A 72,089-nucleotide genomic window follows, 5' to 3' on the forward strand; every position below is an offset into this window, starting at 1 on the left:
TAAATTGGGCAGAGCATTAACTGAATGGATTTTTGCTCAGCTGAAAAGAGAATCCTCTTTATTGCTTATGTCAGTGGTTCTCAACCTTTTTAATGCCACGACCCCCAACTGGTCGTAAGTCAAGGACTACTCAACCGGTCATAAGTCGAGGACTACTCAACTGGTGCAGCACTGTTTGCAGAATGGGACTTTTGGCGGGCTCAGCAGGGCAGAGACAGCCTGGACAATTCCTATTGGCTTTTGAAAGCCAATAGAATTAGACTCTATTCAAGAGAGTCTATTCTATTGGCTTTCAAAAGCCAATAGAATAAAAGGGAGTAGCACAGCTAAGGAAAAGGGGAAAAAATAGCGGACTGCATTGTTTGGCGACCCCCGTGAAATGGTTGTTCGACCCCAAATGGGGTCCCAACCCACAGGTTGAGAACCACTGGCTTATGTGGTGCTCTTAGCATGAACTCAGCTTTCCAACTCATGAGTGAAGATTATTTGCAAGCCTGAATTAAAGGCTTTTGAAAGGTTTGGGGAGTGGATTCTCTCCAAAGTCAACAATTGGTAAGCTCTTATCATGCCCTTAGAGTTTTCCACATGGAGTATATGGAGATTAATCTGTCCTTCTTACTGAAGAGCAAAGCTTATTTTTAAAAAAATAGTTGAATTATAGTCTATGGAGATTCTCAGTCATCCAGATCATGGTTGTCCCAAAGGTGCTTTTGCAGGAGGCAACTGGACTTTATTATTTTTCTTTGAAGACGTTTTGCTTCTCATCCAAGAAGCTTCTTCAGTTCTGACTAGATGGGGGGTAATGGAAGGGTTTATAGTCCTTGCAGACAGGTGATCATTTGTATCCTTTTAGAGAGTCTTTGAAGCTACTTGGAGGTTTACCTGTGCCCTCAGGGTCACCTGAGTAGTGCAAATGTCATGGCCTGGATGACTGAGAATCTCCATAGACATTTAGTTATGCAGTTTGGGATGAACACCCTTTGAATGGTGAGGGAGTATGAATGGATTTCCAGAAAACATTGCAGACTGAACCATTTGCGCTTCAGTTTGAGATGCAAACAACACAGACTCATCCCCAACAGCCTGTGCCTGTCTTCAACACTGAAAGGACACAGGACAGAAAACATCCTGCAGCCAAAAAGGCTCCACACACATTTGCATTACTCAGATGACGCTGAGGACACAGGTAAACCTCCACATGGCTTCCACGACTCTATAAAATGATGCAAATGACTAGCTGTCTCCAAGAAATATAAATCCTTCCATTCCCCATCTTCAAAGAAAAACAAGAAAGTCCAGTTGCCTTCTGAAAAAGCACCTTTGGGAGTTGAACTATACATGTGCAACTGGCTATAATAACATATTAAGTTGCTTACAACATTTAGATAGTGAAAGAAAAATAATCTTTATTATTAAGAAATAGACAACACTAATAAAATGATAATGTAAACTCTAATTTACATAGTTATGCAAACAATATAAAATACCAAAGATAAAAGAGGGACAAACAGATACAATATAATACTGCATAATGTCCTATTAAAAATGTCATATTGGTTATTTCTGATATACTGTAGATGCTCTAATAATAGTGACAATTATACATACTCTCAAATGGTTTTGGATTCTTTTTTAGAAACATTAACAAACATTTTGTTGAGAATAGCAATGGAGTCTCTGTGTGTAAGAGAAATGGATATGCCTGATCAGCATTCTAAAGGCGCCTGTAATATTCATCCTTGGTTTACAGTACATGTTGAAATTATTTAAGGAAGTTTAAGCAAAGATCACTGTGTACTTTGACTATGTTGCATAAAAGTGAAGTAATTAACAGTAAAGTTGATTTTTAAATTATGTGATATTTTGAATATTTAGCAATTGGCCCGTGTGTGAAATTCATAAGAATTGGGAAATTGAATTTGATTATTGTTTGATATACAATATGGAAAACTTATTAAAGTAGAGATTTAGCAGTCTTTGCTATTGTAGTTATTATTTGAAAGAATCTTTTCTTAGTGAAGAGTTTCAAATAAGTTGCTTTTAACAGTTTTTATAGTGACTGATGATGGCTAGGGATTCTGTTTCATCTGTATCTTTTTTTTTTTTTTTTACTTTGGCTGCACTTCTATATTGATACTGAGCCAATTTGGTCTAGTGATTAAGGTAAAAGGCTAGAAACTAAAGAATACGAATTCTGGTCCTGCCTTAGGCATGAAAGCTGGCTGGGTGACTTCGGGCCAGTCACACTCTTTCAGCCCTACACATCTCAAATGATTGTTGTTGTGGGGAGGAGGAAGGAGTATTAGGTATCTTTGCTGCCTTGAGTTATTTATAAAAATAATAAAGGCAGGATATAAATAAGTAAGTAAATAATTAAATACAGTTTCTATGCCTCAATCCCTTAAAGTTCTCCCAGGTCCGACAATAACAAAAATTCACAAATCCTCACTACATGTAAAAAGGAAATAAAAAAGGACTCCCCAATCCATGACCTTACCACACACTGTGTACATTTGTTTGGTCATATGAACACAACCCAAAATCCCAATAATAATGATGAGGAGATGCTGAAAAAGATATCAGGCCATCTGTCATCTTGAAAGATTTGAAAATCATAAATTGGGAGGTGGGATGAAACTATTCCTACACAGAGGGAAATTAATTTCTCCTGTTACATATAGCCATAAAGTTCTTTTTTTAGTTTAGTCTTTTGTTTTTTTTTAAAAAAATCTTGTTGCGTTTACAAAAACAAACAAACAAAAAAACTGCAGCTGAGTAAGAAATACATTGGTTCAGTTCGCAAATCAAGCTGAGATTGTGGAATCTCAGAAATCCAAAACTGTTTTCAGATTGGCACAGAACTCTCATTTGGGATTCTCCTTCATATGAAGCTAATACTATTATGTTCATTCAGCAAATGATGACTCACAACTAGATTTTCTTCATTATCCACTGGCTGTTCCACATAGCTGCATTAAAATGCTACCCATTAGACCTTGAGTCAGAATAAAAATATCTTGGCACAAACTGTGCTGCCCCAGTTGCTAGTCCCTCTGCTGTGATAGTGACAAAGCTAACAAAAAGCACTGTTCATAAATTCCTATTGCAGATCAAGTTAAGGGTTAGTGTTATGAGTAAGGAAAAGGATTGGTAGATTCCCTTGGCTTCGTGTCCCCTTCTACATTTCTGTGGGCAAACAATTACTACCCTCCTTAACATTGGGTAGAATGAGGGTGAATGCAATTATTTAGCTACATATCAAGTTGCTCTACTAATAGGTGACAAGCATGAAAGGATGCACAAAATGAACTGATGGAAAGCAGTCCTTAATGTTCTTGTTCAGTTCAACTCTTCTCCATGACTATGATCTGTCTGGTGGGCTATTTTTCTGGCAGTGGTAGAACTGTGTCCTAAAATATCGCATTTGTACAGAGATATGGCACTAGGTTACTTCTGTTGGAAGCATGGTGAGCTAATCATGGATCTATGGCCAATGGAGACAATGGGAACCCCTCCAAATAAGGAAAGGATGGGAAATTGCCCACATGTGTTCCAGACGGCTGCTCCTCATTAGGGGAGATTGCAGGATGATTTCCAGTGGATCTGAATGCTGGGAGATGAAGGCATTAATCATCAGTCACACAACCAAGGACATTAAGTTCAGTAACCTGTTTCTAATCATGGTTGGAAATTAAATAAATTGCTTATTTAAATATTTTAAGGCTATTAGAGGTTAAGGGCAGGTTAGCATATCTTTATTCCTCAACAAAAGAAAAATAACTATAAATTGAATTTGAAATAAACGGTAAAAAACTAAACAGGTTCTTTCAACCTAAGAAAATTATAGTAAACAAGCCCAGACAAATTTGGAATATTGAAACTTTAATTGTAAGAGTTTGGAATTAACAATATAAAATAAAGTTTTTCATGAGAACCAGAATTATTTCGGCTACTGAAGTCATAACAGAGACATGAGACCTTATGATATAAACTGGACATTAGAGAGGACTAAAATCCAAGCCAAAAAAAAAACAAAACCCTTTGCCTTTGGGATTGGGATTTACAAAATGACATAAAGTATTTGAATGGAGCCATGGTGGGGCAGTAATTAGAATGCAGTATTGCAGGCTAACTCTGCCCACAGGCAGGAGTTTGATCCTGACCGGCTCAAGGTTAACTCAACCTTCCATCCTTCTGAGGTTGGTAAAATGAGGACCCAGATTATTGGGGGCAACATGCTGACTTTGTAAATCACTAGGAGAGGGCTGTAAAGCACTATGAAGTGGTACATAAGTCTAAGTGGTATTGCTATTGCTGTATTAAAGGAGACCCTTGAAGAATAGGACCAGAAATGAGTAGCTACATCAACAATATCAGTAACAATATCTGCATCTATGATTAGTTTATGTCTGAAAGATGTTAATGAAGGAATTAAAAGATGTGAAAAAAAATTACTTGATGTAGAAATAGTGGAATAAAAAATATTGGCTAGAGGATAAAAATTGGATAGAAATTGTGGATTATAAAACAGACAAGCAAACAATACAAATGACAGGAAAAATATCGATTACAAGTTACAGAAGAACCAAAAGAACAACCCTGATAAGGAGTTTTTACTGGATACACAAAAGAAGCTGGTTAAAGCTTTGGAAATAAAAGGGGAAATACAAAGACAAACCAGGACAATGACCTGGATAATGACTTTCCACAGAATTTACAAAAGAGGTCTGCTGAAACCTTGAAGAAGCCTCTGTGATAGGAAAAAGACATTATCAAAACAAATTAAAGATTAAGAAGTAAAAGGGAGGCATAAAGCTGGTTTGTTTGACAAAGATTAAAATAGAGCATACTTTTTTAATGCTCTGGTAACCGTTTATGGAGATTTGCTGCCATCAGGGCTAAAAAGTTGATGATTTATGTTTTTGTATTTAGAAGGTATAGTGATAGGAATAAGAGACACTCATTTGTAACTTTACATATTTCTTTTTCTTGATTATGTTCTTATTTTTTTCCTTTCTTTGCACTTTTTATTTTTTCTCCCTATTTTCTAAATTTGTGTTTGCTTTTTAGTAAAAATTAAAATGATAACAGTACATACACACATATACATATACATACATACATGCACGCACACACACACACAGAGTGTGTATTAATGCCTATTATATAATTATATATAATATAATGCCTTTGTGTGAACAGAAGTATGTGTGCGTGAATGGACATGCATATAGGAGAGACAGAGGGGGTAATATATTCCAGGGTGAGACATACCTAAATGCATAGAAACTTAAATGTCTTCTTTTCCCATATGCCTTCAAAATTTACAAAATTCTACAAGAATTATCAAATCCTGTATTATTAAAAATAATAGCACAGTTGAATATTTAGTTGGCAGAATTTATCTCTGATCTGTAATGGAAACTGGCCATACATTCCAAACACATTTTAAAAAGGAGTTTCTCCTATTCTGACACACTTAAAAATGAAAAACATATTTTGAGAAGGTTACAAAACCAACCTATCAGAATTTTAAATATTTCAAAAATAATGAAGATTAATTGTATTTTCTAGTCATGATTTAAACTTTATGAAGATTATGTCTTAATGATTTTGGAAGAGACAAAATAACATATTGAATGAGTCTAAAAAGCGTATCTAGACAAAAAACAAGAAATTAATAATATCCAAAAGATTTCATAATATTGAATTGTTTCAGTGAAGTAAATATTAAGGCTGCACAACATCTTTTCCGTTTATAGGTGATAAAGAATTTCTTCTGATGAAGGGATATATAAAACAGAATTATGATTATCTTTTTCTAGCACATAATGACATATAACCAAGTCTAGGAATGTTATTACTATTATTATTATTTTTTAATTTTTTTATTAATTTTCCAACTTTACATTTAGGTATTTAAAAAGCAGTGTGGTGACTGGGTTAATCAATAGTTCGATAACTAAATTTTTAGTACAAATCTCAAATTGCAACACCAAATATTTTTTCTCTTTTTCCCTTAACATTTACTGTCTCGAATTCAAGCTAGTACAATTCTTATTATATCAACTCAATAAAAACATTATTATTACATTTATCAATAATTTTTTAGCTAATAAGTGTCTTAATTACATTCAATCTTCATAGACAATCCATATCATGTTATTAATTTTTGCCCAATTTTTAGTTTCTCAGCAATATTCCTATTTAACCTTTGATATTTATAATTTTCAAGCCTTAGATAACCAAAATTTCCCTTATCTCAATTCATAGCAAAGTCTAATATCCAAAATACACATTTTATCTATTTGAATATAATCTTGTTCTATTTCCTAAAAGTTATCCATTTCCGACCATATTAAGTCATCTACTTAATAGTACAATATCCTCTTTAATAAATTAAAATCATTATGTATATTACCTGGGTTAATCAATAAATCAAACATATTCATAATAATTAATTTTCTTTTTCCTTTTAGGTCTAATTTTTAAATATTAAACAGATAGAGTCCTTATATTCAACTAATTTCCAAGTATTTTAAATCTAATGACCAGAATTCCCCTTATCTCAACTTTTCCCTTTAACCCTCTAATTAATAATGTGAAATCCCCTCTAGTAAGTCAAAACCCCTTTCTTTCTTTGCCAACTAGGCTTCCATATCAGTGCTTTTAAATGGTCAAATAGATCTCCCTCTGTTATTATATATGTTATTTGAAATAAATGAGACCATTTAATTGCCATTTTTTTGGAAGAACTAGCCCATTTGTAAGCATTAGGTTGTCTCCCTGTTATTCCAATTCCCCATGCTTGGCCTGATATGTTTGTCTTCCATTACATCTGTTCTTCTTTTTCAAATTTCTTCTGGTTTATATATAAAGTCATTTCCATTTTCAGTGTTGTCATTTCCTTTTCTGGATTTTCCATCAGCTGTATTTGTTGGTCAATTGAGTCCTCTGTCTTAATATTTGATTGTCCCACTTCTTCTGTTATCTTCTGCATTGTAGGTTCTTTGGTTGTAGTCAAAGTTTGGGTTTGTGTATCTAAGCTGGCGTCTTGATCTTTTATGCTAAGTCTTATTTTATCACAAGCTAAAAGGATGGTTTCATGTATTGCTTTCAACATGGAAAGAATATTTTCCTGGTCTTCATTCATCTCTTTCACGTGTTTATAAATAGTCTTTCTAGTAGATGTTGTTTATCAAACAAGATTTTAAAATCCAAGGTATTTCAACATCTCATATAGTGACCAATATTCCTCAAATAAAGAGATAGGAAAGCAGTTTCCCACATATAACTCTGAGAGTCAGTAAAGGTTTACATTAACAGTTCAAGTAGGCCAGTTATGCCACCCAGCTGTTCTCTTACAGCTAAGTCTCTCACAGGTGGTGGCAAGGTCAAAAAAGTCTTATCTAAGGTCTGGCTTATTATTATGGTTCATTGTACAGTCAGCAGATTTCACATTTTTATCCACCTATCAAGTCTTTCCCAACAATCTGGGATGGTGTTAAATGTATCATTGCAGGATTTAAACTGTTTCAAATAAAGCTGCCTTTTACAATTAACTGGTTGTGATTTTGTCAATACCCATGATATTCAAGTGGTGCTCCAGTTGTTTTGGGATTGCACCCAAGGCTCCTATTAGTATTGGTATTACCTTTGCTTTTTTTTTTGCCACAGTCATTCTATTTCTATTTGTAGGTCTTTGTATTTTGTGATTTTCTCCAATTCTTTTTCTTTTATTCTGCTGTTCCAGATACTGCGATGTCTACCATCCAGGCTTTTTTTTTGCCTTTCTTATTAACAATTGTTAATTCTGGGGTGTTTTGTGGCAGGTGCATATTTGTCTGAATTCTAAAGAATTATATTACTATTATTAGTTGTAGTAATATTAGTAAAAATAATAATGGTTGTTTCTTTATGTGCCATCAAGTTGTTTTTGACTCTTAGCAACCACATATATTTTTTTTCATGTCCCTAATTTTGTCCTTCAACAGTTCAACTCATTGCTACTGTAACTGAAGAAGAAGCCTGAAGTGCCAGTGCCAATTGTTTAACTTCCTTTGGAGAACCTGCCTTAAACCAAAATCACCTAAATCCTCTAGTTTAATGTTACAATGTATTTCCTAAGTGATACCAGAACTTTCAAAGATGCAGTTCATGAAGCATAGTCCCTGAATTTTCCCGATAAAATGAGGTGGGGAATGGATCGTTCCAATTTATCTTTGTCATAATATTGGAGGCAGAAACATAGTATGAGAACATTAATTCTCCAGATGTACATCAAGAACAGAAATAGAAAAATCTCCTTTGCATCTCTCCCTTATTCTTCTCACCTTCTTAATTCAGTAGAGATTGCATTGGAGAACCTCCCAGTTCCCAGTTGTTTATGTCCCAGATGTTTAGCAATGTAGACCAAAGCATCTTGATGAATAGGTCATCTAAGCTGTCAGTACCAGAAACTAGTCTAAAGCATAGTAAACAAAGTTAAGAGTCACCCCTAATTAGTGGGATTTAACTACCAGTCATCAACTCTTCCTCTTCACCACAGTATATGCTATTATTTATAGAAATGATTGCTATACTATATTTAAAATTGAGATTCATACTTTATTTAATTGAGATTTAAATCTGAATTTGTCTATGATGCTCTCAACCTCTCTCCTTACTCACCTAGCCATCATTCACATAGATTATATATTTGAATATGACGTGTGCGTAATTAATATTCATTAAAGCCACCCACAGTATGCTGAAAACTTGCAGTTAAAAGAGGAGTCAAACAATTAAACCAATTACCCGTTGTTGTTGCAATAACTTCTTGAAAACACACTGGTAAAGATGCTGATGGCTGAAGCAGGAGTTTTGGAAGAAAGGTTTTGCAAATTCCTGCCGGATTTATTTTAAGTGACATCCAGCTTATCCAGCTTGAGGAATTTTCTTGCCCTTGAAAATGGCCTTTCGTTCACAAATTAAATTGAGAATAAGGAGGGACAAATCAGTTAATTTTGGTCTCATTCAATTTTGTACATATATTTATGTCTGTTCCATTCTTTTTCTGCATTAATTTGTTATTTAAGTTTCCAAAAATTATAACATTTCATATGTATTTATTATTTTTCAATGTATTTTTCTACTGTACAGAATATTTACATTATTTTTTCACTTTAAAACATACCATATTATTCATTCATAGGATGGCAGAGCGACAAACCATACCATAAAATGTGGAGAACTACAATATGAAGGATAATTACTATATTTCTTGTTAATGTTTCACACTATTGTAAAATATAAAAACGGTAAATAAACAGATTCCTTGTTTTTTAACCAGTGGAACAACCTGCCTCCCGAAGTGGTGAATGCTCCAACACTGGAAGTTTTTAAGAAGAGACTGGACAGCCATTTGTCTGAAATGGTATAGGGTTTCCTGCCTGAGCAGGGGGTTGGACTAGATGACCTCCAAGGTCCCTTCCAACTTTTTTATTATTATTATTATTATTATGGATCATCGCACAGTCAGCCAGATGTTCAGACTGGATTTGGCATTTTGTCTACCTATCGAGTCCTTACCCAGGACCTGGGATAGGCAGATGTGGATGTTTGATGGTATTACAGATATCGTTGCAGGATGGAAATATTATTATTATTATTAAATCCATATTTAAATCAGACTAGGTTAAAGTAAATCAGTTCAAATAAAGTGAGAGTATAAATAAAGTATTCTGATAGTAGGAATATAAACACCAGATCTCTCAAGCTCTATATCTGAGTGTATGCTGCTGCTGCTGCTGTTGCGAAGGAGGAGGAGGAGGAGGAGGAGGAGGAGGAGGAGGAAGATGATAATGATAATGATAATGATGATGTGATCTGACTTGAAAGGAACTTATACATGGGACAGCATCATCACCCAGAACACTTCCTTGAGGGAGATGGGGGTCTGGAATCATGAAACCTCTCAGATCCAGTGGCCTCTTCAGTGACAATGTCTACCTGTCTGACAGGTAACACAGCTTCTGGTGTTGACAGTCCTACTGGCACCATCACATAGGGCACTAGGTTTACACATGAAATCTGCAACTAAGCCAACAGCTTAAGGTACAGAGAATACAAACTTCAATACATGAGTGGAATTTTATTCCTCTAGTTTACAAACTTGAGGTGGCAATGCAAGAATGTATGTCCATGGGCATTTTTTTTTTAAATGACAAACCAATATAGCTCTTAAATAAGTGACGTAACTTTTTTTTCTCATGTTAGGCCACTTCTAGCCATAAATCTACTGAATATGTTTTTTTAATCAAAATTCTAGTAAATCATATTTACTGTTTTGAAAATGTAATTGTTTTTCATTCTCAGCTATCATGCTGTCAAACTAGCATTTTGCTTTTCATATTTTGTTTGTCAACATGATACAACAGGCAAACTTGTCCGTGTTCTTTTTTTTCCTTGCTGGAGGCATAATTAATTTTCCATTTATCACAGATGCATTTGCAATCAAGAGCTGAAGGAATTTAGCACCCACTCTCTGGATGCTAACCTCTTTGTCATCCTTATTGATAGCTATCAGAGTTGTAATAATAAAAAGGAATGTATTCTGAAGTAAAGCATACATATTGTACATACCTATCACATTATTCCCTTTTAGGGTAAGCAATTTACTACATAAAAAGAGTAAGAAGTAGTAAGCAAAAAAAATTAAAGGAAGAGGAAAAGAAAAAAAAATCTAGTTAAATCTAGCTTATATCAACACTACACTTCTCCATTTCTTTCTATCCTTGCAAATCACTATCACACTCTCTAATGTCCAGAAACTACTTCATTCATTGTTCTTCCAATTTCTAGTCTCTGTTTCTGAGGATCTGTCTTATCAACAGTGTCCAGCCACATATTTCCTTATCTTCCCCTTTCTCTTATCCCAATTAATCTTCCTTTAAATATTAGTTTTGTAGTTTGATCCTTATTCATTCTCTCAATATGACCAAATCACCTCACTGTATGTGCTGGTGGCTAAATACTACTTTGGTATTCAGTTCACATTCATTCATCATCTTAGATTTTCTCATTTTGCCACATCTACTTTGCATTCTCTATTCTCTGGACTTTCCCTAAACTTCCAGTCGTAGTTTGGGGTAGTTCAGCTATGTGATATGAATGAATAGATGAAAATAAGATAAGAGCTCAATATGAAAAACAGAGAAAAAATCTCGTTAGACTATTTGGAGACCCAGGGATACATGAGAATCATGACAATTTGATCATTCTTTTTTTTTTTAACACAATATCATACTTAGAAAAGATTCAAGTTTCCCCTGTCTTTCTTGCTTCAAGAAAAGATTAAATATCAAGCTGTGACAGCATCCAATAGCACAGAAACAGACAAGGATTTGTTTTTTTCATCAAATTTAGACACGAAAAATGGTGATGGAAATAGTCAAATGGGAGCCATCAGTTTTCTTCCTGGAAAAGGAATTGAATTTTAAAAAGTGTCCTTGTTCCATGATGGCTGGAGTGACTTCTGTTTCTTTCATTAATTACTTACAACCTTCCCTTTCTCATGCCTAGCTATGACATAAATATCCTGTGACAAAATAAATGTTGCATTATGTCCCTAAGATGTTATCTTCATTTCATCATCAAGTCATGAACAAGACAGGTTTATACTATCCTTAGCTGTCCACGTGTTAAAGTAGCATTTCCCCTTTGATCTGTTGTAATCCAAGGACATCCTTGTATAAAATCTGTTAGATTCGGACACCAATTACCTTGAGAGGAACTTAGATGACTGCAATGACTTCAGGAACAATAGACACTGGACAGAGATTGGCAATGGTGACAGCAAATGACATGCCAGTATAGTTTTCTGCCGACTTAAACATGGGTAGAAACCATTTCAGCCTTGTGAGAAAAGGTCCTTATAGCGCCATGTAGTAATTGCTAAGGTGAAATAAAATCTGCTCTTATTAATGTTGGCAAAACAATGGCTGGATAACTTTAGAAAAAAACATTGTAAATCATTGATGGGGAAATGCAGAAAAGATTGAAGTATAGAATAACTATTTTCAGATATGCTGAAGCTTATGGGCAAAATGATAGCTAAAGGATTAAACATGCACTTCAGCAAGTTCTACATCTAGTCATAGCTTACGCAAGCTAGGGGGAATCATAAATGAGAATATAATGAAAAATTATACAAAGACTGTACAAAATGTGAATTCCAGAAATATAATATCAAGAATATAAAGAATTCAAACAGCTCATACTTCATTTATTGATTTACTTCCTAATGAATATGGGAGTAATATATACTTCTAAATCACTGTGGATAATTTACAATATATACTGAAAATCATACAAACAGCGGTTCAAAATGTCTAATATAATTTAAAAGATCAAGGTAAATAGAAATTCTAAGTCCTTTCTATTAACATGCTTTTTTATAGATCTGTGTTGTATCCATCCTTAAGAATCTAGTCACAATTCTGGAAGTCTCAGCTCAAGAAGGATATTGCACAAAAGGGTCCCAAATAGTTAGTTAACTGGTACAACTCACCAATGTAGAGTTCTAGTATAAATATGTTTATCTATTTAGTATGTATAAAGAAGAAAGAGTACTACAAAGTTGTAGAGAAAAAGACAAGGTTGCTCAAGGATACCAGAATTTAAGAGAGAAAAAAGAAGGGAGGTTCAAGACACAAATATGAAGTTCAGTTATTGATTTTATTACAACCAGATGCATTAATGTTGACCTTCGACTGGGTGATTAAAATGAAACTTGGATTCATAAAGCTTATGGCTCTCTGTAACTAGTCGATATGCTACTCTTAAGTTCAGAGCAGGATGGCTCAGAATACTGGGGAATAGCAGTCATAGAAGACAAACCCTTTTTAAGATTTGAAGAGGACAACAGACAGAATGTCCATCGGAACATATCCCACTTCCCTTTATGCTCCATCCTGGCTCTATAAAATTATTAATTTTTCTCCATTGCTTTTTGTTGGTTGAAGCCAGTGGCCTAATAATTGGAATTATGTGGGTAAATCTGAAATAATGCTTGATATTTTGTATTTTAATTGATTAGTTCCACTGCCTTGAATGATATATACTGATCCATTTGATCATCAGATAAGGTCTGTTCATGTTCTAGGTTCAGGGTTCTTCTTAAATTCACTCAGAAAGTCCTGGAATGAAATATTCTTATATCCTGTTTGTGGTCATCCAAGTGTCATGTTGTTAGATATAAACAAACAGTGAGTGCTAAGGTAAATATTATGCTCTTAATAGGCAGACAGATGAAGTGACATTGAACAAAAACTTGAACAAGCAAGCATATATAAAACTACATTTTTGTTTTTCACACATGGACACTAATAGCTTGAGAGAGGCTCAAAATCATTTGAAATAATATCCATGCAGTAATCTGTTTTACATCTGTATTTGTTTGTACATTATTGTTTTAATTAGAAAAGTAATCTAATCCCATTAGTTTCGGTGGTATTCGGTTTAATTTATTTTGTTGTGTCATAATCAACTTTGCATTAATATGCAAAAATATTGTCTTGTTTCAATGTTTCATTATTATTACCTTTATATTTTGACTTTCTGTTAGGAATTTAAGAAGTACACATTAGGATCTCCTTTTGTGTTATTCCCATCACAGCACACCCATTAATTTGGTTGATTTGTGTTAGCCCTGCAAGTTAGCTTAGACAAGCAACACAACCAGGACTACTAGCTCTATCTTTATTTTAAACTTACATTAACAAAAACTTGCAGAACAGAAAGTATTTCCCCTCCTTTCCTTTTATTGTCTGGAAAACTAGGATGGGTCCCTTCTGAAACACTTCCCTTGCTATCCCCCCTTCTGTATAGGCTCAGACATCTTTTACATGCTGTTGTCTTGTCTGTGGTTCTCCCTCTTCACTCAAGGTCATTCTCACAAACTGAAAGGTAAAAACTCACCTAAATCACAGCCGTGCACTGTTATGTCTCTTTGGGACATATGTGCAACATCACAATGCACATGCAAATGAGCAGGTCATACATCACAATGGCATAATGTAGAAACTGACCAACTTACCTTTCTTCTCCCCACTCCTCAGCCCCCAAGGACTTTTACTTGAGACTTTTTCAATAGTTTGACTATTAGTGTTTCTCGAGCTTGGCAACTTTAAGACATGTGGACTTCATCCCACATGTTGGCTAAGGAATTCTGGGAGCTGAAGTTCATACGTCTTAAAGATGCCATTATTGAGAAATCCTGCTTAACCATTTCACCACATTCCTCTCCATACTCGGAGATTAACATGAGGTGATTCACAAGCTTCTTTAGAGAGCCAGCTGTTTAAATTGTGTGTTCCTAATAAAATATAAACTATAGTGAAACCTCTTTTAATGGACAAGTTAATAAAAGAGATGTGAAGAGAGCGAGTTTCGTCTAGTGCAGTGTTTCCCAAACTTGACAATTTTAAGGCATGAGGACTTCAACTCCCAGAATTCCACAGCCAGCAATGCTGGCTGTGGAATTCTGGGAGTTGAAGTCCACATGCCTTAAAATTGTCAAGTTTGGGAAACACTGGTCTAGTGGTTAAGATACCAGGCTAGAAACCAGGTGATTATGAGTTCTAGTCCTGCTTTAGGCTTTTTCTTCTGCTATCTTCAATTCTTCTTCTGCTTTTAAAAGCAAACTGTAAAGATAAGCACAACTAGACTTTTTCACAAAGGCAATAACAACCACTGTAGCATATTGCCACAGTGGTTGGAGTAGAGAAGTGGATACCAGGAACAGGATGCTGAAATTCTGTATGGAAGAGTTTGCGTCTGTTATTAATAGTTGTTATGAGTCTAGGGGACAAGAGGTACATAAATTCCCACACTGAAAAAAAATGGCTACAGCATTACAAAAGAAAAAAACAGTTCAGATCAAGTTTCAAATAAATTGATACAGAATCAGATATTATAGTATGTGGCTTAGCTCCCCAGGAAAGCTAATCTCATACTATCTAAAAAATGTGGAGATGCCCTGGAAAATCTTTACACACAGATAGTCAAATTCTGCTGATTAATGTAGGAAAACTGCTTTCTAATACAATATTATCCTCTTGATTATGCAGTACCTCATTTAATAAAGTGCTGAATATGTACGTTGTTACTGAGTCATGTGGTCAAGCAAATTCAAAAGTTGCTGGGCTGAAAAAGCAAAACCATTTTACAGAGCCCAAACTAACCATTAAAAAGTTTTCAAAAGGGAAGAAAAATATTACTGTATGTCAAGTAACATTTTTTTTAAAAAAGGTTGCCTATTTGTATCTTAAGATGAACAAATTGTTTAACTTCCTTCCCATAAAGTCACTTTATTGCTTACAAATATGACTATTACTGGTAAGCTTCCTGTTTAAGGGCCTGATTGTGACATGAGAACATAAACCTGAAGTACTAAATGTGCCAGTAGAAGAGACCTAGGGTAACTCAGGGAGTCATCTGGTCTTAATTTAGGGAAACCTTTTCCTCCAAATGATTTGTCAAATCTCAAATACAGTTATGTTCCTTTAGAAAAATAATCCAAACATGAGCCGTACCCTAACGATTACATTGGGATCAGCTAAAACTCACATAGAGCTGGACAGACTTTCCAATGTTATAAAGACTTCCCTGGACTTAAAAATGAAACCTCTCTTGAGTTTGAGTGCTCATGACTTCACAGATGGGTTTATGTTGTTTTCTTAATAACAGTATAGAACTAGTCTTGTCTATAGCACTAGAATTTCCTGATGGTCTCCTATCCAAGAATTAATCTTGCTCCTTGGTGTGAAATAAAAAAGACAATACTGTATAGTGCAGAAGTTGCTGGTAGAGGGCATGATACCATTCTCCTCCAGCTGCAACTCACTGAATTGGGACAGACAAGTTTAGGCCTTCAATTTAATCTCCTTTTTGAAGGTGACAGAGTCACCCAAGTTGGAATTGGTTGCTGTGTATTACTGAAATACAGTATGATTTCTCACTAATCTCCTAGGGGAAAATAGAGAAAGAGCACATTTGGAACAGATCTCTGTATAAAAAAATGCTAGGCATCTCCTTCCCTCCTTTAACATTAAGCCCTGTTGTGTTTATTTGTGTAACATATTGAATGAACTTAAACTATGAGTATCCCATGGAGAGAAACTCATAAAGCAATAACAACAACAACCCAGAAAACCAAGGAAATAGAGCAATTTTCTATGAAAATAGTAATTTGAAGCTGTATATGAGGGAAAAAATATTAACAGAATATAATAAAGGATGATGAAAATTTAGAAAAGATTTTTAACAGGGCTGTAAATTACAGCAGATGTTGTTCAAAATTAATTTGAGCTAGAATAAAAGAGGCCCATGAGGTGGTGACTCTTCCTGATAAAAGTCACAAAAAAGAACTCAAAAAATTGACATATAAAAAAATCAAATAATGAGGATAACCTATACAATTTGTATAAATGAAACAGACTGCTTCCATGATAGACCACTTGCTCAGAAGTAAGTGACTTGTCCAAAAAAGGATTTCTAAAATAAAAGCACAGAACTCCTGATTACAATCAAGCCTATTAAATACAGATCAACATTTTCTCCAGTCACAAAAGTCTAGTGAGTTATTCAATAAAGACTCAAGAATGTGCTCTGCTCCAAGATAATTTCCACACGCCATTAACAGATCACAGTACAGTATTTTTCTTTAAATAAGCAGCCTGGTATCTGTGATTACAGAAGGGAGAACTGAAAAAGTACATCATGTTGTAGAATAAACACTTCCTGAATAATTCTTGGCATTATCTAATTACTCTTCATTAAGCCTTTTCCTGAAGTGACCTAAGGTTACGTATTGTAAAGTAAAACATTAATCCATAGCTGCACAATTAATATGGCTTCCTAACAAAATGTAGCTTTATCGATGTGAATTTGTGGCTGGACAGAGACCACTTTTATTTCCATGGACTGTGTTGGGGAGCTTACAAAGGGCTATGTGAGTAGCCATTGGTAGGGCGGGAATGAGTGTGAATGAGTATTTAATTTATTAAATTTCTATGCCACCCATCTCACTGATATAACAACTCTGATACAGAATACATATGCTGATTAGCAGGATGGGTTTGGTCCCTTAAAAGAGGGATAGATAGGAAAGAAAAGAGACAACGCATGCTGGGGAACCCAGTACCATTTTTTTTAAAAAAAAAAATCTAAGTTTTAATCAAGAATAAGCTTTTAAGTGAAAGACTGTAAGATCAATTCTGGATATGCAAAATGAATTCTTCAACACAGAAAAAAAAAACTAATTCTCTTGTTATATAATTTGATATGTATATGTTTTGTACCTGCCTTTGACTGATGGATCTTGGCTTGCTAATAAAATCAACATGTAGACATCTATATAAATAAAAATGTAAATGTTCATTTGTTGAAAATCTTAAATCTCCGAAAGTTCTTTACTGATTGCTTTGAAATTTTGACACAACGTTGCATTCGAATACGCACGTGTTTTTATATATCTATATTATATAGATGTCACACTTGTGACAGGTAAAAACATGCTTTTTTCCCAAAAACAGCGCCATCTGTGGGATGTAAAAGCAACACACGTTACGTGCGCTTTCTCTTTTCTTTCTTTTCCATTTAACCAGACTGAGCCACAGCAACGCGTGGCCAGGTACAGCTAGTACAGAATAAAAGTCTAATCATTTCTTGCTGAAAAAGCAGTGTCCACACAATATCAGCTAAAGTTTGTTTCTAAATTTATGCCGTATTTATGATTATAAATAAGAATCCAAAATATTTGTATTCTTACATATGAATGCTTTATTTTGGGTTAATTTGGCCAAATCTCTTTTTTCATAAATATGGACTCTCTCTCTCTCTCTCTCTCTCTCTCTATATATATATATATATATATATATATATAGATAGATAGATAGATAGATAGATAGGTAGAGAGAGAGAGAGAGAGAGAAGGAACCACAAGCACATGGTTCATTAAGTCCCCAAGATTACATATAGCTCTTCAATTTCTGCCTAAAAACATTGTTCACATTCAACAGCTCTGTATATGAACAGATTAAGGAATCTCCCATCTCAGGATTAATTGCTGAGGTGGTATTGCAAAAGCTAGAACTCACAGCGATGAAGGATTACAAGCCCAAATTTTGGGCCAGGCATGTGGATGACATGTTTGTGGTCATCAAGCACCATGACAAAGCTCCCTTCATGGAAAAGCTGAATGCCATCTACCCTGACATCCAATTCATGGCTGAAGAAGAGGTGAATAACACCTTACCCTTCTTGGACATACTAATACGTCACGAGCATAATGGCACGCTGGTTACTAGTGTGTACCACAAAGCCACCCACACTGACAGAATACTCCATAGTGACAGCAATCATCCTACTGCCCATAAAATTGGCTGCATTTGCACCCTGTTTAATAGAGTAAACACACACTGCAGAACGGCAAGTGAAAAAGCCAAGGAATATGCACACCTCTTTCAGATGTGCATACAGAACAGCTATTCCGCCAACTTCATCCGATGTCATCACCAGCAACGGGCGCCATGTGCTGCAGATGACAGGCTTCCAATCACTACTACTTGGACCACACTCTCCTATATCCATGGAGTATCAGAGACGGCTGCAAGAATATTATCTGAGCATAACATTAGAGTGGTGCATAGACCCAATCAGACTCTTCGAACACAGGTAATGCGCCCCAAAGAACCCTTGCCCATGAGTGAGATGTCATCTGTAGTATATCAAATTAATTGTAATAATTGTGCATGCAATTATGTATGTGAGACCATGAAGTGTCTTCGGACGAGACTGCATGAACATCAGTTGGCTATCATATGCCATGAGCAGCAGTCCCAAGTGTGGGCTCACACCGTAGAACACAACCACACGTTTAACTTCACTGAGGCCAGGGTCATTGCTCATGATGCCACAAAGGGCAGCCATCTGCTAAAAGAGGCATTCAACAAGCATTCCATCAACCGGCATATTGAATTGTTACCAGCTTATCAGACATTATGCCGGCAGATATCTTTAAATAAGAAAACTGCAAGGATGAAACAGCCACAGATCCTCACTGATACAAAGAGGCCAACAGAGGATCATATCCCTTCCTCAATGGACTTAGGGTCACAGCAAATGATCGAGAGGAGGCAGATGGCGCCGATGAGTGACAGTAAAAGACTTGGAACCAACATGGACAGGGACAATGACAGTAAGAAAGAACAACCAGCTGAAACGGCAGTATCACGTAGGCAAACGCCAGAAAAGCAGCAAGATGACTGCACGCAGCAGAACAAACACTCCACATGGGCAGGGCGTGAGGAGAGGAGTATGGTGCCTAAATTCAAACAGCTGTCAATGAGCGTGACGGACACAACAACAGAGCAATTAATTGGGGGGGGAGCTGAATAGACCGGTAACACGCTTGTTAACCAAATGCTTGGTGTTACAGAGACTATAAGAACGTGATTCTCAATCCTGGCTAGAACTCTGACGATGTCAGCAGATGCTGATGAAAGCTAAGTTTTTAAATAAATTCTTCAGTTTTGGTGATCTGTGTTTTAGTTTTTAAATATGAATATACCTGAGACTCGTATCTTCGAAACTATTTTATATATAAAATTTATTTTAGGTACTGGCCATTTCACTCTCAGAATGACTCTGGGCAGCATATAGCTAAAAGCAGAAAAAACATATAAAATATAATACATCAACAAAATGAGCCAGGTAAAATAAGGATAAGGTAAGTTAAAAATTAAAAGATGGAGAGAGGTTTCAGGGCACTAACCACCCCCAGGTTGGCAGAGTCAGTTCTACTAGTCCTTTTGGAATGCCAGAAAAGTGGGGGCCCAGCTCACCTCTGAGGAAGGAGGATATTTCAGAGGGTGGAGCAACAGCAGAGAAGGCTGTCCTCTTGGACCCCTCCCAGTTAATTTTTTTTAACTGACGGGATCCATAACATGCTTTCCCTGCATGACCTGGTAGGAAACACCAATATGATGGAGGTAAGATAGTTGCTCAGATAACCTGGCTTCATGACATGTATTTGACCTGATTTTGATTACTAAGGGTTTGCTTTTAACCCCACTGCTCTCATTCAATAAAGCACAGAGATGTGAGTGACAACTACATTGAGAAATCTTGGAGATATGCTTGTCCATGTGGATAATTGTTTTACATCATTGTACATCATGTTGAGATACTTTTCAACAAACCTTTCCAGAACAAAGTTCTAGGAGATAAATATTTTACAAAAGAGATAGGCACTTTTACTGGTGTGATTGCTTTCTGAATAGCTCAGATTCTTAATGTAATAATTGCAAAATAAAAATGTAAAAGCAACAATCTGTCTTATACTGTACTAAGGGTTTTTCCTCAATTTAACCTGATTGATTCCCATGTATGTACTTTACGAACCCTGGCTGGAAATAAACCTAATTTTTCCAGATTTTAACTATTCTTCACTTTGACCACAGTGCCAGCAAATTCTTTTGCCTGGATCATGGGTAAGATGTCCCCAGTTAGTGAATTCGCCTATTTCTTTTCCCCTTCCACCGTGCCAAGAGAGCAATAAACAATTGATTTTCCTTCTGTGCATGTCTTTTGAGAACTGAGTGGGGTGAATTAACAGGAGTTTTCCAGTTCTTCAGATCTAGAAGTGGAAACTTGACAGAATTCCTGTCAATCTCATCCAGTTTTTTGTTTGTTTTTTTAAATAACCAGCATGTTATCATTCCACTATGAAGCTGTATAAATAACCTGAAAGTAACAATAACAACAAACAAAGGTCCAGTGACATGCAATCTAGCAGCCTAAGGTGAAATGGTCATTCAAGCACAGAGTGGGGCCTGGGAGCTGGGGTTGTCCTCCTTGAGCATTCACCCGCCATTTGGAATGGAAGCCTTACTGTAAGATGGAGTGAAGTCAGCAGGTGGACAATTCTACAGTGTTTACACCAGCAGAGGAGGAAAACATTATTTTCATACAGGGCAAAAAACCCCAGGAGGCTAAGAGAACACTGCCTTCCCCAAATGATAGGTATAACAGACTCACACTGGGGCTGAAAGGAAGTGTGTCAGACAATGCCCTGACCCATCTAGCATCTTCTCTCTTCAGATTCCTGGAGCTGTCACTCCGAGGTCTGTCTCCAACCCCAAGTCTTATGATTCACACTCATAACCAACTTGTTACAAGAATTCCCTTGTGGATTTACGTGCTTTTGGCAAGTTAATGTAGGTTCTGTGGAGGACCAGTCCTTCCTAACAACCACTGCTTTGAATATGTGGAATATTAGTATTTTGGAAATCAGGTAGCTGTGTTGTTTGAAAAATATACCAATGCATCAGCATGTCTTCTCATCCTCTGGAGAAAATGCAAGTGTATTATAACAATGGGAGTAAGCCATTTTCTATGTAGCATATCAATTGCTTTTTTACATCATATGCTCAGAATACATAAAAATGTAGTGACTTTCTTTCATCTTCCAATCGTATGCTTTTTATATTTTGAAGTGTTAATTATTCACAGGGGTATGGATGAGTTCAGTTTTATAATTTGATTTTATGAAGGAAATGTCCTTATATGGACGGAAATATTAAATCACTCCGGAGATGCTTTTATTTCTGTGTAGGTGTTTTAATATGTTACATCCATTAACTGTATTTCCTGTTCACACAATTACAAAATCCCTGAATGAGGGGAATTGGTCTTTTGTTATTCTTACCTTACCTTAGGAAGAGGGAGAACTGCAAACAGAACAACCACCATGTAGATGTCTCAGCCCATCAAGGTGGGATAATGTGGGAAGCATTTAGAAGGGACCTTCCCTAGTGTTCTGAAAGTAAAAGGAAAGGAAGGGAGAAATACTTCCAGTTTTGCAAGATTCTGTTAATGGAACTATAATAAAGGCAGAGCTGGTACTCCTACTTGTACTTTTTGTCTGGACAGTGCAAAGCCCTGTTAAAACCCAGTAAGTAATCCAGAAATGCACACATTACATTAGCAATTGGCCCCATGGAAGCCAGTATCTGGTTTCTTCTGGAGCTGCCCCAGCTAAAATGCACATGGAGGACAATCTGGGAGGGCCAGGCCTTCTGCAGTCTCAAGAGGAGTGGCCAAATCCTATCCACTGACTATATCATCAATGAAGCTTACTATATCCCATAACTTGTATATACTAATTTATGTAATTTTATATAGAGAAGTTGAATCTCTACCTTTTTTGCTCCTGCTGCTTCTAGTACCATAATAAAAAATCTGTGTTTCAGTAGAACTGTGTGCTGAACTGTGTGCTGATCTCAGGTTTAATCAAACTTGTGGAAAAGCTTAAGAGTTTTCTCTAATAATTGTGCCAGAAGTGAGATGGCTGGAACAGGGAAGTAGGGGCAGCTACTCTTCCAGTGAGAAAAACTATGCTTCAACGGAATTGTGTGCTGGCCTCTCACATATTTTGAGATAACTTTCTCTTTTAACCAGTATGTCATATGGGCTTTAATGGCCTGCTCTGGTTTCTGTTCTGCTGTGTGAGACAGCTTATGGAGTGAGTAAAAGGGGAAAAAGCAGCTCAGTCCTGGCCTTGAAGGGCTGGTGCATTGTCATGAGTCCTGATGAGTGGACTTGCCTGCTAACCAGGGTTGGTGTAATGAGATGTTGAGACAGCAGTCCCTTTGGTCTAGTGTGGTATATAATAGTTGGAGACTAGAGCCCTGGGGGAAGACCTATCTAGGGGACATGCTGGTCTAAACTAAAAAATGGAGAGGAGGACAGGAGAGAAGGAAAGGAGAGAAAAATCTGAACAAAAACAGAATGACTGAAATGGATGCAGAGAAATTTGGACGGAGAAGTTGAATGTGTGAAGCAGTTTCTGCTGGGAAGGAAGAAGAAAGATCCATGGAAGGACAGAGAGATGAGGCACCACCCAAGAATGAGAAGTAAGGATCAAGCTGGCTGCAAATAGTGGCTTCACCCAAGGCTCAAGAGGGGAAGATGGAGATTGGCTGATGGTAAAGAAACCCTGGTCTCTGGAAAAGGACTGGGCAGAAGATCCTGAGAGAGGTTCATCCCCTGATGGAGAAGCAATAGATATTTGATTGAGCAGATTCAGGAGAAAGTCAAGCCATGTTAAGCACACAGCAGTAAATTCCAGTTTGTTCCTTACTTTTCTTTTCACTCTTTCTTGTCCCCAGATATTGGGGATGTGGACAGAGAGAAAAGGGAAAGAAGCAGGAGAACTAGAGGGAGACTAAGGAGAAAGTCACATTGGGACTGTGTTGTAAATACTGCTAAAAGTAACAGCAATGCATATAGTAAAAACCGTAAAAGCATCCATTGTCTTGTTTTCTGTGTTAATGTCTACCCTTGCAAAACACAAAATACTATGAGTTCACAAAGAACCTGTCACACTGTGATAACCAGTACAAAAGCAGTGAAGCAGTTTGATCATGAAGACAGAATGAATGATCAAATGGAAGAGTGAATGGGTTGAGAGGAAGAGAAAGATAGTTGAATGATGTTGGTGAGAGGCAGTATATTAACTGTTATACAAATATAATGGAAGCAAGGACACATTCTGGTAGTTGAGAAGTTCCCTGAGGATGGGTTCCAGCACAAGTCTGAAAGCTTGGAAGACTAAACCTCTGATCCCAGTGACCAACCCAGATTGGATCCTGAAGCAAGAATGGTTTGCATTTATAGAAAGGTACAAAGAGGTATGTGTAAGTGAATTCTTTGGTATAAGTCAGATTTAGTTATTATTCCTATTTTTCTTCTGACCTCATGACATTAACAATAATATTATTGTTATTATTATGGGTTATTGTTTCTTTTCTGTGCTCTGCATAATGTGTTTAGATCAAAATGAATACTGTATAGAAATGGTAGGCATGTTGATAACTAAGCTCTAAAAAATTCTGTAACATGCGTAAGTCCTATATTCAAGAAAAGACCTCTTATTTATTGGTGATGACAATAAATGTGAATCAGATGGTACTAGTGAATAGAAAAAGAAATGAATGTAAATAGACTTGAATCTGTTGAAAATAATATTTTATTTCTTTTATAACTGACATTATTCCCCTTAATTACTTTGTTAAGAAAGAGATAAATTCACTTTTATTGTATAATCCTTACAATTAATACAACATTATTAGATACCCAGTTTAGCTATCATTTATTAACTTGGCATTGATGTTAAATATTAACATAGCATTTTGGAATATGCAGTGCTCTGTTTCCACCCACATGGTTAAACACCTGTTCTTGTATTAAAAAATAAAAAGCAAACACTTTGGTTGATGACATGAAAGAAAATTATCTTGATATTATGACTTTGTCATTTTACTGTGTTGTAAAAAAACACTACAATATTCTGTCTAAAGACAAGGAAGTGCAAAGGGAGGCTTAATGGAACACATTTTATAGGGTAATAAACATACTGACGTCTAAGTTAATATCCTCCTTTTGGCTGTTCCAAAACAATAAAAATTTCTTCTGCTCTTTCTGTGATTCTGATTATATATGAATTTAGTCCCAGAAAAATATTTGTCCCCTGTTGTCAGGGGACAAGAGGCAATTTGTTTCTTTGAAGACTTCAAACTTAAAATTGATATTTTTTGGTATGTGAGTCCAGAGAGGTGGGTCGAGATAGACATTTTCATTTTAGCCTCAAGCTTAAAGGAGGCCTCATATATATACATTTCGCTATATAAAAATGTTCAGATCATTATTATTGGGGATGAGTTGATTTTCTTGTGTTGATGTTACTTTTACTGGAAGTGGTCCAGGCTACTCTGGATCTCTGGAAGGGGTCTGGCTAATTGTTATATTTCTCTTTGCTGGCAGAACAGCACCACCAACCCTAGAGGCAGCTTTCTTTTTTATAGATAATATTAAACAGACAAGCACCTCATAACACCCCAGCGTTAACTATTGTCATAAGAAAGACAAACGGTCTAGATCAGACATGTCACACGACGTCATGTGATGTTGCGCAGCATATTGGGACTGTTTTGCCATTGCTGGCAATGGGGTGGGCACGGCTTCTGCGTGATGCATCCGGCCTGGTGGCTGGCAGTTTGACACCCCTGAGATAATAGATGTGGCAGTACCTGGAAGCAGCAGAAGAGAAGTACCTGGAGAAAATCACAAAGTCCAAAGACCTGCAAATTGAAGTAAAATGACAATGGCAAAAGAATGCAAAGATAGTACCAATGGTAATAGGCATCTTGGGTGTAATCCCAAAACATTTGGAACACCACTTGAATCCACTAGCGTTGACAAAATCACATCAGTCAATTGCAAAAGGCAGCTTTACTTGGAACAGCTTAATTCTGTGACAATATTGTATTTTTAATATTATTAAGCAACAACATCTGCCAATCCTGTATCCTTGGGAAGGACTCAATAGGTGGACAAAAATGCCAAATACAGTCTAAACAACTGATTGACTGTGCAACCAACTGTAATAATGCAATTTATATGACTGCACACACCATGAAATTCCAGGTCCCTAACAAAAGGCTAGAAAGAGCAAACACCTAACAAGGATATAAAAATCTATTGTACCATAGGCAATTGAAACATTGAAAACAAACTCCCATGAACACCTGTCCTTGTGCCTGGGAGAAGAAGAAGGTCTTCAAAGCCTTTGAAAGTCAGAAAGGAGCAGCGTCAACTTGAACTCAAGAGAGAATGTCATTCCATACAGGAGGCACTTTAATGGATAGAGCATTAGTCCCATAGGTTGACATCCTTTAATAGATGGGATCCAGAGCACGCCACTCTGTCCCACCTCAGTGAATGGGCAAAGGTACGTGGAGACAGACAGTTCTGCAATTAACCAGGCCCAATAACAACAATGGCAACAATGCAAAAGTTGCCTAAGCATCTAATAGAAAGCACAATTACCTTAAAATAACATTGTGTGCATTATGATGTCATTATGCAGATGGCACAAATTGTATATATGCTTCATGGATGCAAATATATTATCCATGCCATTTGTATAATAATATCCTGGTGCATGTGATTCACCTCCCCCTCCCCTCCAGTTGTCTGTTCCAGTGGATACCTGTAAATGTGCTAATGCAACTGAAATCAATTGAAGGAGTAAGGAACATATGCTATAATGGCCTTGATGTCTTTGTATTGCGGAAGGCTGTGTCAAGGCTTCAGATGATAAACACAATTTGTCATCTGAATATTTAACAAAAGTACTATAATTGTGGTGGCAATAAACGTGTACACCATTTTAAAGTTGCAACTTTTAGAAGGATACATTTTGCAGACAGAATTCAGTTTGTTATGTGTGTGTCACTGTGTGTGTTTTATTAGAAAAGGAGCATGACCAAAACATCGGAAAGAAATGTTATTCCATTACCAGATCTAAGAGGCCCTGGTCCAGACTATAAGCAATTTCACTGCCAAAACATCCACAGACCTGCATCAGTCATCTTATTCATTCACACCCAAAGTATTTTCTCACTTGGATCCACAATTCACTATATTCACCAATGCACACAACATGGAAAAGCATGGCATTCTCCTCCATGAAGAATTTACTGCTTCCCCCCCCCCCCAAAAAAAACCCACAGTGGCAAAGAGAACTACATTTTCATAAAGGGAACAAGTGGTCTATTGAAATGTTTTGAATTAGAAACAAGCAAGCAAATCCAGAACTTTCTTTGTCTTACTTGCTGGCTAGAAGTTTGCAATGCCTGGTTTTCAAGGCATCTTCATCATTTTTAAAGTAAAGAAAAAAAGGGGAAAAAACCCTCACCCTCTTTCCAGATAAATTATTTACTTACAGAAGTGTTTTAAAATGAATAGAAAGCTACAGGGATTTAGATCAAGAATTGCAGTTTGCTTTGCAATTGCAGAACGTAAGACACAAAGTGTACGTAAAAATGCTTTCACTGTCAGAAATAATACCTTCTCAAACAGTCTGTGTGATCTATTTACTATTTATTTTTGCATTTCCTGAAATGGAATTTAACCCCAACAAAAAACAACAAGAGAACAACAGAATAACAGAGTTGGAAGGGACCTTGGAAGTCTTCTAGTCTACCCCCCTGCTCAAGCAGGAGACCCTATACCATTCCAGACAAATGGTTGTCCAATCTCTTCTTAAAAACCTCCAGTGATGGAGAAAGAAATTAGGGTGTCTGAATCGGATAACATGTTGATTTAAAAATAAAACATATGGGTACACCCTGGGGCAGGGGTCCCCAACCTCCGGATCATGGCCCACTACTGGGCCATGGCCTATTTGCAACCAGGCTCCATGAGCAGTGAGCCAGTGTGAACACATGTGCATAGCTCAACTTGCATGAGCAGTGGACCAGCATGTGCACATATGTGCACAGCTCACTTGGGTAAGTTGAGCTGTACATGCATGCGTGTGGGCATGCTTGCTGGCCAACCCCTCAAACAGCCTGGTTCCCCTCTCCCCCCCCGCCAGGCCACCAAGCCACAAAGGTTGGGGACCGCTGTCCTGGGGAATAGTAGAACAAGATTGGGAATCCTGGCTCTCCAGATGTTGCAGGATAGTTAATAATGATAGAGCTCCCCAACATTTGTAGGGCTAGAATTTCCTTTCTGTAAAGGCTTGTTTCTGAGTAATAGGAATGCAAATAAATGTTAGGAAGCCTCAGATAATTTTATCTGACCACAGCGAAGCAGACATTTTCACAAACTTCTGATTTTTGAATTTTAATGTATTGAATTTGCTCATCTATTTTTCTAATATTGTTCCAAACAATTGTTATTGTTATTATTATTTTAAATTGATTATCTGACTAGCGGTCCCTTCTTTTTTATAGATAATATTAAACAGAAAGCATCTCATAACACCCCAGACTATTGTATTATAACTATTGTCATAAGAAAGACAAATGGTCTAGATCAGACATATCAAACTCACGACATCAAGTGACGTTGCGTGACGTATCAGGACTGTTTTGCCATTGCCCGCAATGGGGTGGGCAAGGCTTCTGCATGATGATTACTTTTTTAAAAAAAGAAATGTGTGTGAACAACAACAACAACTTTATTGTCACTTTGAATGTACACCAATCAGCATACATCAAAATGAAATTTCGTTGCATACAGCTCTCAAAGGGTCACCACCTCCGATATACACTCCTTGTTCATGGCCAGCTCAAGTTTCAGATCATCCATTTTAATCTCTAGGGAGTGAACGATGGCAATCAGGACAGATGGAAACGGAGCTCCATGTGGATTATATTATAAAAGGATTTTTTCCTGATTTGAATGCTTGAAAAATGAAATTAGATGCTAATTTCAAGAACCTGATTTCCTTTAGCATTGCAAAATTCAGTAGCTGTATTATATAGTAATTCTTAGGAGCAATTTTTCCCCTTGAGGCTTTATTATCTCTGAATTGGGTTCTCCACAAGACCACAAGACTGATGCATTTTATTGCTTTTTTCCTCCTCCCCACAAAGGATAGATTAGCACACTTATTGGCTAGACCACCAGCTACAGTTTTCTCTAGGGAGGATCCAAAAATCTGACATGCTAGTGTAAGAGCAAAACCAGGAGGTGGTCTAAGTGAAGCTTGTTATATTCTCCTTTGCAGCTGAAATTTGTGCTTTAAAAATAGCACAGAGCATGTGGAGAAGGTGTAAGTGAAGCTTGCCGGCCTTCTTATGTCTTGCTATCAAAGCAGGGTCTGAAGTTACAATCTCTCTGAGGAGATATACATCTATCTCCCACTATTGTGAATTATATTGCCCTTCAAATTAAATTATAACAAGCTTTAAATTTAAAATCTATACATATAACATTTCTGTTTTCCTAAGCTTTTTAACTGATACTGTTTTATATTTTGAATGAGCTGCTGCCCTGTTTATAGGGTGGTTTCAGTTTTCATTTTATTTGATTTTCTTGTAAGTCTAAACTGAATGACTTCTCCCTGGTTGCGTGGGCACTATTGAACTTTCTGCCATCCCAGAAAAAAGGCTATAATTCTTGGCGTAGCAACCCTGAGGACTCTCCTTTTTTAAGCACGCAGCCATTTTTAATCGGTTAGAGGTTCAATTTTTTTAAAATATGATGTTATGTGCCTTTGCCATGTGCACCTCTTAATTAAGAACATAAATGAGTCAGGCAGCTTGTGACCAATGGCTGTGTAAGTGTTCAGCTCTCCACAATCTCAGGACCAAATTACCTGAAGAAGTGTCCTCACCCTGTAAGTACCTATTTGCAGGGCATTTTTTTTGTCATAGAATGCCCAGAACAGAGTTCTGGTATCTTTTTTGGATGGAACCTTGTAGGGTAGGCAAGGCGAGTTGCATAATGTGTGTGAGTTCCGGCACCTTTTTTTTTTTTTTTACAAAAAAAGCACTGCCTATTTGGATTGTAGACTCTTCTAAAGAGGCCTTTTTCCAGACCTCCAAAATGGAGATAAAGTGGGCCTCTTTTTGTGTGATAGCTCCTTATTCATTCATTCATTCATTTGTTCATTCATTCATTCATTCATTCATTCATTCATTCATTCATTCATCAAGTTTGTATGCTGCTCATCTTGCCAAAGGCAACTCTAGTTGGCTTACAGACATTTATGAATTCCCACCCAAGAGAAACTTGATTTGGGCTCATATTAGTATCATTTTGGCAACATTTATGTTTTCCTAGGCTTTTTAATTGATATTGTTTTATATTTTGAATGAGCTGCAGCCTGGTTTATATGGTACTTTCAATTTTCACTTTATTTGATTTTCTTGTATTATATGTTTTATTCAAATTATATTTTACTATGTTTTATTTTAAACTGGTAGTTACTTAAGAGAGTTACTAATACTAAATTTTGGTATTTCATAGGCAAATTGTTTCTGGACAAGCCAGTACATAATCAGTCCTCTTGTGGTTTTTATATTTTTAAAGTGTCTTCAGCATTAAATCACAGCCCAGCAATCCAATCACACTGATTTAAAAATTATTTCTTTTGATCTGAAGGATATAAAACCTATCTTTTGCCAAATGCTTGGTATTTCTATTCAATAAAGGCTTGTCTCAAGCTAAGAAATTTTGTATACAGATTCATATAATGATGCAAAGGATTGTAAAGATAATATTGTGAAGAAACGACACTCTTTTTTACTGAGACAGTGAGACCTATGGACAATGAATTAGAAAAGACTCTGTTATTCTATTATTCTAAATGGTAACTGTAGCAAGATTACTGTATGCTCAATGATGGAAGAACAATGAAGAACAATGGAGGAATGGGATTATGAAAATGTTAGAATTTGCTGAGATGGCGAAACTGACCTGTCAGAGAAAAAAAGTTTATTTGAATGACTGGAAACCTTACATGGACTTTTTGCTGAAAGAAGAAAAAATATGATATCATTTACAGTTTTGAGGATTAAAAAAATATGAATCAATTGGGGGCCTGAAGTGACTTGTACAACATCTGAGAGGGAGAAGAAATTATAATATTGTAATTAACTGTTGAAAGGTCAGAATTCATAATACTGGATTTCATAACCTTCCTTCCTCTCTGCCCTCCCCTTCCCTCGCCTGCCCTTCCCTTTCCTTCCCATTTTTGTAACGTTATGCAAAATTCTCAATATTTATATATTAGAATGCTTATTTTTGAAGCACACTAAGTAATGAAACTCCATTCTGTAACTCTGAGCTATATATATTCTCTTCTACTGGCATGCTAAGTTCTGTTAGAGCCTTCTGCAATTTGGTATGCTCAAAATGTATTTCATTCAGATCTCAAAACTCAAAGCTAGAAATGGCTGTGAACCATGGAGTGTGCCTTTGAAGAGATATAAAGTGCCTTCCCCACATTTTGGGCCACGGGCATATGGAGAAAGGCTTCTATAGCAGCCTGAGGTAGTTCTAGATTGAGGAACTGTGGCATTTCTTTCCATAGAGCTGAAAGATAGTCAAAGTATGCCTTTGAGAAGACACTTGCATTTGTCCAATTTGCATGCATGAAGGACTTGAGGCAGATTTTATTTCTTTGAGGAGAGGGCAATAAAATATACATTTATCCAACAGTGTCCTGAGATGTTACTCTTGAGGACAATCATGTTTCATACCTGATATGAAAATTCTAAAAGGACATGAAAAAAGAACATTCAACTTTGGCCAAATAGCCACTTAGAGTTGCAAGATGGACAGCAAACAAACGAATGAATAATAAATAAATAAATAGTTCTTGGTAAAGAATACTTTATATATACTGTATTACCAGTACATATTGGAGAGTTGGCATTAGGGGTACAGTATGGGTATTCCTTGCAGAGCCAGTAATTATTGATATCATGTCATTATGTTAGTTACCATGACTTATAAGTCACCTGAGTCATCTTTGCTTTCCATACACACTGAAATTATCATCCATGTTCCTTTCCCAAAGAGCAATGCATGGCTGCTATAAAAGAATGTGACTTTTTTTAATCATGTCAATTAATTAACTGTAAACAAATGTTCCAAAAGAATACAGTCTTATGGTATTTTACAAACAAATATATTTATTAAGATGTCAGCTTCAATGTACCACAGGCTGCAATATAGAAACACCTCCTAGAATTTGCTTGCAATTGTTCCAAATAATTTTTAAAATGTATTACATTTTACAGTTATGCACACAATATATCTTTTTTTCAATATCCCAAAAAGAAACTAATAATTTCATTTTTTCATTGATGTTCAGAAGAGAAGAACTATTATAGCTAGTCCTTGATTTACAACTGTTCAAAGTTACACCAGCAGTAACAAAAGCGACTTATGACTGGTCCTCTTGCACTGACAACTATCACAGAATCCTCATAGTCATGTAATTAAAATTTGGATTACTTGTCAACCGACATGTGTTACTGCAGTTGCAGCATCCCAGGGGGGTTGTGCGATTGCCATTTGCAACCTTCCCAGCCAGCTTCCAACAAGCAAAGTCAGTGGTGGAAACTGGATTTGCTTAATGACTGTGTGATTCACTTAAAAACTGCAGTGATTTGCTTAACAACCAAGGCAAGAGATCATAAAATTAGGCACGAGTCATTTAACAATTGCCTTGTTTAATATTGGAAATTCTGATTCCAATTGTGATTGTAAGTCAAGGACTACCTGTTTAATTTGCAGTAGATTTTTTAAAAAGGATGGGGAGCATTCTTGATTTATTTATTTGCAAGGTTAACAGTCATTTTTTCCAGGAACTAAAACAGTATAATTAGTGCATGTTTTTCCATTTTCCCCCTATAAGAAGCACTTCACAAGTAGATTAAAGTAAGCTTCCATGCTTGAAGAGGGGCTTATATTAAGGAAACATCTAACAGTGCTGACTCACCACCAGAAATAATTGGAGAATCTAAAAAGGAATTGAATCTGTTTTGATTTCATATAATTTGTTTTTATTCTAAATCTTGCACAGAAGAGAAGGTATGGTAAAAAATAAATAAAAATAAAATTCCACATCATCCAAAGATTCATACTATCCTAAGAGTAATGAAGGAAAGGGAAATTACAGAGATAGTAAATTAATTCTGGCTCACATTTCCCATAACTGAATTGAAAAGTTCTCCACTCATCTTTAAGTCAGCGGGAAAGTATCCATCCCCAGTCCTGGTTCTTATCCTGCCTTTTTTGCCACCATTTCAAGGCCCTGCAATTGTCTGACTACCTAGGTCCTAACAGATTTCACACCCCTTGAGGCTCTCTGTGGATGGCATTGGAATAGGAGACAAAATTAACCATCTAAGAAAGAGTGCCATCTTTTGGGATTTAGGAGGTGTGTCTTGTCTCTTGCCACAAATGCAAAATGGAGCAGCCTTCCCCAATACCATTGGCCTTCCAGAAAGCCTTAGCTTAAAAGTAAGGCTCCTCCCTCAGACCTTAAGTATAATGGAATATATATATAAACTCTGAGTAGTTAGCAAACATAAAAACAAAATCCATATAAATATAATGAGAAAAAGTAGAAGTTGCCAGGTTAAAAGTTGCCAGTCAGCTTTATGCTATGGTTAGATGCAAAAGGGGAAAAGCCCACACACAACTAAATTGCTTTTATGGTGTGTGTGTGGTGGTGGGGGGTAGGATTTAAGAATGAAATAAAATAGAAGTAGCAGATGTATGTTCAGTTCAGTTTGAAATTAACATTGCAAAATCCTTGTGGTTTGAAGAAGAGAGTTCTTGAACAGGCCAGATATGAAACTCAGCTTCCAATAAATATGTCAGCTTTTTCAGGGGCTGGGGGGGGGGGAGCAAGTATTGGAACACAGTCAATATAATATAATGCTTTAAAAGAAGAGATTTTAAAACATAGAGATATATTGTAATAATTTAAAATAAGATTTAAAAACATATGAAAGAACAGTGTGGGTCAAGATGCCAGAGAAAATTGAGAAAGTTGTGGTTGGATGAAACTTACGAAATCCTAAAAAAAAAAAAAAAAAAAAAAAAAAAAAAAAAAAAAAAAAAAACCAGTTAAGCTTAAAAAACAAAATTTGAACATGAGATATTGCTTTGTTACAAACTAGGTGGTTTACAAAGATAAAAAGGCATGATAAAACTTACTATTTAGCTATGTTTTCTTCTTATCATATCTTTTACTTTGTTTGACTATTCTTTATTCTCTGCATAACACACCTTAAGCTGAAAGGGAAGAAATTATGGTGGTTTTAGGAAATAATAGAGATTTTTAAGCTTTATTTCACACAAAAAATAGGAAAAAGAGGTAAATTAATAGATTTAAAGAAAAAAGATTTGAAGAAAGGAAAATTAATCAAGAGAGATTATAATTGCATTGTTCCAAAGGACAAGAATCCAAAAGAACTTTATCTCACATTCCATGAGAGACCCAGAAATAAAAGCTAAAGTCCTTATGGATACCTTATAGAAACCATTGTTTTTAAATAGCCCCCAAAATGTATTTTTGAAAGCATGCTTGTTTATGAAAAGGTTCAGCCTCTAAATAACAGATACAAAATCCCGAATATTTGTTTAAACATTTTGTAATATTGAACATTTGGTGCATTGGATAAGATCACAGGAGAAGTTATGTTTCCAGGGAATACATTACACTTCAAACTATGATTTAGACCTTATCATGTGTGACTCCTGGGCTAGTGTGATACATGAAGCCAGTCAAAGACCTCAAACAACCTAATCACTTTAGTTTAGGGGGGAAAAACATTAAATGCACTCTGACCAATAAATAAAACTTTGAATTTTATAAGACGGGCCTAACAAAGATAAAACACTATAATATTTGAAATATTTCTGCTGCCATAAACAATGGAGAACAAAAAAGAGGTATATTTCACAGCCGGCTATTTTTCCCATTGACTTGGTATCTGTACTGGGAAGCTGGTTTATAGCACAATGCACAATTGTGTTAACTCTAGAGCCTGGAGACAATTCAATTATCCATGAATATCTCCAGACAAAATCAATCAGTCAACTTCCTCCTCCTTGCTCTTCTTCATTCCTTTGTTCTTTCAAAACAGATGTGCCTCTTATTAGAAGGCCACACAGACAAAATGGAAGCCACCAAATCAAGAAGGTTGAGGATCTGGAGGTTCTGGAGAGAGAAGAGGGAGATTTTAAGCATTATAGATGGAAAATGGTCTAGCACTCATTGTCCTCTGGCATGCAACATATTTTAGTTTACATGATTGTTCCATTTGTGCGGGATACCTTCTGAAAATGTACTGTTTTGGTTTTATGCTAACCTGGAAATGCCTATTCTAGCTTAAACCAGCATCACAGTTTAACTGATTATATATCTAATGAATTAGTTTTGGACTTACCATCCTTTTATAAAATATATGCATCATTATTACAAGGATCACACCCAAACAATGTAGAAAATGCTTTCATAAATAAAAATATGATGAGTAGTTGTAAAATTAGGGCAACTGTTTCTTTTCCAAGCAATGCAAACAAGCATTTGCTTTTAGTGCCATCTCCTGGCTCTAGCAGGAATTGAATGTACATATACATATACTTTATAAAAGTATTAAAATACTTTTATATTTTTAATACTTTTAAAAATAAGTAAGAAAAACTACATATTTTTCCAGAAGTAAAAGATAAAGATGAAATTATTTCGAGTGAAATTAAGAAAAAAGAGAAAGGAATAGAAGAAACAGTTTCAGGTAGAAAAAAGTGATGAAAAGAAAAGTTATATATAGAAATGACTTCAGATCTTCTTTGCAGAAGTTACAAACAAACTCATTTTCTTTCCTCCCTTTTTAAAGTTACAGTATGACACTCTTCTTCCCATATTCAATCTTTTTAATCAGAACATCCATAAACCACAAATTAATCTTTCCCCATTTTCAGCCCATCAAAGCTTTCCAGTCTTTTATAAAAGTATTTGTTATCCTGTTCTTGATCAAACTGGTTAATGTCACCAGTTCTGCAAGTTCTGCCATCTTCACTATTTCTCTGTTGTGGGTTTTCAATATTTTCCCAACTTTGTGTATATAACAGTCTTGCTAGCATTTAGCAATTTTGGTTAATCTCAGAAATTAAGCAAGTTAGGCTTGGTTACTAAGAGAAACTCCTGGAAATTGGAAAATTGTTTCTGCAATATTACCATGAAAACTGCATGGATGAATGACTTCAGGAATGAAACTCAGCTTCATCTTTCTATGTTTGATTAACAAATTTCATTAGTGTATGCCAGGTTAGCAATAGAAAAGTTTTGGATACAGAATTCAAATTCTAGGAATTTTAGTCCAACACATCTAGAGAATACCAGATTGGAAAAGGCTGTGCTTGGTATGGTACAGCAAGATTTTAAAGGTGCAAATAGTCCAATAAACCTGTGGATAGAGGAACATACATTAAATAATCTGAAATCTATTTTGTATTAAATAAAAAAAATAAAGAAATACTAGATGTGGTGGTACTCAAAATGTTCCCCCTTTGGTCCATCTAAATCGGGCTCCTGTGCCTCTTTTATCCATCGGGGAAAAGTTCTCAGCCTCATTCACATTAGACAGTGTTGAGGGTACTTCCATAATGCCATTAGCCTCAGGATTCTTACTTTTTTCTGCAAGTTTGCATTACAGATAGTCCTCGACTTACGATCGCAATTGACCCCAAAATTTCTGTTGCTAAGTGAGATATTTGTTAAAATAGTCAACATTTAATGCCTCGTTTTTACAACCTTTCTTGCTACAAATGTTAAGTGCATCACAGAAGTTGCTAAATTAGTAACATGGTTATGTATATGTACACTTTGAGAGCAAGCAACTAACTTTCATTTTTAATGTGTGCCATTGTGCCCACAGTAAAAAATAACAATAAGGGTTTATCTATCTATCTATCTATCTATCTGTCTGTCTGTCTGTCTGTCCGTCCGTCCGTCCGTCCGTCCACCCACCCACCTATCTATCTACCTATCTACCTATCTATCTACCTACCTGCCTGCCTGCCTGCCTACCTACCTACCCACCCACCCACCCACCCACCCACCCACCCACCTATCTATCTATCTATCTATCTATCTATCTATCTATCTATCTATCTATTAAGTGAATCTGGCTTCCCCATTGACTTTGCTTGTCAGAAGGTTGCAAAAGGGGATCACCTGACTCCAGGACACTGCAACAGTCATAAAGATGAGTCAGTTGCCAAGCATCTGAATTTTGATTACTTGACCATGGCTAAGTTGTAAGAGTGAAAAATGGTCATAAGAAACTTTTTCCAGTGCTGTTGTAACTTCGAACAGTCACTAAATGAACTGTTGTAAGCCAAGGACTATCTGTTCTATATACATATCTCAATTGTTGGTAATCCATCCTTTTACACTGCTGGCTACTGCACAAATGGAAATGTCTAAAAGAGCAGTCAGCTGTTGCCTAAATCTTCACATTTATTGTCATGGTGAGGAGGAAAAAGTCAGAAAACCAGTTACCATTTGATGAAATCAGTAAAACCATCACAAAGAATGGCTGGAGAACAAAAGGGATGGCAGCAGCAAAGTACCATGGCATCTGTCATGCTTCCGTCAGAGCCTGAATCGGCGGAGGAAAATGAGCTGGAATGGGACTCTATGGAGATCGAGAGAGAGGTGTCTGTGGTTTCAGAGGAATGTGGGGAAAAGCAGGCTGAGGTAGGCCAGGGCCCTTCAGGATTGAGACAGGATGAACAGGAGAGACCGAATTCAGGCGATGACCAAGGGCCACCCTCACCTGATCCTAGAGCACCGAGAGTGGAGAGATGGAGAGAACAATGCATGCAGGCTCAACTACTCAGGAAGAGAGTGTCCCGCCCCTCTCCACAAGGCACACCTGGAGAATGAGATTTAAGAAGATGCTGTGGGAAGAGGCATTTGTCGGGAACAAATGCTGATTCCTTGGAGTTTTGTGTGTGTTGTTGCTGATCTCTTGTTCTGTGACTTCTGCTTGGAAACCCAGAAACTCTGAGCACTGGACTGGCTGACAATATTGCTTGGATGTTCAAAGATCTCGGACTGTATTTTGGCTTCCCTTTTGAAACTGCTCAGGCAAGCATGTATTCATCCAGAATCATTAGGTTTATGATTTATGTGTCATTCCTTGTTATCTCCATGGCCTTAAGTAAATTCCTTCCCTAATCAGACTGTATGTGAAACTACTTGCAGCTAGAGGTGGCTGAAGGCATGTGTGTCTTCCTTTGTTTGGAGGCTTGCCGGAAATGTGGGAGCATTTGGGGAAAATTTGGAGCAATTAAAGGGTGGTTTGAATTGCCAGCTGACTGCATTGCCTCTGTGTTGTGCCCTGGATCATCACAGCATCTTTGCTGTAGATGGGGAGAAAACTTTGGTGATTATGTAGATCCCTTCAAACGGAGCAAAAATATAATTTCAGAATGACTGTATCACATAGGAATTATGAGAACTATGAAATTAGCTTTTAATGACTAATGGAAAGTTTGGGCTTAATTGTGGTCATAACTCAAAGACTACCTGTAGCTATTATATAGAATATAAAACTTATGCTGAGCCTAATAAATAATAATATGCTCTGCGTTTAATATGGGCAGAAATAGAGACTGAATTCCTACAATCTTAGAACCACCAATCTAGATTACAAAAAACCATGTAGCCAGCAAATAGTAATACAGAGATTCAGGAAACTCACTCTTGCTACAGTTGGATTTTGGCAACACACATCTAGAGCTCTGCACAACATCCTACCAATTATATTGTTTGTGTTAGGCTCAGGTTTTTTTTTACTGAACTCAGCTAATAGTAGTTTATTCAATAGCCTAAGTTAAACAAATCATGCAGTGCAGTGTGTAAACCGAATCATAGGTCTGAGACATTGTTCTTTAAACATGTTGCTAGACCAATATCACTATTGCTTAGCCTTGGAAAAAGTAATAATGAACAATGAAGAACTATATATATAGAGAGTGCATAATTATTGTGGTCCATCAGCTGCCAGCACAGCTAGCAGCAGAGTCAGAGAAGGAGGGGGAGGGGGAGTCTGGGTCAACTTTGGAACCTTTGGAAGGCAATGATGAAGAAGCAGAATCAGAGGCAGATGCAGAGCTGGGGTCGTCTGTCCATGCCCAGGCTAAGAGGCTGTTGTCTTCAGAGCCTGAGATGAGTGAGGGGGAGGAACAGATGGGCCCTGTCCCAAATGCGCATATGCATAGAGAGGAGAGGAGAAGAGAGCAACAGAAAGCAATAAGCCAGCTCTCAGGGAAAAGAAGACGTAGACACTAAATAGGGAAATAAATAGTAGGGGTTTGGGAATGGTCTGTTGTTGCCGATAACCGTTTGTTTTCCAGGGTGCATCAATCAAGTCGGATTCCTTTACCAAAACCAGGTTTGTCGGGACTACTTGCTCTGTATTTGTGGTGCCAACTGAGTCTCCCTGCTGGGAACTAATAAGTAGTGAATTTGCTTCAGCCAGTGTGAACAGGGACTGTTTCTGCTTGATTTAATCCTTGAAAGACTTTCTATCTGTAGATCTCAAGTGAACAGCAACTGTACTTGCCCTGTGTCAGAAGGGGAAAAGACTTTCCTCGTGGCTACTTCTTTTTGGTTTCGTCTACCCAAAGTGAACAAAGATTGTTCCTGCCCTGTTTTAATAAAAAGGGGTTTGTTTTATTCGCGAGTAAGCAGTTTCTCATTACTTAAAAAGGCTGGATCAGAACAGTAATAAAGAACCTTATTGAGAATATGATGCAACAGAATTCCTTAACTTTATACTTAGATGGAAGTCTGCCTAAAGACATTTTGTTAAGGCACCTTTAAAAGTGGTGAATCAAAATGATCAAATGCCTTGGCTGTCATTTACTGCTGACTTAAAGAACACTTAAAAAAAAAACATTGTTAGGATTTGGATGCCTCTTCCACATTTATGTGGGCCAGCTCATCTTATAGAGTCATCATAGCATGATTTTCTTCTTGGCCAGAAGCAGACTGAACATTTCTGGTGGTAACTTGTAGTTGTTTGAAAAGAATAAACTTTTGTCTAAATGAAATATAGCTATATATTTTATGTGGCTAATAGTCAAGGATAAGTTAAGAGTTGGTTTGCTATCTAGATGGGTTCGATCATTCATATCTGGATATTATGATTTGAGGAAATTCCTACCTATTTCCATTTTAGTGGTATGTTCTAAAGGCTGGCTAACGCTTACTGTTATATGAGGTTTTATGGCAATAGCACACTGGTATCTTTGTATTCTCTCATTCAGAACTGAATTACCTCATGACAGAATATTTAACTCTGCTGCCCTCTTTTTGTACTCATATTTCAGCACAGCACATGAAAGAAATGAAGAATTGGCTTAAACTCCACTTCAACTGTTTGAGAGTTATGGCCCAGTTCACTTTTTATTGTCAATCTTTTCAATAACCTGTGAAGGCAACAGAGGCTGAGCAGAAAAACCATTTAGGGGAGGCATCTCTCTTGTGAGAGATGCCTCTCATATGGCTGACATACATGCTTGACATAAAAGAGTTTGCTTTGACTTGCTGAAAAATTTCAAAATATCTTTCCCACTATCCCAAATGTCCATGCAAATGTTAAACTAAATAAATAGAATTCCTGCAATTTTTCTTCTGAAGAAAATATCCAGTGACTTTCTGCTACTTTGACTAAAGCTTTGTACTATTAAATATCAAGAGTATATGTGAATGAATGTGCATTTTATTTTTTCAGGGCCAGAAAAAGCACCTTCGAAAAAGCACCTTCAATGCCCCTCCTGGCTGGTTTCTGCCAGTAGGGAGGTGACACGAGGCTGGCTCCAGGCGATAATCAACGCCTCCTTAATGGAGGGATCTTTCCTGCAACCTTTGAAGGAAGCGGTGGTGAGGCCCCTCCTCAAGAAGCCTTCCCTTGACCCAGCTGTTTTGAAGAACTTTCATCCTGTCTCCAACATTCCCTTTGTGGGGAAGGTTGTAGAGAAGGTGGTGGTGTCCCAACTCTTGCGATCCTTGGATGAAACAAATTATCTGGACCCTTTTCAACCTGGTTTCAGGCCCGGCTACAGCACTGAGACTGCTTTGGTCGCACTGACCGATGACCTCTGGCGAGCCCGGGATAGGGGTCATTCCTCTATTTTGGTGCTTCTTGACCTCTCAGCGGCTTTTGATACCATCGACCATGGTATCCTTCTGCGTCGTCTCAGGGAGGTGGGGGTGGGCGGCACCCTATTGCGGTGGTTCTCCTCCTACCTCTCTGACAGGTCGCAGTCGGTGTTGGTGGGCGGACAGAGATTGACCCCTAGGCGCCTCGATTATCGGGTGCCTCAGGGCTCGGTCCTGTCCCCCCTCCTTTTAAACATCTACATGAAACCGCTGGGTGAGATCATTCAGCGACACGGGGTGAGGTATCATCAGTATGCGGATGATACCCAATTGTATATCTCCACCCCGTGTCCTTTCAGTGAAGCAGTCGATGTGATGTGCTGGTGCCTGGAAGATGTGAGGGTCTGGATGGGGGTGAACAGACTTAGACTCAACCCTGACAAGACCGAGTGGCTCTGGGTCTTGCCCCCCAAGGGTCATCCTGATGGTTCATCATTGGTCCTGGGGGGGGGTAAACTTACCTCCCTCAGTTCAGGCACGCAACTTGGGTGTCCTCCTGGACTCACAGCTAAATTTGGAACAACATCTATCGGCTGTGGCCAGGGGGACCTTTGCCCAGGTTCGCCTGGTGCACCAGTTGTGGCCTTATTTGGACTGGGAGGCTCTACTCACATTTACTCATGCCCTTGTCACCTCAAGACTGGATTACTGTAATGCGCTCTACATGGGGCTACCCTTGAAGAGCGTTCGGAGGCTGCAGTTGGTTCAGAATGCAGCCGTGAGAGCGATTGTGGGTGCACCAAGGTACACCCACGTGTCACCTATCCTCCACGAGCTGCACTGGCTTTCTGTGGGTCTTCAGACGCAATTCAAGGTGTTGGTTATCACCTTTAAAGCCCTTCATGGCTTAGGACCAGGTTATTTACAGGACTGCATACTGCTGCATAGTTCCCAGAGACCAGTGAGGTCCTACAGATTGGGCCTCCTTCAGGTCCCGTCGGCCAGACAATGTCGGCTGGCAGGCCCTCGGGGAAGGGCCTTTTCTGTGGTGGCTCCGACGTGGTGGAATCAACTTCCCCCTGAGATTCGAACTATTCCCACCTTGCTGGCCTTCAAGAAAGCCATTAAAACTCTCCTGTTCCGACAGGCCTGGGGTTGATGTCCCCGGGGGGGGGCGGGACACGATTAGGACATGCTGTATGAATGCACTCATTTTTATTGTTATATTTATTGTTTTAATTTTGTACGCTGCCCTGAGTCCCTAGGGATTGGGCGGCATATAAATTTTATAAATAAATAAATAAATAAATAAATAAATAAGGTAAGGGAAATACAGTACCTTATATTTTAATATATTTGGCCCATTCTACATTCAATTCAAGAATTCAGGGTCACCCAGGAGATAAGAAGTAAAACAACTGAATAGAGTTGGGGCCCAAACTAGGAATATACATTTGTTTTGATCCATCCTAATTCCGTTCTGTCAAATCACCACTTATTAAAATGACAATACAATAATGCAAATGAAATATTTCAGGATTTGATGTGGTTCTTACAAAGAAATATTCCTTAGTCCAGGAAAAAAGGACTTGTTTTGTCAACAGCTTTGATGGGAATTCTCCTTCATGAGAATTCACTTCCACATGGCCATTGTTTTTATCTTCAAACCTGCAGATGTCCCATTATGCTCAAAACCAGCATCTCTCTGATGGCCCCAATTGGAGAATGTAAAAATGGCATCTAGTCAGTTTTTTATTCCTCTTATCCCTTAGTTTGTCCTACATTTGTTTTCCACAATGTAAACCAAAAGATCGGTCACCAGTACTCTTCTGCTCATTTTAGAGCATGATGAGATGTTGCCATAGCACTGTAGCTTTAACAGGGAGGGAGGAATATTGCTGATAAACTAGGAAGCAGAAGAAGGTCCACTAAATGGGAAACCATCCAGCTCCAAGATGGCCTTTGCAAATCTATCTTTGCAATGATTCTCCTGTGCTTCAACTAAGCTGAAAGCCTTGAATTTAGGGGAAGAAGAAAAGTACAGTGTAATTAAGAATGGTAGAGTCAATACAAATATAGAATTCAGCCTTCCTGAATCAAGCTGTGCTAACTGTAAGTCCTTGAATTACTTTAATAGACATCAGGCTAGAGCAGTGATGGCGAACCTTTTAGAGACCGAGTGCCCAAACTGCAACCCAAAACCCACTTATGCATCTTTGGATGCCAGGTGGGTGTGGCGCATTGGGTGGGTGTGGCCCATTGGGTGGGCATGGCTGCAGTGATAACGGCAGACTGGGTGGGACTAAAAAGTTCAATCAATCAATTCCAATTTTACAAGATCTTTTTTTTCCCATGAGAAGTTGAAATTGACTGATTGATTGAACCTTTTTTTTTTTTGCACACGTGGTGGAGACCTAAAGCGAAAAGGTTTTATAAAACCCAGCTGATGGCCTAGGGCTGGGGCGATGGCGCAAATGCCCACAGAGAGGGCTCTGAGTGCACAGGTGCCAGAGGTTTGCCACTACTGGGCTAGAGGACACTACAAATAGGTTGCAAAGGAAGGCATTTGAAGACTAGGAATTGATAACAAGTAGCTCTGCCATGGTTCAGATGGGGAACATAACATGGATTACATTGGATTTGGTGAATCTTGTTTGTACCATCCCCATTCCAATCAGTAATATTATAGTGAGTATTAAGATTCTTAGGATTTCAATTTATGAAGAATCAGCTTTTTCAGAAACAGAGATAAAACACTGGTGTTTTCTACAGCTGCCATGGATTGAATAACACTGAAAAATTTGATTTAACATAGCTCAACATTTTCATAATAGTTCAAGTTATATTCCAGAATAGTCAAAATTAGCCTCCAGAAGCCAATGCGGATATGTAAGTGGTATAAGCAGAATGGACATTTATTAGATAGTGCCCTTGATAAATGATAATGTTCTTCCATAATCCAGAAGCAATTCTTGAAAGTTAAAAAGAAAAACAATATTTTTGTTATAATGAAACATTGTTATATTATAGCTATTCCCAGAAACATCATTTTACCTTACAAATATAACAAGTATAGTAATGTCTGGTTTCTACAGAATATTCTTTAAAAAATATTTTGAGTCTTTATATTTTAATGGATTCTCCATGCTAGTACAGGTAGTCCTTGACCTATGATTGTTCGTTTAATGACAGTTTAAAGTTATGATGGTCTTGGAAACAGTGATTTTGTCCTTAAACTTATGACTATTGCATCATCCCATGGTCATGTGATCGCCATTTGAATTCACTTAATAATCATATGATTTGCTTAATAGCATTATTTGCTTAACCACATAGTAAAAATGGTCATAAAATTGGGTATGGTGATGTGATGATGGTTTATGATTGCCCTGATTTATGACTGAAAAATCCAGTTCCAATTGTGGTTCTAAGTTTAGGACTATCTGTATTACAGCAAATAACATTATTGTCAGGTGCAAAAAAATCAGAACCATATGGTAAATTCTAGTTAACAAGATTTATTGCTCAAGCCTATACACAACAATTTAGTTAACTAATGGTCAGCACTAAATTAGTGCTATAATTCTAGGGGGGATGGACTTGGAGCATTTGTGGACATGTAATGATTCTAGGCTGAGGGCTCTCTTGATTCTGCCCCCAGGCTCTCTCTTGAAATTTTTCTATTGGATTCCTGTAGGAAAATGGTTTGACAGGTTACTAGTGATGTCTCCTATAATTTCAATATTGGTCCTAGTTTGTGGCTAATAATGTAAGAGAGGCCCAATATTGACCGTCTTATGGTTTTCATGTACCACAATACAACTAGGATGGTATCCTATTTTACAAAAGATACCATCTGATGGTGGCCTATATGGAATGTGTTGTCCAATCCAAGTTTGGATTGGATAAAGTATTATGAAATGAAAGAAGCTGAAGTTGTCAGTCAACAATTTACTACAATAGAGTAGGCTCGGAATTCATACAATCCTAGTCTTCCCATGGTAATGCAATAGATTTTATTTTTATTTACATTATTTATTTCTAAAAGTATTTATTCATAACTATATAAATAAAATATGCACATTTAATGCAAAATTGATGACATTTCTATTTACTTTTTTGAGGACATTATTTCTCTTTTGTGATAACTAACAACTACCTTACCTGACATTAAGTTTCAAAAGTACCCAAACTATTGGGTCTTTTTCATAAATTACAAATATTTGTATGTCTTAAGCAAATCTAAATTCTTGAAAAAAAATTCTTAAAAGCATATTTTCAGTTTGCATCATTGGATTTTTTTTGAGAAGTCTTTTTTTTGTAAGTAGATTTTGTTCTTTTGCTCATGCTGTTTGTCACGTTTGTGTTAAGGTGAAAAAGTCAGCTAACAAAACATTAATGCTTTTGAGGTTTGGCTTTGTAACTTGTTTGCTTTGAGCTGAAGGAACATTTTCAGATTTTCTCTGCATATTCATTTTTGTCACTAAATAGATTCATTTTGGCTATGCTTGTGTCCCTTTTCATGTTCCCTTTCTTTGAACATTTTGCGTTATTGAATTTCATTGGCAAATATTCATGGAAATGAATTTCAAAGCTAAAGACATGAGCATGCTTATTATTGTTTCCAATTGTACCCACCCTGCCTTAGATGCTTATAAACATGAAGGGCAGTTTTATATCCATGTGGACAAGACATTAATAAATTGTATACATTTCTTTGGTCACTGGTGATAAATCTATATTTCATCACATTAAAGAAAAATATATTTCAACCATATAGATAACACAGTTAAAAATTGCTTATGGTTCAGATAATCAGAGAGCCACAAAAAACTATTCCATTCACAAACACATACAGTTAATTAGCAATGACTATAAAAAAAATCTGAAAACCTACTTTGGCTTTATTTTGATTGATTGATTGATTGATTAACTGACTGACTATAGGCCATCACATTGTTGTTGATTCTTAGCAACTATATAGATAGATTTTCAGCATAACAATCTGTCCCTCACCTGGTCTTTTCAATGGTGCATTCATAACTCCTATAACTGAGTCCATCCACATTGCTGCTGATTGTCTTCTCTTTTCTTCCAGCTTTCCGAGTACAGTATTAGAGCCTTCTCCAAGTTAAGTCCTTGCATAACGTGTTCACAATAGAATAATTTAAACCACATCATTTGTGCCTCTGGATTGCTTTGTTTTTGATGATATATCAGGTTGTTTTCTTGGCTATCCAAAGCATCCTCAAGAAAGTTTAGAAATGTCAGTACTCTTCCTATCCTGCTTTTTCGAAGTCCAGTTTGTTTCTTCAAAGTCCATTTTGCCTTTATTATGGCTGTAAATTACAAAATCCTGGCAAATCCTGCAGCAACAAAAATTCATGCATCTAGATTACTACAAAAGGAAGAAGAATGAGAAGATTTTTTTTTTTTAAAAAAAACAAGTAATGTGCCATTTGGTGGGTATTGTCCTGTCCCAAACTGACACCATATTGTTTCAATTTCCCCTCTACTTTTGGACAGTTGAAATTGAAGAGCTGATAAGCCTAATAAGAAAGAACTCCCTCCAGTGGCAAAGGGCTTACTCCACAGAGCTTCCAGCATTTCCAACTGAAGTCAACTTCAGACTGTTTTGAACTATGTTTGAAGTGGAAATAAATCAATTTATCTGCCAAAAAGAGACATATAACATGGGTTCACAGTATGGAGCCTATCAAGGAGCAGTGCAAACATTACAGACTAACTAATCTTCTCTTCAATGTCTGATGAAAATTTTAACGTATCTTAGAAACCTGCATATTAATTGAGATTGCAGTAATGATTAATACAGCTATCTAATCTTTAAGGACTCAGTCTAAAGAAAGAGCAAGTTCAACATGTTACATGTTACTCTGTTCTCATTTCAGAGACTTCAAACTTTCAGGCTGAGTGCCCCACTTCGGCAATTAGAATTAGGACAGTAGTATAATCCTGAATGAGATATTTTATTATTCTTAATTCAGTGCAATTGAAGTATCAAGAGAATGTCATGGTTGCAAGATTGAAAAAGCCTGAGTCTTCCCTGTCCAGAGCCAATCTCTTGAAGCAGACTTTTCCAACCCTGGCAACTTTAAGACACATGGACTTCAACTCCCAGAATTCCCCAGCCAACATGGTTGGCTAGGGAAATCTGGGAGTTGAAGTCCACGTGTCTTAAAGTTGCCATGGTTGGGAAACCATGCCTTTAAGTGAGAAATGACCATTGCTGTTTCCCCAATGAATAGAAAAAGGAATTGTTCTATGGGGCATGTACTTCTGGTTAACATTTTTTAAAATCTGATTTTCCAAAATTGAGAAACCTAATGGGATATAATCAATCAACAAATACCATGGGAAACTTTCAACTTTATTAGAATATTATTGTTTGCTTGCAGCCTAAGTATGTAGTGATATTGATAGCTTAGGGCAGGGGTAGGCAACCTTGGATCTTTTATGACGCATGGCTGGCTCAGGAATTCTGGGAGTTGAAGTCCACAAGTCATAAAAGAGCCAAGGTTGCCTACCCCTGGCTTAGGGAATCAGGCAGTACTAAATTTTTCAGACTCTGAATATATCTGAAAATATTAATCCAATTCAGAATTATATATGTTTGTTTTCTGAGGTTTTCATGGGTGTTTGTATGTAGGTCTTTGGTTATTGGGTTTTCTCCTGCGTAAAATTGGAAGTGTCTTGGTGACGTTTTGACGAAGTCCCATTCGTCATCTTCAGGCAAACAATATATATATATATATATATATATATATATATATATATATATATATATATATATATATATAGGTCTTTGGTTGTTCGGGTTTTCTCCCGCCCGCGAAAACCTCAGAAAAAACATATATATATATATATATATATATATATATATATATATATATATATATATATATCTTTCACATTTCTCATTGCTTCTGCCTCTCCCTCTTGTCCTGCATTTTCATGTGCAAGTCTATATAGAAATATCACAAAAGAACATTTAAATGGGAAAATACCAGAAGAATCATTTGCTTGTGAACATTACCTCAGTGTAACCTCTAGGGCACACTCTCTGTGTTGTTTTTATTCTTAAAATCAATAAACACTTTAGGGATGAGAAGAAGAAAGGCACTATACAGTAGTACACACAGTGTGTGGTTCTGGCACTTTAAGCCAAGAGAGAGAGAACCTGTAGAAAAGCACAGTGAACAAGAGAGTTATGTGTGTGGTCATGCAATTCAAAATGGAAGACATGTGTCACACTACAGATCTGTGTGACTTGGCAAGCATGCACTAGACAGGAGCTGTGGGTCTTCTGGATTTTCCACCACCCTTCATATTCTTGGCTGTCATCTTAATCCATTTTAAAATCCACCCTTTCCAGTGATTTGATTCCTTCTTTCCCCCTCCCCCTCCCTCCCTCTCTTCCTCTTCCAGAGCAGCCAGAAAGCAGCATCTGGAGCAACTGCAAGCTGTTCAGATGCAGAACTGCAGCACAAGACGCTCAGGAGAAACCTTGGCTCCTCTTGCTTCATATGGGTGGCCAAGAATGTGTCCAATATGTATCATCTTTGCTAGCCCACACAAGGCTCCATGATGGATCTCTTCTGGAACTTGGATATTAACATATTCCTCTGCGCTGGCATTTAATTATGATGAGAAAGTGTTATACTCTGTGTGATGTCTGAACAGTGGCCCGAAACCATAATGTATATAAAGAGTTTCTATAGAAGATTAACTGTGTGTAGGCGTGAGTGCATGCACTGTGGCTTTCTTATAAAAAAACATGTCTTGAGTAAATCTTCTTCTGCTTCTTTGGCAGAACTTCCTAGTTTAGCAGCCTGTCTCTATCACTTGTCATATTTATTATGAAGGGGGCTCGGGTTTTCTTTCTTTCTAAATAAGCTTCACTAATCCATAACTGTGAATATCACTTCTCCTTGAAGTAAATTAGGAGTTTTCCAATCATTATAGAATTGGTAATGGCTTGCAGTACTCCATTTGCAGCCAAAAGGGAGCCTGTGTTTCACTTTAGATTATATTTCCTTTTACTGTATGGTAACAGTGAAGCCCACCAGACTTGCAAGGGTACCACATCAATTGAAAGCATATCCTACGCACAGCATTATCTCTAAATCAAAAAGAGCCAGATATTATCTGCTCATAGGAACATTCTGAAAACCTCCCCTCCAAAGTAATATTAGCAATAGATTGTGAGGCTCAGCCTAACAGGAAGAAGTAGCAAACACAGTGGCTGTACTCATCCTATTAATTCCTTTGTAATACCATTCTTCCTAACGGGAGAAATGAAGATGTGGATTGATGGGACTATTGAAGAAATACATCAAATCACATGAATAAATAAATAAATACTCTGGCTAACTCTGAATGACTCATGACAATAAAAGAAATTACAATAAAATCTTTAAAAGATAAAAAGTGGCAACTGGCCTGGATGGCCTGAATAACAGCAGATGGGGAGGGGGTATCATTTGAATCTTGGGGGATCCTCATACCAGAGGACAGGCACTGTAATAGAGAAGGTATTGCAATAGAGGGTTCCAGTGAAGGACCTTGTTTAATCAAAGGAACCCTGCCAACCTTGCAGGATCAAATCTACCAGGGAGATACTATGGTAGACAAGCCGTGGTCCCTCAAGTAACCAGGCCCTCTACCATGTGGGGCTTTATTGATAGCAACCAGTACCTTGAATTGTACCTATAAGCACACTGGCAACTGGTGCAAGCTTGTAGTGTTACCTAGGCATTCTGAGGCAGATCCATCTCTGCTTGTGCAACTGCATTATGGACCATGTGATCTTCAAGGGCAACTCCATGTAGAGCACATTGCATCAGTCAAACTGTGAGAAATATCAACAGGAACCTGCTGATGCCCAGCTATTTCACACCCCTCCCAATACAATACTGCACTGAGACTCTCCATGAATAAAAGCAAATAATTAGAAAGAGAAATTCAAATAAAACTTTCAAGAAATTCCTAGATAAATATATCTAAATACAGTTAAGACTTTTGATTCAGGTTTGTCCAGAATCAATTCAACTTATATAAATCTATGAAAACATTTTCTAAAATGTTTCTCTGTTTAAAACCCACTTTGCTTTTCATCCAAAAGATCATCTGTGGTAAATGTTTATTAGGCAGCACCAAATAAATGGTAGCATTTCTTTTGATTGCTCATACAGATTCTATATCTGGAATTTTATCTTTGATCTCTAAATACTATTCTGATTTTTTTACTTTAGGTTGACTCTAACATGTTGTCTTAAAAGAATTTATAAGTAATATAGCTGTGTACAAACTTTCTGTCAAGAAAAAAAAAATTAGTTATACTTTGTATATAACACTTGAACTCTTAAGAAACCATTTAGAACAGTGGTTCTCAACCTGTGGGTCGGGACCCCATTTAGGTTCGAACGACCATTTCACGGGGATCGCCAAAGAACACAGTCCGCCAATTTTTCCTCCTTTTCCTTAGCTGTGCTACTCCCTTTTATTCTATTGGCTTTTGAAAGCCAATAGAATAGACTCTCTTGAATAGAGTCTAATTCTATTGGCTTTCAAAAGCCAATAGGAATTGTCCAGGCTGTCTCTGCCCTGCTGAGCCCGCCAAAAGTCCCATTCTGCAAACGGTGCTGCACCAGTTGAGTAGTCCTCGACTTACGACCGGTTGGGGGTCGCGGCATTAAAAAGGTTGAGAACCACTGATTTAGAAGTTCTGAATATGTAGTGGATCCTTTTCTCTCTCTCTTATGACTCAGGTTAAAGGATCAAAAAGGCACCTTTTATAGCCTGTCTTCAGCAAGACATGATGTCACAAAAATGGAAACACCTTCCTGGAGTTTTCATGGCACCAATTGTGCCCTCATGAACGGAAAGAGTGTATAAATCATGCCATATATTTTGTCACTATTCCTGATTGCCTTCCCAACTGATGTCAGCAGGACAACAACTGTATTTGCAGGAAAATTATGGGAGTTTGTAGTACAACTTATCCAGAAGTATTTGTTTGGGGAAATTGCTTAATTTCTTCTCTTTGTTTAAACTTTTATTACCATTTTCCCACAAGACAGTTTAATCCAAACAGAACTATTCATAATATTATGAACTGCTAGATTTGTAGAGTAGTCTAGAAGTACATTTGATAAAAGCATGAATTTATACTTAATGAAACCAAGTTTATTTATATATAATCCAACAATGAGACTTTTGAGGTAGCAATCTGTTTCTGAAAGTCTGTTTCTACCAGTGGTGGGATTCAGCCAGTTCATACCACTTCGGCAGAACCGGTAGCTATTTTTCTGTTGCCCAGGCCCAGAATGGACTTCCGAAAGCGGCATCCACACAGAGAACCCGTGGTTCACATATTTGAATTTCACCACTGGTTTATACCCTTTATATAAATGCCTTTATATAAGTGTATTGGCAAAAGAGATTTTAAAATGGAACTGAATAAAATGACAATCAGGGAAATATAGTTAGAATTGTTGAAGATTAAATAATGCAAACTGAAGAACTGGCTTTTTAAAATTAAAATTAATTAAAAAATTAATAACAATGGCGTAGATTGTAAAAGTTATAGGTGATGTTTTCACTGTTCCCTATAATTAGACAACTCGTAACCCCCCCCCCCTTGGGTCATAGTTTCATAGAGATTTCCTTACCAGATTCTTCAATATCTTTAACCACCACAGAACTTATAATGTCCTGCCTTCACTGGAATATAGCCCATGTTGAACTGTATAACATAGTCAAACATCAGTGGTTGCTACCAGGAAGTGTTTTATGACATTTTGTATTATGTCATAAAATCTTTATGATTATTTTTATGTCATAAAATGTTTAACACAATTTGCCAAATTTCAATTATACAGAAATTATGGCTTTCAAATTTTGGACATATTCTGTAAGTTAGCCCATTTAAAAAAACATTGGTTCAAAAATTGTCCTACAGTGCACCTTTTTGACCAGTTAAAGCAGAGATGGGAAACTTCAGATCCCAGAATTCCTGAGCCAGCCATGCTGTCATAAAGGTGCCATTGTTCTCCACTCCTGAGTTAAAGGAATGAGAGCTTTAGTGTATATAGATAGAAAAGCATTAAGTGATTATGAATACATACAGATTTAAATTTGCTTTTGATCAGCATCAGAACTAACTTTTCTGAACTTGAAAAAGTGTAAGAGTAGAGAGGAACTGGATGACTTCTACTTTGGTAGTAATGGAACTTTCTTGGTGTCCTTAATATTTCACTTCTCTTAATTCAATCCCAAATCAACCACCTTGTCCAGAAATCCTGCTGAGTACTTGGGCCATATGAAGGGGAGGGAAGTCATTTGCTTTCCGGATGACAGTTCCCAGACGTTCCAAGTGGATTTACCCAATATGGGGAAAGTTGTCAGCCCTCCCCAAAGGCTGCAGCACAAACACTGCAGAGCTCTTATAGACTGTATGGATCAAATAGAAAAACTACAGGGCTTTTCATCCCAGCCATGTAGCCTTACTGATTTCCCTTCCCCCATCGTGAATTAGCAAATGAAAGGCATAAAGTTGCTGCAGAAATTTCTTAGTATGACTCCTCCACAGACCTTTCAAAAGAAGAGAAAGAGGTGCATTTACATGGGATCCAGACAGTATAGAAGGAGGGGAGAGCATTCTCCTTTGAGCTTCACAATTTCCTGTCCTTGAATATTGTATGTGTTTCTTCCCATTTAGTTTTTGCATTTATATACCTGTCATTTTGCCAAAGTATGCGAGGCAGATTATTTTAAAAAAACAAAACAAAACAAAACAAAAAATACAGAGTAAAAACAGCTGTTTTGTCAAGCCACTGGCAGCTTCTTTAAACACTGATGGGCTCAGAAGCCTGGGCTTCTCTTTAGCCTGCTTCTTGGGGTGCATAATTATTTTTGAATTTTAAAAAAGAGGATAGAGTAGAAGCTACCCAAGTATTCTTGGAATCAAATAAGTCAGAGGCACTTTGCTTTTCTCTCTCTGGACTATCCAGGGAGAAGTGATGAAATTTGGAAACCCCAATAGCCTGCTTCAAGGCTTTGTAAGATATAGTTGCTGCTTAAAGTGAGGGGGTTTTTTTCTGAGCTAATTATTATTAATATTATTGGCTGCATATATAACCCTGTTTGGCTGAGAGTCAAAGGAAGATTTTAACTATGTACCCATCATTTTTCTTTTTCCAGCTTTTTTGATTAGGCAAATTTTTCAGTATTATCTGAGAATGACTAATCATTCAAGCCTGTATGTTATCTATTCAGTCCCAATGAGCTTTCTCCTACATTAAATGTATAGTTTAATTATATAGTTATAGTTTAAATCAGAGTTCCCAAAGTGGTCAATACTAACTACCAAGGATCAATAGGACTATCTAAGAGATCTTGTTGCTATTTGTAGTGCTGTTAGTTAAAGTAGTAGTTATTAAATTAATTTCATATAATAAATGTTTGGGTGTTCAATCTGAAACTTCACGAAAAGATTAATGAGGTGAAGAGTTGGGGACTTTTGTTTAAATAATGGGCAAGGAAATCCAATGTTGGAAGTCTCTAGCATGTCCAATAGATATCTAAGTTCCTTCTAATATTACATAATAGCTAGACATAACATTTGATTACTTCTTAAGTTGTCAAATTATTCTCAATTGGAGTACATGATTTAGGGCTGGGAGACTGCCAACAAACAATCCTCATCTTGCTCTCCTTAATGGAGTTTTTGATAGTAAAATAAGATAAAGGCTTATGGTGGCAAAGTGGGAACAATGCCCACTTTGGCCTTTGGGATGTAGTCCCAATGTCTCAAAATAGCTTTGATTATATAATGATTACAAACTCCCAAATCATCCTGCAAATCTTTTGCAAGATTTGGGAGTAAGCCCCATGAAAACGGAATTAGTTTTGGATAGGTTTGCATAGGTATGAAAAATAAAGATTGATTTATATTCCAAATGTAAGTATTTTCCTCAGGTACTAGGGCTGAGACGTTGATGGAATTGGCACAGTTGGAGTTTTATGGAGCCTACAATGTTGTAAACAGGTTTTTAAAATTGTATTATGTTTTGTTTGCAGGTGCAGGATTTCATCTGGTAGATTAGCTATAAGAAATAAATTAAATAAATAAATAAGCTTTCTAAAAGATGATAATTTTTTGGGAGGTTTTATAGTGTATAGCTTATAGGTCCTGACATATACCTGCACAAAGAATCCTGACCTTTTTTTTTTTTTTTTGAAAATGAAGTTTGATGTAAACTTACTGAACTTGGATTTGTATTGCCCTATTTTTACCATCTGGGAGCTATTGAACAATAATGAATTGACCTCATTCTCTTTTGACAAGCATAATCTTACCAATCTGAGAGTCTGAATGGACTACTGTTCCTTTAACAACTGAAAAGAAAATATTGTCAGGTCCAGCTGTTGGGACTGAAGAAACTGCATCCCAAAATTCTTTCTCTATACCAGTCTTAGGGGTATAAAAGTTCATCGAGAGCCCAAATTGTCAGAATAAAGGAATGCTTCAAGAAACTAGCAGAAGGTGTTTTTATTAGGTATTCAGAAAAATGGATCATTCTGAGGGTGTTCTTTGGTCTTAAAATGCTCTTTTGTTTTCTTTAAAAAAAAAGATTCTAGAAAGTTGTTATTGCCTTTGGGTCCTTCCTTCCTTCCTTCCTTCCTTCCTTCCTTCCTTCCTTCCTTCCTTCCTTCCTTCCTTCCTTCCTTCCTTCTTCCTTCTTTCATATGTAAATGAAAAGTTTGAAATTTAAAGGTAATTAATTTGAAGACAACTAGGACTGAGGAATGACCAAAATATTGAGGGAAAATTAAGCTTAAACAAGAATTTTTGAAAACAGGATATAATAATGATAATAATAATGATGATGATGATGATGATGATGATGATGATGATGATGATAATAATAATAATAATAATAATAATAATAATAATAATAATAATAATAATAATGCTAAGAGCAGGAAAATTGAAGAAAGAGACTGAGGGACTAATTCTGGCTGCACAAGACCAAGCCTTAAGGACTAATGCATATAAAGTCAAAATTGAGAAGACAGCAACAGACAGTAAGTGCCGCCTATGCAAAGAAGCTGAAGAAACAGTGGACCACCTGGTAAGCTGTTGCAAGAAGATTGCACAGACTGACTACAAGCAGCAGCATGACAAAGTAGCAACAATGGTGCATTGGAAGATCTGCAAAAAATATCATTTGCCTGTAAGCAAAAACTGGTGGCATCATAAAATAGAGAAAGTCATAGAAAATGATAAAATTAAACTGCTCTGGGACTTCAGAATTCAAACAGACAAGCACCTGCAACATAACACCCCAGACCTAACAATTGTCGATAAGAAAGACAAAAAAGTCTGGATAGTGGACGTGGCAGTGCCTGGAGACAGCAGAATAGACGAGAAAGAGCTAGAGAAATTTCGCATTGACAAATTCACTATTAGTCAATTGCAAAAGGCGGCCTTACTAGGAACTACTTCCATCCTGCGACGATACCTGTAATACCATCAAACATCCACATCTGCCTATCCCAGGTCCTGGGTAAGGACTCGATAGGTAGACAAAATGCCAAATCCAGTCTGAACATCTGCTGACTGTGCGATGATCAATAATAATAATAATAATAATAATAATAATAATAATAATAATAATAATAATAATACAAAAATGGAAGGTTAGACTAGAAAATAAGATCAGCAAGTTAAGATCACATGCAAGCAAGCTAGAACAGATGAAAGAAAAGAAGCTGAAGAACAAGAAGACCAAAGAATACCTAATCAAGAAATACCACTTAGAAACAAGGAAGATCAAGGAAGCACTGGAAATAATAAAGCAACAAATAACAGCTATAGCCAGGAAAATCAGTAGATATGAAGCTCGAATTGCAAACTATAGGCAGAACCTCCAATTTCAATCCAATCAGAAACGTTTCTACCAATCCATCAATGGAGAAACTGCAAGGAATCAGTCAGTACCTGACAAGGAAGAAACAGTGCAGTTCTGGAAGCAGATATGGGATAACCCAAAGAAATACAACAAGGATGCGGCTTGGTTAAAAGAGGTGGATGCAAATAAAACAGAAGTTGAAATGAAAGAACTAGTAATAACAACAAAAATGGTAGAAAAAAGAGCAAAGAAAATCAAAAATTGGTCAGCACCAGGTGAAGATGAACTGCATGGGTTTTGGTTGAAACATCTAACTGTTATACACCCACTCATTGCCAAGCAGTTCAACAATATACTACAAGGAGGAGAAATTGAAAAGTGGCTAACAACTGGGAAAACCTACCTAATAATGAAAAATCCAGCAAAAGGGGCAACACCAGGTAACTACAGGCCAATTACCTGCTTACCAACAACTTTCAAATTACTAACTGGTGTGGTAGCTGATGCAGTACAACAGCATCTAGTTGAAAACAATCTCTTTCCACCTGAGCAGAAAGGAAACCGCCCCAATAGCAGAGGAACAAAAGATCAACTCCTAATAGACAAAATGATCTTGGAAAACTGCAAGAGAAGGAAGACCAACCTGAATGTGGCATGGATTGACTACAAAAAGGCATTTGACTCTCTGCCACATGATTGGATAATAAAGTGCCTAGAAATAACAGGAGTAAGTAGAAACATCAGAAAATTTGTGCAAAAATCGATGGCACAATGGAAGACACAGTTGCAGATCAATGGTGAGAAGCTGGGAGAGGTTAATATCAAGAGAGGAATATTTCAAGGAGATTCATTATCACCATTACTATTTGTTATTGCACTGTTTCCTCTGTCAACAATACTGAATAACTCAGGACATGGCTATCAAACATCAAAAACATCTGCAGACTATCCCACCTCCTTTACATGGATGATCTGAAGCTGTATGGAAAAACATCATCTGAAATAGAATCGCTGCTCAACACTGTCCGTATATATAGCCAAGATATTGTAATGGAGTTTGGCTTGGACAAATGTGCCACACTTACTATCAAACAAGGAAAAATAGTGAAAACTGAAGGAATCAAGATGCCCCACGAAAATAACATTAAGAGTCTGGATGAGGAAGAGTACTACAAATACTTGGGTATCCTTCAAGCTGACAACATCAAGCACACTGAAGTCAAGAAAAAGATTAGAGGTGAATACATCAAGAGAGTGAAGAAGATCTTAAAGTCCAAACTCAATGGAGGAAATACCATAAAGGCAATCAACACCTGGGCAATCCCAGTCATTAGGTACACAGCTGGAATAGTGGACTGGACTCAAGCAGAACTAAAAGCAATGGATAGGCAGACCAGAAAAATAATGACAATGAATCATGCCCTTCATCCACGCAGTGACATTGATAGACTTTATCTACCAAGGCAAATAGGTGGGCGTGGAATGCTACAAGTACATCAGATGGTTGAAGAAGAAAAAATGGCTTTGGAAGAATATCTGAAGAACAATGATGAAGATGCACTGAAATTAGTATATCAGGAAGGCTTACTGACTACTGGAGAGACCAAACTGGCCTACAAGAAAGACCAAATGAAGAACAGAATAGAGGCATGGGAAGACAAAGCACTACATGGCCAATACATGAAAAAAATAGCTGGGAAAGCAGATAATAATAAAACCTGGCAATGGCTAAGAGCAGGAAAATTGAAGAAAGAGACCGAGGGACTAATTCTGGCTGCACAAGACCAAGCCTTAAGGACAAATGCATACAAAGTCAAAATTGAGAAGACAGCAACAGACAGTAAGTGCCGCCTATGCAAAGAAGCTGAAGAAACAGTGGACCACTTGGTAAGCTGTTGCAAGAAGATTGCACAGACTGATTACAAGCAGCGGCATGACAAAGTAGCAACAATGGTGCATTGGAAGATCTGCAAAAAATATCATTTGCCTGTAAGCAAAAACTGGTGGGATCATAAAATAGAGAAAGTCATAGAAAATGATAAAATTAAACTGCTCTGGGACTTCAGAATTCAAACAGACAAGCACCTGCAACATAACACCCCAGACTTAACAATTGTCGATAAGAAAGACAAAAAAGTCTGGATAGTGGACGTGGCAGTGCCTGGAGATAGCAGAATAGAAGAGAAAGAACTGGAGAAGATAACAAAATACAAAGACCTACAAATAGAAATAGAAAGACTGTGGCAAAAGCAAGCAAGGGTAGTACCAATAGTAATAGGCTCCTTGGGTGCAATCCCAAAACAACTGGAGCACCACTTGAACACCATTGGCATTGACAAATTTGCTATTAGTCAATTGCAAAAGGCGGCCTTACTAGGAATTGCTTCCATCCTGCGACGATACCTGTAATACCATCAAACATCCACATCTGCCTATCCCAGGTCCTGGGTAAGGACTCGATAGGTAGACAAAATACCAAATCCAGTCTGAACATCTGGCTGACTGTGCGATGATTGATAGTAATAATAATAAAGTTGGAAGGGACCTTGGAGGTCATCTAGTCCAACCCCCTGCTCAGGCAGGAAATCCTATATCATTTGGGACAAATGGCTGTCCTGTCTCTTCTTAAAAACTTCCAGTGTTAAAGCATTCACCGCTTCTGGAGGCAGGTTGTTCCATTGGTTAATTGTTCTAACTGTCAGAAAGTTTCTCCTTAGTTCTAGGTTGCTTCTCTCCTTGATTAGTTTCCATCTGTTGCTTCTTCTCCTGCCTTCAGGTGCTTTGGAAAATAGCTTGACTCCTTCTTCTTTGTGGCAGCCCCTGAGATATTGGAACACTGCTATCATGTCCCCCCTCGTCTTTCTCTTTGTTAAACTAGACATACCCAATTCCAGCAACTGTTCCTTATATATTTTAGCCTCCAGTCCCCTAATAATCTTTGTTGCTCTTCTCTGTACTCCTTTTAGAGTCTCAACATCTTTTTTACATCGCGGTGACCAAAACTGGATGCAGTATTCCAAGTGTGGCCTTACCAAGGCATTGTAAAGTGGTATTAATACTTCATGTGATCTTAATTCTATCCCTCTGTTAATGCAGCCTAGCATTGTGTTGGCTTTTTTGGCAGCTGCAGCACACTGCTGGCTCATATTTAAATGATTGTCCACTAGGACTCTGAGATTCCTCTCACAGTTACTACTATTGAGAAAGGTACCCCCTATACTATACCTGTACATTTGGTTTTTCTTGCCTAAATGTAGAACCTTATTTTTTTCACCATTGAATTTCATTTTGTTAGATAGCTCCCATTGTTCAAGTCTGTCCAGATCCTCCTGTATCTTAAACCTGTCTTCTGGACTGTTGGCTATTCCTGCCAGCTTGGTGTTGTCTGCAAATTTTGATGAGTATCCCCTTGTTCAAACCTTTGATGAAGATGTTGAAGAGCACTGGGCCCAGAACAGAGTCCTGGAGCACCACACTTACCTCCATGTAGATGCGGTTCCATTGAGGACCACATGCTGAGTACAGCCGGTCAGCCAGCTACAAATCCATCTGGTGGTGATGCTGTCTAACCCACATTTTTCTATCTTATCGAGTAGTAGGTTGTGATCTACTTTGCCAAATGCCTTACTGAAGTCCAAGTCAATTATATCCACAGCATTCTTATGATCCACTAATTTTGTCACTTTGTCAAAGAATGCAATAAGGTTAGTGTGGCATGATCTGTTTTTGACAAACCCGTGTTGATTCATTGTTTGATTATCTTTTCCAGAATCTTCCCAGGTATTGAGGTCAGGTTGATAGGTCTGTAATTTCCTGGATCCATTTTTCCCTTTTTTGAAGATGGGAACTACATCAGCTGTTTTCCAGTCCTCTGGTAGTTCCCCAGTGCTCCAGGATCTTTGAAAAATATAGTTCAGTGGTTCTGAGATCACATCTGCCAGTTCCTTGAGAACCTTGGGGTGTAAGCCATCTGGTCCTGGTGATTTGAACTTGTCTAGGCTTGACAGGTGTTCACTTACCATTTTATTGCCTATCTTAACTTGTGTTTCTATTCTGTTCTTTTTATTATTATTATTTCAAATTTTATTAAATGTAAATTTTAAAAACAAAAATGGACATGATTCAATTTCCCTGGCTTAACAGTGCTATTAGTATTACCTTATGTTACAGAAAGAAAGACAGAAACTTAAAATACATTTTATAACAGGACAGAGTATAACAGACTATGCGTATAATATCTGTAAATTTTTTGATAAACCATTTTTCAATTGTCAACGTTGTATTTACATATCATTCAGTTGTGTCCTAATATAAGTACTAATAAAAAGTCCTTATAATATCAGCTAGTCAATCGATAATCATCTCAGCGATCCTCCTTATCTCTAACCAATCGTACAATTTTTTTCCAAATTTCATAATACTCTGTTTCAGTTTTATTTTTAATCTCTAGGGTTAGCCGAGGTGGCGCAGCAGTTGGGGTGCAGTACTGCAGGCCACTTTAGCTGACTGTGTTCAGCAGGTCAGCGGTTCAAATCTCACCGGCTCAAGGTTGACTCAGCCTTCCATCCTTCCGGGGTAGGTAAAATGAGGACCCAGATTGTTGGGGGCAATGTAAATATATATATACATTGCTTACTGGTGTACACTGCTTACAGAGTGCTCGCACTTAAAGCGGTATATAAGTCTCATAAATAAAATAAAATAAAATAAATAAACCTGTCCATTTCAGCACAGGATAAAAATTTATTTATTATTTCTTCCTCAGTGGGGGCTTCCTTTCCTTTCCATTTTTGGCCATATGCCAATCTTGCTGCGGTTAAAATATGCAGTAGTAAGTAAAAAGATGCTTTGGGATAATTAATTATCATTAATTATCCTTAATAAGAAGATTTCTGGTTTTAAATCAATTTTTTGTAATAATATTTCTTCTGTCAAGCTCCCGGGGGCTTGACATGCAAACGGGGACGGGGGGGAGTGGACGGCAGCCCACAACCCCCGGCAACCGCCGAACCGCAAGTCGTTGCGGTTGGAGCCCGGCCTCAGCAGGGATACATGACGGGCCCACCTCTCCGCGCAGCCACACAGGCGCAAACGGGCGCCGGTCTGGTTACAAGCCTAGAAGCCCCCGACGAACAGCTGGTGGCGGCAAGCCCGGGATTCCCCGCACTACAGCTGATGTCGGCGAACCCGGAAGTCCCAGAGCAGCAGCCGCGGTCGGCGGGTCGGACGCCTGTCGGCACGTCACCGTGGGGCGGGGACCCCATGAACTTACAGGGGGACCCAGCGTGGCTAACGGGCGGGGGATACTTACCTGACAGAGGGGCCAGTAGGCAGGGAAAGCTTGGCGGCGGGAAGGTGACGCGCGGACCGGACCCTCGGGCAGAGGGATGCAGGGGTGGGGCTCCATCGGCGAAAGGGAGAGCACAGGGAAAGGGTGGAGCATTTATCCACTTTGAGCGGATGTCGGCTTGGAGTTGGGGGCGGGAGCACAGGGTGTGGCACACAGTTATAGGGCACTGGGAGAAAACCACTCCCAGTGCTGACTTTGTTTCATCCTTACAATAAAGCGATCGGTGAGCTCAGTGTGTACCGGCGTTCCTTTTGTTCTTACTCACGGACGACAACGGATGCACTTGACAGTAAGTCAGCACTACCTTTTCTTCATTCAGTTTTGTGCTTGCGGGAGAGGAGAGAGATATGGCGGAAGGCACGCAGGGCGTTTCCCTGGCCGAGGGGGAGGTGGAGGCCGACGACGGGGTTGAGGCCATGCCGGTGCCGGGCCAGGTGGCTGAGCAACCTGTGGTGTGGCCAAAGTTGCTGTTGGCCGCAAAACCGGGACCCGGAGTGGATGAGACAGGGGTTGTGAAGTCACAGGAGGAGTGGTGGCAAAGCCCGGCGTTGACCAGGGTGCAGACCGGGCTACCCCTGACGCCCAAGCCAAAGCCCAGTCACTTGGGATGGAGGGAGAGGCGAGTCACCGCCGAGGACGATGAGGACTGGAGCTATTCCATGGCTCCGGGACAGGATACGATGGAGATTTTGCGACACCGGTTTGGCGAGGCAAGCTACAGGGGTGCTTCCAACATGTGGCAATCGGAAGACGACTCTGCGGGGCGCACCCCGTCATCCAGGTTCCGCTTGAGTAGTCCACGGCTGCGGTTGCTGCCTCCAGCAGGTGGGTCAGGCGTTACGGGTCTCCTGTCGAGCGGCCCGCCGGGTCAGCCGCAACCAGGCCAGCAGGCAGGTCCCAGGAATGTGGCTAGAGGGCCTGTAGTGAGAGGGGGTGTGGAACAGCAGGGACCTGTACCCGGATATGCCACCGTCGGGTCAGGCCAACCCCTGGGACCATGGGGTCCAGGGAGTTCGTGGGGACCCCCTCCTATCCCTGTCACATTCGACGGCAATCCAGATCAACTGGCGATGTTCCTGGGCCAGGCTATAAGTCATTTAGATCAATATGCCCAATTATATGCCTCCCAATGGGCCATGGTCGGTGCCATCACTGCTGCTCTGTGCGGAGAGGCGGCTGCCTGGGCAGCCGACCTATACAGCGACCATGCCCGTGAGTTGGGGAGTGCGGGCCTGTTTTTGGACGCCTTGCATGGGAGATTCGAGGATCCTACTCGAGCGCAGAGAGCCGAGGCAGACCTCCTGGCGCTACAGCAGGGGAAGCGCCCAGCTATCGAATATGTGCGGGACTTCCGTAGGTTAGCCGGCTTATTGTCTTCTTCGTGGCCGGAACGCCTGCTGGTGCATCATTTCCGGGCCGGGCTGGACCACGACCTGCGTCAGGCTTGTGTGTACAGGGGAGTTCCGAACAGACTTCGGGACTGGTACAAGGTGGTGGTTGAGTTGGAGGCGGGCCTTAAGGAGGTGCATCGGGGAGTAGGGGACATCCTACGGCCACGGCGTTCCGGAGATAGACCTCGTGAGGGGGGCCAGGAGCCGCCACGAGTGACACCCAAATCGTCTGGTGCATTTGGGGAAGCCAGTTTCCGATGTTTCCGCTGCAATCAGCCGGGCCATCGAGCAGCCGAATGCCCAGCACCTAGCCCGCGTAAGCCCGCAATGATCGGTAAAGCTACCCCTATGAGGAAGGCTGGAGAGAGTTCGAGAGCTGTCACCCAGCAGGCAACACCGGCAATGAGAAGAGGCTCTCCGGCCATTCCAGAGTCTGCGGCGGTGGCCTGCTACCAACCCGGGGACGATGAGGACAGCCCGGAGGACGGGTCCGTCGACCCGATGGTGAGTGATCCCATCAGGGCATTTGTGCTACCCATAGTCCTAACGAGTCCGGTAACGGGGGTACAGAGGGTGTGCCAGGCGTTACTAGACACCGGGTGTACCTGATGTCTGATCAGCAAGAAAGTCGCGGTGGATAGTGGGTTCCGGATATACAAATTAACACAACCTATCCGGTTTGAACAGGTGGATGGTTCACTGTTGGGAGGGGTCCCCGCTACTCACTTCACCGAACGGGTACGCATGGACTTGGGGGACCACTGGGAGGTACTACGCTTTATCGTGGTGCCCATTATGATGGAGACTGTCATACTAGGGTTGGCGTGGCTAGATAAGTGGACCCCCACGATATGGTGGGAGGGGGGTTACCGTAAAGTGCGTCTTGCAATAGGCCCGAATCCAATGGATGTTGGTACGGGAGAGCAGGTCCCTGTGGTCCCAGCGCTAGCAGCCCAACTTTGGGAGAAGGAGGGGGACTTTTCATACCCCGAGGAATACAGGGACTTAGCAGATGTCTTTAGCGAAGATGAGTGCCATCACCTGCCCCCTCACCGAACCACGGACTGCGCTATTGAGTTGCTGGGTTAAACTCCCAAAACCACGGATGTATGCTATGACACCAACCAAAGTACAGGAACTCCGTAGGTATATTGACCAAAATCTAGCGCGTGGGTTCATCCAGCCAGCCCGTTCCCGGATAGCGGCTCCCGTGCTCTTCAAGGAAAAGAAGGATGGATCGTTGCGCCTGTGTGTTGATTTTCAGGGCTTGAATGCAGTGTGCGTCGAGCATCTATATCCCCTCCCCCTTATGAAGGACTTATTGGCACATCTAGGAAAGGGCCGCATATTTACCAAATTAGATCTTCGAGAGGCCTACTACAGGGTACGGATTAAAGCTGGAGACGAGTGGAAGACGGCATTTAACTGCCCATTAGGCAGTTTTCAATTCCGCGTTATGCCGTTCGGATTGCAAGGGGCCCCTGCGGTGTTCATGCAATTAATAAATCAGGTGTTGCATGAGCACCTATACCGAGGGGTCCTTGTATACTTAGATGATATTCTTATATATACCACAACGAGGGACGAACACATCCGTCTTGTTAGACAAGTACTACGGAAGCTTCTCGATGCTCAACTTTATGTAAAATTGTCTAAATGCGAATTCCACCGAGAGCGCCTAGATTACCTGGGGTATCGCATTTCGGGGAACGGGGTGGAAATGGATCCGAATAAGGTACAAGCGGTACTGGATTGGCAAGCCCCCAAAACCAGGCGTCAGCTGCAGAGTTTCCTCGGATTCGCGAATTTTTACCGCCAGTTCATTCCATCATTCACCACCGTAGTTCAGCCCCTCACAGAGCTTTTGCGGACAAAACACCTTACGGGGAAACCCCGCCCGGGTCAACCGTTGATATGGACCATGGACTGCCAAAGGTCATTTGAGACTTTGAAAGCGTTATTCGCTAACGAACCTGTGTTGCGCCACCCAGATTCGAGTGTCCCTTTTGTGGTGCAGGTCAACGCCAGCAATGTGGCTGTGGGGGCGGTGCTGCTGCAGAAGAATGAAAGCGGCGCATTACAGCCCTGCGCCTATACCTCCCGGAAATTCACAATGGCCGAACGGAACTGGGCAGTCTGGGAAAAGGAGGCCTTCGCGATCCGATGGGTTTTGACAACATGGCGACATCTCCTAGAAGGGGCCGAATTACCTTTTGAGGTGTGGACAGACCACAAGAATTTGGAGGCTCTACAATCCCCGAGGCGCTTAGCCCCTAAACATGTCCGATGGGCCCAATACTTTAGCCGCTTTAAATTCGTGCTAAGATATGTGCCGGGAGGAAAGAACTTTCTGGCCGACGCATTATCGCGAATGCCGCACTATCATAGCAAACGGGAGGAGGTCGTCCAGGCACTAATGCCCCGTGTACAGCAGGAGATGACTAATAGTGCGATTCACAAACCGCATGTGGACGAGTTGGATAACGTTAGGACTGCCATGCTGACAGACAAGTGGGCGAATGAGCATCCAGGGTGGCTGACCAATAGAGATGGCATAGCCTGGAAAGGCGATAAGATGTATGTGCCTGAAGCTCTACGCAAATCTGTCCTTCGAAGGTGCCATGATGCTAAGCAGGCAGGCCATTTTGGGTTTCTAAAAACCCTACACTTACTACGGAGACAATTCTGGTGGCCTAAGCTGAAAGTAGATGTGGAACAATACGTAAGAGAATGCCATGTGTGTGCCAGTGCTAAGCCTCGGATAGGAAAGCCCATGGGACTGTTGCAGACAGTGGCCAATCCATCACGGCCCTGGGAGGAGATCGCCATGGATTTCATTGTAGAGCTACCCAAAAACCGAGGTTATAATACAATCTGGACTGTGGTCGATCTGTTCTCCAAACAGGCACATTTTATTCCATGTAGAGGCCTGCCGTCAGCATGGCGGCTGTCACGGCTGTTCATTCAACATGTCTATAGGCTCCATGGCACACCCAAGAGAATGATATCAGATAGGGGGGTGCAATTTACTGTGCGGTTTTGGAGGGAGTTCGTTCGGCTACTGGGTTCATCCCAGGGTCTGAGCTCAGCTTATCATCCTAGCACCAACGGGGTGGCAGAAAGAGCAAACGCCATGGTGGAACGATACCTTCGCAGTTATGTGTCATTTCAGCAAACGGACTGGGTGGACCTCCTACCGTTTGCTGAGCTGGCCTATAATAACACCGTCCACAACAGCACAGGGTATGCCCCGTTCAAGATAGTGCATGGAGTAGAATTTAACCCCATACCCGAATGGTCGCCAGAGGTAGATCACGGACAGACACCCCAGACATGGTATTCCCAAATAACAGGGTTATGGGAACGGGTTAAGGCAGCCCGGAAGAAGGCCGAGGCAGCTGCCAAAGCCCAGGCAGATAAAAAACGGGCAGAGCACAAACCGTTCAAGGTAGGAGATTGGATGTACCTGGCCACCAAGTATCTTCGATTGCAGGTGCCATGCAGGAAACTGGGTCTGAAATACGTAGGTCCTTTTCAGGTGACTAAAGTGATCAACCCGGTCACAGTCCAATTACGGTTGCCTGCCTCATTAGGCAGAATCCATCCTGTGTTTCACTGTAGCCTCCTCAAACCTGCACATGGGAGGCCCTACCCCACCGGGGTGCCAGGGCCAGTCTCGGGGTCCCATTACGAAGTACAGGAGGTCCTGGACTCCCGAAGGCGGTATGGGAAACTCCAATACCTCTTACGGTGGAAGGGGTATCCACTCTCGGATGCAACCTGGGTAGGGGAGGGGGATATAAATGCCCCTAAGCTGATCTGAGCATTCCACCGTAGGTGTCCGGAGAAGCCAGGGCGAAACGGGTGTAATGCCGTGTACTCACACTCTCTTCTCTCTTTTCCAGGAGGAGACATGGTAGAAGGGGCCGCATGTCAAGCTCCCGGGGGCTTGACATGCAAACGGGGACGGGGGGGAGCGGACGGCAGCCCACAACCCCCGGCAACCGCTGAACCGCAAGTCATCGCGGTTGGAGCCCGGCCTCAGCAGGGATACATGACGGGCCCGCCTCTCCACGCAGCCACACAGGCGCAAACGGGCGCCGGTCTGGTTACAAGCCTAGAAGCCCCCGACGAACAGCTGGTGGCGGCAAGCCCGGGATTCCCCGCACTACAGCTGATGTCGGCGAACCCGGAAGTCCCCGAGCAGCAGCGTCGGTTGGCGGGTCGGACGCCTGTCAGCACGTCACCGTGGGGCGGGGACCCCATGAACTTACAGGGGGACCCAGCGTGGCTAACGGGCGGGGGATACTTACCTGACAGAGGGGCCAGTAGGCAGGGAAAGCTTGGCGGCGGGAAGGTGACGCGTGGACCGGACGCTCGGGCAGAGGGATGCAGGGGTGGGGCTCCGTCGGCGAAAGGGAGAGCACATGGAAAGGGTGGAGCATTTATCCACTTTGAGCGGATGTCGGCTTGGAGTTGGGGGCGGGAGCACAGGGTGTGGCACACAGTTATAGGGCGCTGGGAGAAAACCACTCCCAGTGCTGACTTTGTTTCGTCCTTACAATAAAGCGATCGGTGAGCTCAGTGTGTACCGGCGTTCCTTTTGTTCTTACTCACGGACGACAACGGATGCACTTGACATCTTCCAGCCAATTTTTTTATCTGATTCCAAAAATTTTGCTCCTTTGAACATTCCCACCACATGTGATAGTAAGTCCCTGGAAGCCTTCTACACTTCCAGCATGTCGGTGAGGTCTTTTTATCTATTTTTGCTAACCTAGTAGGGGGAAGGTGCCATCTATAAAACATCTTGTATAAATTTTCTTTGTAGGAGGTGGCTAGTGTTAACCTCCTGTTTCTGACCCATAATGATTGCCAATTATCTAGGTCAATACTATAACCAAAATTTCTACTCCAGATTAACATTGTTTCTTTTACCTGTTCGTCTAACAAGTCTTGTTCTAATAGATGATGATATGTCTTTTTTATCATTTGATGTTCTGTTCCTAGAAGGATTTTGTCTAATTGTGTATACCGTATATTCCGGCGTATAAGGCGACCCGGCATATAAGACAACCCCCGTCTTCAGCACCGAGTCGCATGCCTAGAAAGTCGTCTTATATGCTGGAAACTACTGTAATTTCTGGTGTATAAGACGACTCAGCGTATAAGATGACCCCCGACTTTGGCGCCGATTTTACCGCTTGCAAAAGTCATCTTATATGCCGGAAAGTACGGTACTCTAATTTTATCCCTGGTTCTTTTTTTGTTTTTTCTGTATCACGACTGTATTTGTAAGTATGCCCACCATTCCAACTCTATACCATCTTCTGATAGTCTTTTCCTTGTTTTCAGGTCCCCATTCTCGTCTAAGATATCTTTGTATATAATTACTTTTCCTAAATTCATGAATTTGGGATGCATGAATATCTCTAATATGGATAGCCAATTGGGAATTTTTATATAATTTTTTTTAATTTTTATCCACACGTCTAATAGTGCCCGTCTAATATGGTGATTCTGAAAGTACTGATGAGCCTTATATTTCCCGTCCCACATTATAGCCTGCCACCCTATTTGCATGTCATGGCCTTCTAATGCCAGTAGTGTTCTGTTCCTTAGGTGTATCCAATCCTTTATCCATATCATTATTGCCACTTGATAATATTTTTCCCAATTTGGGAGGCCAAGAGCTCCTCTTTCCTTTGCATCCTGTAATAATTTTAATTTGATTCTCGGTTTTCTACCTTGCCAGATAAATTTGGATGTAATTCTGTTTAAATTTTCAAAAAAAATCATTGCCTAATTTAATTGGTACACATTGAAATAAAAACAGTAATTTGGGAAGTATATTCCTCTTGAGAGTCGCTATTCTCCCCATAAAGGAGAGCTGCAGGTTTTTCCATCTGTCTAAGTCTGCTATAATTTGATCTATTAATTTATCATAATTTTCTCTTTTGAGTGTAGTACATCTTGCCAACAGTTGGATCCCTAAGTACCTTACTCTTTTAGATGTCTGGATATTTATTTATTTTACTAGCTCAGTTTCTTGTAAATTGGACATATTTTTAACTAACATTTTAGTTTTTTCTTTATTAATTTTCAACCCTGCGACATCTCCATAATTTCCCAGCACCTGTAATAATCTTGTTCCAGATTCTAAGGGGTCTTCCAAAATGAAAACTAAATCGTCTGTGTAAGCCTGTAATTTAAATGTCTCTTTTCTGATTTCTAATCCTTTAATCAGCCTATCTTTTCGGATTATTCTTGTAAGTACTTCTAAAGAAAGAATAAAATAATAAAGGAGATAGTGGACAACCTTGTCTCATGCCTTTTTGTATTTGGATGCTATTTGTTAATTCTCCGTTTATGATTACTTTTGCTTCTTGTTTGGAATAAATTGCTTTGAACATGTTTATAAATTTTTCCATCTGTTTAAGTTGAATTGACATAAAATTCCATTTAACATTATCAAATGCTTTCTGAGCATCAACAAAAATCAATGCCATTTGTTTTTCACTATGTAATTCATAATATTCTAAGATGTCTAGTATGATCCTAACATTTTGTCTAATTTGTCTTTTAGGCAAGAAGCCGTTTTGGTCAGTATGGATAAATTCAACTAAATATTTTTTTAATCTTTCTGCCAATATAGTCATGAAAATCTTATAATCCGTGTTCAGTAAAGAAATGGGCCTATAATTTTTAATGCAGGTCAAATCAGTTCTATTCTGTTCTTTATGGCACTATTTTTGATAGGTTGATCTGCTTTTTTCCTTTGTGTAAAGACAGATGCAAAAAATGAGTTAAATAGTTCTGCTTTCTCCCTGTTGTTTGTCACCTTCTTGCCACTTTAATCTACTAATGGACCAATCATTTCCTTCACTTTTTTCTTGTTTTTTACATGTTGAAAGAAGCTTTTTTTTGTTATTTTTGACTTTGGTCGCAAGCCTTAGTTCATCATGAGCCTTAGCTTTCCTCACTTCATCTTTGCAGGCTCAGGCTATTTGCTGATATTCTGACTTAGTTATGTGCCCCTCTTTCCACCTTCTATACTTGTCCTTTTTATCTTTCAATTTATCAGAGAGTTCTTTATGCAGCCATGCTGGTTTCTTTTGAGAGCTGTTATTTTTCCTCTTTGTTGGTATTATGCTAGACTGGGCTTTTATTATCTCACTTTTCAAAATTTCCCAAGCTTCTTGAGTTGTTTTCCCCTTGAGGATTCTCATCCATGGAATCCTTCCCAAGCCCTCTCTCAGTTTATTGAAATTAGCTCTCTTGAAGTCCAAGACTCTAGTCTGACTGTGCTCTATTGCTTGTGCTTCCATAATGTTGAATTCCAATATTGCATGATCACTACCTCCCAAAGTTCCTGTGGCTTCAATACCTTCTATCATTTCATCTCTGTTAGTGAGAATTAAATCCAAAATGGCTAATCCCCTAGTTCCCTTCTCTATTTTTTCGGAGACAAAGTTGTCTGCTACATTTGTCAGGAATCTGTTTGATCTTCCACTTGGTGCAGAGTTTGTCTCCCAGTTGATGTCAGGGTAATTAAAGTCCCCCATTGCTATTGTGATGTGCTTCCTACATACCTTAGTTAGCTGAGTAGCAAAAAGTTCATCTATTTCCTCTGTTTGGTTGGGTGGCCTATAGTATATACCTATGGTAATGTCATTTTTTCTCCCTTTTATATTGACCCAAATGCATTCAAGACAGTTTTCATCATTGATGTGCTATATTTCTGTAGAGATGTAGTTATTTCTTATATAGAGAGCAACTCCACCTCCTCTTTTATTTGGTCTGTTTCTTTTGAATAATTTAAATCCCTCTAGCTGTGTATTCCATTTGTGGGTTTCATCCCATCATGTTTCTGTAATGGCAACAATATCATATCTGCCCTCATTAACCTGAATTTCTAGTTCACCCTGTTTACTGTTTATACTCTGTGCATTGGTGTATAGACATTTGAGTCCTTTATGATTGACCGTGTTGTTTACTTTCTACATAACTTGTGTGGTGCCTGAGTTCCCCTATTGTCTTATCATCTATTTGGTTAGTGCATTTTGTGTGGCACTTGCTATTAAAAGCTTGATTTTGCTTGACAGCAAGGTTGATATTCTTGTCCACACACACATCTATGTTACATGCACTGATAGCCATATAGTTTTTAGATTGCCGGGGAAAGGGATGTTCTGTATCAATTAACTCACTGTCCCTGCTGTTTAGTTAAAATATTCCTCCAGAAAAATCTATGAATTTATAGCTGAGTAATTCAGTCCCTTTCTTTGATGGATGCAAACCATCTCTTTTGTACATTTTTTTCATTGGACCAGCTACTGACATCATGACTGATATATCCAAAGCCTACCCCTTTACACCACTCCTTTAACCACATATTGAATTGAGCTATACACTGGCCTTTTCCATTTTGCTCCTTATACAGTGACTTATATAGAGACTTAACAAGATAACTTTTACAAATATAAGTGAAATATAAGCCGATCAAAGAAGATATTATATGTAGATGTTATAAGATAGATAAGCAGTATAGTATCCTTATAACACATGAAATATGAAAATATTGGGATGATGTATGTAAATGGAAAGCTTGGATATTTAGATAATTAATATTGAGAAAATTATGACTGATAAAAATGGTTTGAATATTAAGGGGAAATTAAGCTTAAATAAAAATTATGAAAATAGGATGCATGATGAACTAATAAGATGATTTTTATAAATACAAGTTGATTAGAAAATTGTCATATATGGATGTTATTATTTGCACAAATATGAAAAAATGCACATATTTAATCATTTATGCATTGAAAATATTAAGAATTATACTTGTTTAAGATTGATGAAGGAGAATACTATTGGAAGAATGGAAGATAAAAAAATATACTACTAATTATGGAATTATAAAAATTATTAATGACAGTTAATTAATTATTACTGATTTTTTTTTAAATATATGAACCAAGACAACACGATGTTCACTAGGCACTAGGGATTGTGATTGTAAAAATCAATTATATATATATATATATATATATATATATATATATATATATATATATATGTAGGTCTTTGGTTATTCGGGTTTTCTCCTGCGTCAAATGTATGTGGTGGGACAAGTGGTGCATGGGATTTTGTATACTCCTTGATGTTCTAATTCAATTTTATCTTTGGGGTTTCTTAGGGTGGTGGATATTTTTCATACATCGGACAAACCAACAGAAGAATAAGTGCACGCATTGAAGAACATAAGAACTCAGTTAAAAAAGAGGAACCAACTTCTTCCCTGGTCCAACACCTTAAAATCACAGGACATGAAATTGACTTTAAAAAGACCAGAACTATTGCCAAAACTGAACACTTTAATAACAGAATAATCAGAGAAGCCATCGAGATAGAAAAACGCCCACACAGCATGAACAAATGAGATGATACCTCCTGCCTACCAGCCATTTGGAAACCTGCCCTTATTAACAAACGAGTCCCTAACACAAAGAATGACACCAGACCCACACTCACAAAAGCCACACAGGATGTCACCAACACACATCCATGCAAAAAGCAAACCCAAACCCACACCGATGATGAGGCACGACCACAAACCAGAAGCCAGACCAGAGCTGCATCATTAGCCACTTTAAACCCCTCCAATCCATACATGAAGCAAACTGACAACCACCATGAAGATGAGGCACAACCACAAACGCAAAGCCAAACAATAACAATGCAGCTCACCATCACACATCCCCATGCAACTCAGACTAACCTGAGCACAACAAAGTCCCCACCCAAAGAGAACACTCCCCCATCCAATCAGAGCACAGCCAACCCCCCCATCCAATCAGAGCACAGCC

The 72,089-nt window shown here is 38.7% G+C and overlaps 1 long non-coding RNA gene across 2 annotated transcripts; it reads right to left on the reverse strand.

Moving 5' to 3' along the window:
- Positions 1-34,257: 34,257 nt before the first annotated feature.
- LOC120319263 lies at positions 34,258-51,413 on the reverse strand. 2 transcript variants are annotated; one of them, XR_005559725.1, is made up of 3 exons: positions 51,232-51,413; positions 45,557-45,906; positions 34,258-34,582 (listed from the first exon to the last, which is right to left on the reverse strand). It is a non-coding gene; the product is annotated as an uncharacterized LOC120319263 (long non-coding RNA). The 2 variants fall into 2 exon arrangements; XR_005559726.1 differs by lacking the exon at positions 34,258-34,582 and adding an exon at positions 43,458-43,511.
- Between the last annotated feature and the right edge of the window lie 20,676 nt (positions 51,414-72,089).

This window comes from Crotalus tigris, unplaced genomic scaffold (assembly GCF_016545835.1).
Source record: "Crotalus tigris isolate CLP2741 ecotype Arizona unplaced genomic scaffold, ASM1654583v1 scf7180000017601.7605149639:7615979, whole genome shotgun sequence".
Classification (NCBI taxonomy): domain Eukaryota; kingdom Metazoa; phylum Chordata; class Lepidosauria; order Squamata; family Viperidae; genus Crotalus; species Crotalus tigris.